Below are 72089 nucleotides of genomic sequence, written 5' to 3' on the forward strand. Positions count from 1 at the left end.
CCGGAGTCGAACACGAGGTGTTAACTGACTTTAACCCCTTACAAAATTTATTTTCCAGACACTGCCCAATCTGTGTACTAGTCGTTTTAAAAATCATATCTTGAGTTTCGTAACTCGAAAATCAGTTTCGTAATTTTTCCCAGAAACTAGACTCATGTGCCCATCTATGTATTTTTTTCTAGAATTTTTGGTCGGGCCAATTAGTACAGTTTATTAGTCAAAGTCTCCCAAGTTGCAGGGGTCGACTACACTGACCTTTGCCCATTACGACTTGGATATCTCCCTACACGGGGCTTCAATACTGATGCCATTTGTTTCTATGAAAACTAGACTCAGAGAGGAATCTGTACATATATGGTACGACCCCTAATTATCTCTGGTTAATTTGTAATAAATTTCCAAAGTCGGAGCAGGGAATCCAGAAACCGTTCTGGCCCTGTCCCACTATAATCTGATTATCTCTTAATATACTGCCCATATGATCTTTTCGTTACTTCCTCATGAAAGCAGACTCATCGAGCTTCGATTACATAATTTATTCATCAATTAATTCCACTCCTACTATTTTTAGTGATTTTTCAATCTCATGACACTGCTGCTGCCAGTATCTGTTACGAAAGTAACTAGGTCCATCTCATGCCTACCCTTGATCCAACTCAATCGAACATTCGTGCCATTTTCGCATGGCTTAAAGTTTACATGCCAAAATTCAAACACAACGTAATAGCTTATACATGCCAAAATGTTCTTCTAAGCCAACTAAGAAGAAAGTACCAAAACTTGCTATACGGTGTGATGACTTCGACGACGGCCTGACCCCGCAAAAATAGATGAGTCCAAGCAACCTATAATGGATGACAAGGAAACACCGAGTGAGTTTATAACTCAGTAAGTCATAAGCAATGCACTACCATCCATCAATAACATTATCACAAGAGGAAACAAAATGGAACGAGACAATTTACTCCATCCATACCGAACCATACCATAGTTCCTCCAACCTATCGATTCAATTTCATATCAATTCATGCATTCACAATCCATATACTCATCAATAGGACATTGAAGCATTTTCATAAATCAATTTATTTTCGTTACAATCAAACGACTAAACGGCCTTTCACCCATCCTACGATAAATTTTATGTACGTGACTTCAAGTATAGTTGTCACATAGGTTCAACTTACCGAGCTCAACACCAAGTATAAGCATAGCACCTATTAGCCATGTACTCAAGACACTTAACCGATCCGCTCTCCGCGATCGACCCAATAGTGTCGCACACATAGTGGCCATAATGATTCACGAATGTATATTGAGCCCGCACACTCAGTGCTATATAATCAACTCGCACACTTAGTGCTACGTAATCAAATCGCACACTTAGTGCTACATAGTCAAACTCGCACACTTAGTGCCGCATGGTCAATTCGCACACTTAGTGCATCATATTCATTTCGCACACTTAGTGCAACATAGTCAAATCGCACACTTAGTGCTGTACAATTTAATCCCGCGCACTTAGCGCCAATCTCATGGTCATAAATGGTTATCCCGCACGTTTAGTGCCGAGATCAACAACTCAGTACATCTTACCTCTTTTCTTTCATTCAACAATTTCATCATCACATACGTACATGCATATATATATATGTATATTTATTCATTCCATTCAGCATCAATACATAAACATTATGACCATTTGAAATAATACCAACTACATGCTTAATGACTTACCTCGTGTTGGGTAAGACGGTTCCAACCCGGCTACTCGATAACCTTTTCTTTTCCTTTGCTCGATTCACCTCCTTTAACTCCTTGAGCTAAATCAATAATTTAACTAGTTTAACCACCTTGCTAAATATTTACAATCCAATTTCACATGTATATGTATGTTAGTATATTCGGCTAATAACCTCATGCAACTACCATATCATCAAAAATCTAATCACACATGCACATGCATTAGGTAAGTTACCTTTGCTAATTTTAAACCCAACATCACACAAGCTCTCAAGAGATGGCCGAATGCTTCTTTTGTTACCCAACTAATCATTCGACAATTCCATCCCCTTTACCACCCTTTTATGCCTAATTATCTAAATCAAGATAAGATCATCAACATGCCTAACCATAGCCGAATGTGCAACATTAATCTATCACCTCTATCTCTTAAATACTATCAAGTTCATTTACTTCTAATTTCTTAAGTTCAACATCTTAATGCCCATTATAGCCACTCCCATAATCTAAATTTAAAAATCGGCAACACCCACATTTCAACTATCTTAGCCGAATACTCCTCAACACTTAGACTAAAGTATGCACATTAAACTTAATACAACTTTCATTATTCCTTTCATGTTTCGGTCAATTATTCAAATTACCTCATAACATGAACATTCTTTTCAACTAATCTAGCATGACTCATTCGGCCTTAACAAAGAACCACTTTTCATACAAGGACAAAAATAAATCAAATGAACCTCCCATTTAAACCCCTTTCTATCTTCTACTTACTCAATAATACATGTTTCTTAGTTCATATTCATCTATAACCATTTCAAATCACATACTACAAAACATCATCAATTTGGCACATAGGAACATAACCAAAGGTTTCTTGCAACACAACTCAAAAATCAACACATGGGTCATGTTATGAGCATCAAAACAACTCAACTTCACAAAAAAAATGCCAAAAGAACCACATGATATCATACCTTAATCTATAAACTCACTTGGCCGAATGTCCTAGCTTCCATTTTTTTCTTTTCTTTTCCTTATGGTTTCGGCAAGATGATAGAAAAGATGATGGAACTTTGTTTTCATCACCACTTACTAATATAAATTTATTATACATAATTCCCACCAAATATAAAAAAATGAAGACAAGGGAACACCATAATGCATGCGTGTGTTGGCCGGCCATTCACATTCAAAAATGGTCTATTTGACATGCAAGTCCACTCTTTTTGGTACATGCACTAATAGACCATTTTAAATTGGACTATCATATTTTCTCCATGTCTTAAATCGATCCTTATTAACAATTTTCTCATGCAATTGGTAAAATTAGGGAATGAAACTTCCACATACTCATGTTCACACATAATAAGCACAGAATATAGCAATTAATTATTTTTACGACTCGGTCTTGTGGTCCCGAAACCACTTTCCGACTAGGGTCACATTAGGGCTGTCACAGATTTGAGATGCAAGAATGATGAAATAGTCAAAATTGAATCTAGTGATTTGAATGGATTGCCTGCTGTGAAATCTTCGATGAAAGCTTTGAGTATTGTGAGAAAAGGTTGTGAAGCCTATTTTGCTTATGTGATTGATTCGAGAGTGTCAGAAAAGAAAGTTGAATCAGTGCTTGTTGTGTGTGAGTTCCCTAATGTGTTTCTTGAAGAACTTCCGGGATTACCTCTAGTTAGAAAAGTAGAATTTGGCATTAAATTGGTACCTAGTACTACTCCAATTTCGATAGCCCTGTATAGAATGGCTCCGACATAATTAAAAGAATTAAAGTCTCAGTTGCAAGAGTTGACTGAGAGAGGATTTGCTAGACCGAGTTTTTCACCTTGGGGAGCTCCGGTTCTATTTGTAAAAAAGAAAGACGGTACGATGAGAATGTGTATCGATTATCGTCAGTTGAATAAAGTAACTATCAAGAATAAGTATCCTCTGCCTTGAATTGAGGATTTTTTTAATCAGTTGAAAGGAGTTGTTGTGTTTTCGAAAATAGATTTGAGATCAGGCTATTATTAGTTGCGAGTAAAAGACTCAGACATTCCGAAAACTGCTTTCTAAACGAGGTACGACTACTATGAATTTTTAGTTATGCCTTTCGAATTGACTAACGCACCTGCTATTTTTATGGATTTGATGAATAGAATTTTCAGACCGTATCTAGATCAATTGGTTGTTGTATTCATTGATGACATATTGATTTATTCACGAGATAAATTCGAACATGCCGAGCATTTGAGATTAGTGCTACAGATTCTGCGAGATAAGTAATTGTATGCGAAGTTTAGCAAATGTGAATTCTGGTTACGACAAGTTGGTTTTCTGGTTCATATTATATCAGCATCTGGTATTTGGGTTGATCCGAACAAAATAACGACTATTTTGGATTGAAAACCTCTGAGGAACATCTCTGAAGTCTGCAGTTTTCTGGGACTTGCTGGTTATTATAGAAGATTTGTAAAAGGCTTTTCAATGATTGCGACTCCGTTAACAAAATTACTTCAGAAAGATGTGAAATTTCTATAGTCTGAAAAGTGTCAGAACAGTTTTGATTAGTTGAAAACTTTGTTGACTAGAGCTCTAGTATTGGTACAACCCGAATCAGGTAAAAAATTTGTCATATATAGTAATGCTTCGTTGATTGGTTTGGGATGTGTTTTACTGTAAGAAGCAAAGTTATTGCTTATGTTTCGAGACAACTGAAGCCGCACGAAGAAAACTATTTGACGCATGATCTTGAATTAGCCGCGATTGTGTTTGCTCTAAAGATATGGTGCCATTATCTGTTTGGTGAGAAATTTCATGTGTATTCTGATCATAAGAGTTTGAAATATCTAATGACTCAGAAAGATTTGAATCTGGGACAAAGAAGATGGTTAGAACTGCTTAAAGATTACAAACTTGTAATTGATTATCATCCGGGAAAAGCAAATGTTGTTGCTGATGCATTAAGTAGAAAATCATTGTTTGCTTTACGTGCGATGAATGCTCATTTGGTTTTGTCTGATGATGGGTTCAGTTTTAGCTGAATCAAAAGCAAGACCTTTGTTCTTACAACGGATTATCAAAGCTCAGAAGATTGATAATGAGATTTTGCCAAAAGAGCTCAGTGTGATTCAGAGTCTAATTCAGAATTTAGAGTTGATAAAGATAATTGTCTGAGATTCCGAGATCGAATTTGTGTTTCGAGAAATCTAAAGTTAATTCAAATGATTTTGAGTGAAGTTCATAACAGTCGGTTATCTGTGCATCTGGGAAATACGAAAATGCATAACGATTTAAAATAGTATTATTGGTGGTCTAAAATGAAAAGAGATATTTCTAATTTTGTTTCGAAATGTTTGATTTGTCAGCAAGTTAAAGCTGAACATCAGGTGACATCTGGTTTGTTACAACCGATTATGGTTCCAGAGTGGAAATGGGATCAAGTGACAATGGATTTTGTTTCGGGTTTGCCCTTGTCTCTGAGAAAGAAAGATGCAATGTCAAATGTCAAAAGAAAGATGCAATGTCAAATGTCAAATGAATTGGAATAGAAAATTGTTATATGCATATATCTTATGTTAATGGAAACTTTTGGCATGAATTGAATGTGAATTGGATAAATGTTGAACCTAGAGTATATATTGATTTTGTTCATTTGATTAATGTTATTGTTATATTGACTTGAATCATGAAATAACCACCGAGCTTCATCATTCTCAGTGTACGGTTTGTTTATTCTGTGCGCAAGTATAAGTAGAACTTGAAGACTTGAGGAGTGATCCAGCATCCAAACCATTACACTTGACTCAATAATGTTTGTATAGTTCATTGCATTTCGATAAATGGCTACCTAGGATTAAATCAGTTTTTAGTTGTAAATGGTCAACTTGGTGTTTTGAACAATAAATGTTGTTAATGAAACGGTTTCTAATGGTTAAAATTTTTATAGCTTGAATATGTAATTAAGCATATATACATTGAGTTGAATGCCCTTTTGGGACTCAAGTCCAATTGTATTATGAGATTTAACAGGTTGTTCCAAAGATATATGACTTGAAAGATTTTGACTTCAAAGTCGTGACACCACCTTGATGTTTGTCGCAACACCAGCTTTTAACATCATGACATCCTCTATTTGAAGTCACGACGTCAACTTACTGTTTTGAAAGTCGCAAGGCTACTTCGTCAAGGTCACGATGCTGAGCTTTTATTGTTGATGTTGAGACATGGGACCTTCATGGTCATGACGCCAACACGGTCTATTTTGAAATCTTTGTAGTTAGGTACTGAAATGGTCTTGGGTTATCAAGGAGCTTTCATAAGATCGTATAAACCCCGGATAAGAATATATATCATGTTATATTTATGTATTAACCCGAATAGCTTGTATAAATTATTGAATGGATCATAAGAATATTTGTAGTTGCTCCGGAAATAAATATGGCATCCTATAGCTCGAACCTGACAATCAAGTCGGATATAAAGTGTTACAACTATAGTCTTGAAATATTCTATTCCTTCTCTGTGAAATTACCCATGTTCTTTGCTTTAAGCCCATATTCTCCACTAACACATCTTTACCCTTCATATCCAATTTACCTCTCATTTCATCATTAACAGTATTTTTCTTACCAAAGTACTCCCCCTACTCTTCCTTTTAACCCCCGGTTCACCATAAACCTTATGATCAAAATTAGATTCATCTTCTACCCAACACTCCCATTCAACATATCCCGCCCCTATCTTTTCACCCTTTAACCTATTCCCCATTCTTTCTAACTCCTTACACACAAGACAATCTTCCTCTACACCTCTTAAAACCTTTCTTCCCCTTCCTTTTCTCTCCTCAAATCCTGATACCCTTTTCCAAACCCACCTTCATACCCATTAAACTACTATCAAAACTACTCTTCCCTTTATTACCGTTATCCCATATCACTATAGCTTTCATCCACATACCATGTTTATTCCTATTTCTCGATTCAAGCTTTTCATTACAAAGTCTCTGTGTCACAGGCCGCGGACCAAAATCCGTGACGAATGCACCCAAAGCATCCCATGGTGGTCAGCTTATTAAATGAGGCTTATTTGAGTCACTTGAACTAGCCCGATTCATGGAGCATAAGGAAAAGTCTTTGTAGCCCAGTGAAATACTCCAGTAAAATTAGGGTTACCATGGTCAATGTAATACCTAATGGATAAGATTGTATAGAGTTTAAATCTCTTAGGACTCTCATCTTACAGATGGGCATTAGTCTTAACTGTTGATGAAATTTGTTTTGTACTATTGAATCTAGAAGAGCTTAACTATAAATAGAGGCCTTTGCTTTTATTTGTATTAATCACATTGATAGTTAAAAAATATATTTGAGAGCATTTACTCAAGCACCTTGTGTGCATTACTTTCTTGTGGTTTTTATGTTCATTTCAAGTTTCTTTCCATTTTGAGTTGTTTAGCCATATCTGAAACAAATAAATCGTTTAAAGCTGCACAGTTTACGAAACTTACATTCTAACCCCATGACATCTATATATGTCCAAATCTTTTCATTCCCTTCACTAGCACCCAAAAACCATCCACAAGAGGTTTGGCAATATCAATAGATACCCTCACCCTAATGAAGCTTTTACCATTTCCAATTTTCCCAGGATTTATCATCCACTCTAACCAAATCACCAATAATACTCCCAATAGTACAGGCATTCTTTATAGTAATCATCTCTAGAGGAAAATTTTGTAACTGTATCCAGAAGTTAACTCTGTCAGAGCTCACCTCCTTGATACTCTTCTCCATATCTTACACCTTGAGATTGAAGCAAAATCCCATAATATTCCACGTACCATTAGCCAAGGCTTCTTCCATATATTCCTTCGATGCAAAGGACGCCATATACAAATTATTCCCTATTTCCCTAATTGCACTGGTCTCCTTTGCTAGCCAAATGCTCTGTATTACTCCACGTACACCCCTCTTATTCACAATATTCTCTGAATGAATTTTCCTTGCCAACGAAACTTGTAAAGCTCCCCCAATCTGACTCTGATGTGCTTCAAGATTGATCTCTAGTTCCACCATAATCCCCACTGATTCAGATCGATTCGAAGGAAAAGAACAAGGGATAATTAAGCAAACCCCTTCTATAACCCGATTAATGAAGAACCAGAACCACAATTATCCTTTGAATGAAAAACAAAACGAGACCTCAAATAGAATGACAAAACAAAGTCTCTATCTAAAACCTAATTGACACCGGAAATTACTAAAAGGAATGCCCAACAACATGACTCAATCCTAAGGAAAATAAAAGGAAAGACAAAGAAAACCCAAAGAAAAACAAAGGAAAGAAAAAGAGCACTCATAGTAAAGAAAAACTTCCAAAAAATGAGAGAAATTTTTAATCCTAGTTATCTTGTAGTTGAATCGACTCCCCATTTCTACATTTAATTTCATCAAGAAAGAGATATTTCACAACAATAAAACCAGTGTTGAAATCTCTTATACACTTCAATATTTACAAAGAGGCATGAAGATAAGACAGTTGAATTTGGAGAAGCCTAAAATCATTTACGCAGGATTTAAAAGCATTATAGCAATTTAAAAGATTGAAAATAAATATAATAGCATAAGAGAGACATCTTCTCATTGTAGCGGCAATCACAGGATGGCACACCGAGCAGCTTGCTTGCGGAGCTCCTCTGTCTCTTTCTCTGCTCTTTCTAGATTCTCTCGAAGCTTCCGGATTTCATCATTTGATTTCATTTGAGCTAACTGTGCCAACTCTTCCGCCTTCAGCCGTGCTGCCTGCTCCTCTGCTAACTGCTGCTCCAACCTGACAGTTGTCTCCTTCAGCTTTGACTCAACCTATACAACATCATTCATTAACCACCAAACCATGCAAAAAGATTAGCTGGCTATATATCACTGAAATTTAACAATGGCTCGGGTTATATTGTGATTAACATGCAGACTCAATCTTGAGCCACCGAAAAATGGTTGATAGCAGGCAAAAAACCAACAAACATGAATTTTAAAAAGGAAAAGTTAAAAGGCACTCCCTCCTAGGAACACACTGCATTTGACCTAGGCGTACGAAATTAGTAAGGGTATTCTTTATTAGATGCATTTCAGAAAAATTCTTATATATGAGAAATAAGCAATGATTCTCACACATCAACAGAGGCATAAGTACATGAAGCGACAAGGATATTGGTAATTGGTATCAGAACTCTAATACAAGAAGGTAGACCCGGCAGCATTAAACAGGACATAAACTAAAATACAGCACACACAAAATATAACATGAATACATGAATATCTCAAATATAAAATACCTTAAAGTAACATGCCAAAATACACAAACATGATACGGTATATGTATGAAAGAGTAAAAACTACATTTGATGTCTAAACTATGTTGCTGAGTATATCAAGAGCAATGCCTACACTCTTCAAATTAAAGACTAAACAAGGCCGAAAGCGAACACTTCAGGAAAATAGGAATAGAAAGACTCATGGTTCCCAACTAAAACAACTACCAGGGATAGTTTGGAATGAATTTGGGAAAATAAGATGTAGGGTTCAAAAGGCTGCTTGGCTATTCTTCAATCATATCTTGGCTTTCCCAGGTTTTATTCATGGTTTAGGTTGCAACAATAGGACTATTCTTATTTGGACTGAATTATATACATTAACAAAAAAGGGCCAAGGGGAAAAAAAGAGCTATAAAATTTGAGATGAAGATAGAAAAAAAATCATCAATTATAATAAGAAAGATATGCAGGTTACCATTTCAGTAATTCGCATAAGCTGCTCTTCATATGATCTTTCAATCTGCTCCTTAAATTCGGATATTTCTCGCTTGGAGTAGCCCTTTAGAGCAGCAACCACTTCTTGTTGATCACGAAGTTTAGTTGCCCCTTTCTGAGCAATAGATACAGATACAGTAGTTCTTTAAACTAAAATTACAACAAACTGAAAAAGAATGTAAAGACTCAAACCTTCAGTTCCGCAAACAACTCATCAGTATATGGTTGCCCACCATTCTGTTCTATGACCATGTTCACAAGTGTGAGAAGATCCTGAACTTGTGTCACTCTCTTGGTTTCATCCTTAGTCTTGTTGTCAAAAAGTACAAGTCGGTTTCCACAAAGACCTAGAATGTCCTGATCAATTTGAAGTAACAAAAAAATAAGTATTTATTGCCATTGCACATCAACTATATGCTTAAGTTCAAATAAGCTCACTAACAAAGTAATAACAACTGTAGCATAAGACCAGAGCACATGTATCACTATGTGAATAGGTAAAGATTATTCAGTCACTCAATGCATGAAAAGAGATATGCTTCACCCAAAGACTAAAATTATATGTTACCCAAGCATTTGCCATTCTCCATCCAATTTAAGAACATCAAAAAAATATTGATCATAGTTACATTCATCTGTTTTTAAGCATTATCTTGATGCTCAAGGAAACAGAGTACAGCAAATAAATGTCCAAATAAACTTTAAAAGGAAGGCAGAGCGAGAAATGAACAAAATTTATAGATTCTCTATATGAAACAGAAAAAGAAGAGTAGATAAATGCTGATAGGGAGATTACACCAGAACTCAAGCTTTTCCATCAAACAATTTATCCTTTTAGTAAGCTACACAGATCAAGAAAACAAAAACAAAAACATTGTAATGAGCAAGTAATTCCTGGAACATCTCTGTCAGCTGTCCAGACAAAGATAGCCATTTGGAGGTACCTAAGCAATCAGATTTTCTTAAATCAAACACCCATGCATCTAGCAACCCATGAACAAAAATAAAAAGAACTGATCATAAAGTTTATGCCATCCAACACAAGCACCAATGACTTGATCTTTAATCCTGAGAGACCTACATGGTTAATATAAAATAATCGTCTAACCATATCTATTTCACATTCATGAAAATCCCAGAAATGTTAATTCCAACTAAAATTCACACCATAATTAACCAAACCATGAAATTTTACATTTTGCAAAGTCAATATTTTTTAAAAGATAACTTCATATTGATAGAGACAAGCTAATAAGATAATATGTCCAGGAAAAAATGCCATACACTGAAAATGTAGTAAAACTCAGCAAATCAAAATTCTGAACTTCACATCAAAGCACAGCAATATACTTTCATAATTAGTATATGTAAAGCATGAGATTAGGACACAATTTTTTTAATCCCATCACCTCATAGGACTGTAACCTTCAAAGCTGAACAGATAAGTCAACCAAACACAGCAAAGTCAGACATAAATGAAACTTCAAGCTGCATTTGGTTTAGGAAGCAACCTTTAATGGCTGTGGGCACTCGCGGCCCAAATAATCTTCCAATGTTTCCTCGTTTTCTTCCAGTTCATCCCCACCAGTAAACACTACAATCATGTAGTTAACAATTTTGCTACCAAATAAAGTCTGCAAACTACGCAATGCAGCTTCCTCTTCTTGTGAAAAGCGGGTCCTAACTGAGAAAACAACAAGAACTGCATGGATTCCATCCTTGGCAAGATCAATACATTTGACAATTTCTTTTCCAATGAATTCAGATCCAGCTGAGAAATCAAACAACCCTGCAATGACATGCTAAATTAGTCTTTAATGCATTGATAGCCTCAGAAAGAATAACCTTTTTCATGACCAAGTTAATGATACTACCATTAACTATAATAGGAAAAATGATACAAGACAACATACCAGGAGTATCAATGACATTTAAAATTTGCCCATCTTTAAGCACTGTTTTCTGCAATTCACAAGAACTAGTAACCCCAGATGAGCTAGCCCTTGATTTGAAGGATTTTTTTCCAAGAATGCTATTGCCAGTTGCACTTTTCCCATTGCCGGTACGTCCAACTAGAACCACAGTCTTAATACCATTGGAAGGTGAGGTGAACTCCCAATCATCATCTATTGCACTTCCACCCATCATATACTATTACCTGTTATATTAGAAAAACACTTTTACCCTTGAAACTATAATTTTAGCATTACAAACATGCATCTCATCAATCAAGAAACTGTTACCTTTTTCTAATTTTGAAGTTCACAATAATCTAAGAACCAAAGTTATCACTCAACTAATTCACCAGAAATGGAAAGCAAGTCAACTCCAACCATTTAAAAATAAACAAATAGAAAATATATGTATAATTCATGAAAAGCTAGTAACCATAGAACTAACTTGATTATCCCACTCAAGCTATAACACCCTTTAACATCGATTGTTACAGTCAATGACATTAAACAATTTTCTCAAATCTTATCATTTGACTTAAATTTTAGTAGAATCGCTAATTATTTTCTAAATACTAACAAAAAAAATTTTAAATTCCACCAAAAGAAAATGGATACGAGCAGTAAAAATCTGGGCTCAAAAATCAAGGACTTAACTTCACTACAGCTATGAAAATGCAATTTTACTAGAAAGTATCAACATTTTTCTTTTGATCATCAGTAAATGATCAAGCTCTAACAATTTTAAACTAACCAGCTAAATGCTAAGTGGCCTTAATCTTTTAAGGCAGTGAGTGAATCAGAATCGACTTTTCAACTCAAATAGATCGACATACTTATCTCACGCATGATGGCATGTTATTTTTGTGCTTACATGGTGCTGATTGAGATTCAACCTGGGTGTTGACAGGGATTAAAAGGGATATGGTAAAAGAAAAAGAAACGATAAACCGGAACTCAAACATGAATATACTTAATTTGTTGTAATGAGTTCTCTAAGAATAAAAAAATGGTATTTCTTACTAGGGGCTTTTCGGGATTTTTCGAATTTACCGATTTTGTGATTCTAAGGTAGAAGAAGATTAAATTTGAGATTTTGTTGGGTTTCTTTTCCCCTTTTTCATTCAGTACCAACTTGAAATGCTTATATTTTTAAATAAATTTCATATCAGCATGTAATGAATCTATATTATCTTAAATTTCGTAATCCACAGATAACATTGACGCAGATGGTACAATTGCCCAAAACTAATCCCTTGAGTGGCTTGAAAAAGGTTTGGTCTCCATTAATCCAGATTCACTCAGTGCTTCACTAACCCAAACTAATAATTTACTAATTCAGTCAAACTAAACAAAGAATTCGGAAACTTTCAAGGTGCTTCTATTCTTAAGTTCGACCCCTATCCAAAAGACTCAAACAGCAAGAAAATATAAATTATACAATAAAAAAAGGCATAATGATCCAACAAAAATCTGTACTCAAACATCGAAGACTTAACTGCAGCAATAAGAAAATATTATCAAAAAAATTAAATAACAATTTTTTTCCTGGATAAGTCAATAAATAAATAACGTTTGGTTTCCTTAGATCATAAACAAAGAATCGAGTACTAACAATGTAAAAAATAAGCAGAAAGAATCTGGAAAGTTTTGTGTTTCAATCCGAAAGTAAAGCAGGAAGAAGAGAAACTCAAGAAATATGGAATTGAAGACTAGATTAGACAACTTACCAGAGAAAGGTGCAGCTGAGAAAACAACAAATAACAATTCAATATTATTTTATATAAAAGAAAAAGAAAAAGAGAGGAAACTTGTTTTTTTGGGATAAGCGACTTCAATAAATATATCTAGAACTGGGGATGGTATACCGTAAATATATAACTCTTTTAAATATTTAAATTTACTTTAATATATTAAAATTATTTTTAAATTTGTCCCATAAAAAATTTTAAATATATTTATATTATTATCACATTTATATATAACATTTCTAATTTTATTAAATTACTTGGTTAACTAAATTTTTTTTATAAAAGATTTGTAGTATTTATAAATAAGAATTTTAGGTATATTTTATTAACTAAATTTATATAATAACATATAAAAAGTTAATATTTATATCGTATTATATTATATTTAAAGTATTACTTTTTTCATTAAAAGAAAAGGTAAAAAATGTTATTTTAGTTGTAAATATCAAATTTTAATTATTTATATGATTAATTTATATTACATATATAAAAATTTTATAAATATTACATTTATTCAATATAATATAATATATTTATATTAATTATATATTATATACAAATTATTATAATCAATTTATTTATTATTAAGAAAAGAAGAAAAAATTTTGATGAGTGAAGAGCATTAATTACAATATATCAAAAGAATTTGTACCATAAATGCTTTAATAATGATAATAATTATTTTATTATTATATTATTATAAAATTTTAATTATTAAAATAATTAAATTAATTGTTGTTTAGTTATTTTTCATAAAACTATAAACTTACTAAATTATAAAACTTAAAACACATAAAGTCACAATGTTACACAAACTAAAATAATTAAAAGCGTTAATATGGACAAAATATTTAAACTTATTAACTTATACTTACTTGATAATTAATTTTTTTTTTAATTAAAAGGTTACGTAAATTTTGCAATCTGAAAGCCAAAATGGTACATTTTTTATTACCTCGATGACGCGATTTGTATATAGGAAACCAGCCACTAAAACTACTCCATGTATCTATTTTTAATTAACATTTGGTTTTAAAATAATATGGTTGCAAAATTAATAATATCTTTCTAGTAATAATTTTTATTTGTCTAAAAAAAACGGAAAGATTAACTATAATTAAATAATATATATAATATTTTTTAACCTTAAACCCAGAACAATTTCCCATATGTTGATACAATGCTCAATAAGGGAAGGGTCCAGAAGAGAGGAAAATGGTTGTTGAGATAACTGATTCACTTAGTCAGGGTGAAAAGTCGAGGGTTATGGAGAATGAAGGTGGAGAGAGTTTGCAGGTTGAGTATAAAGAGAGTGTAGGGTAAGTATTCATGAAGAGCCCATCCTTTCTTCATCGTTCTTGGGAGTATTTATAGGCAAGGGTCCTGTGCAATATGATGCTACTGTGTTGGACTTGTCATCTAGCCATCATTGCGAGCTCATGGGAGGGATGTCTTTGATGCGATGAAGATACCTGTGACAAGACAAATCCTGTCATTCATTCTGGCTCTGATGGGATAAAGCAATTGAGCCCACGTGATGTTTGGTGATCAAACGACTCCATGTTCCTAATGAAGATCAGGTTATCCGCTACTCTGATAGTCCCCCCGGTAGGGTGAGTTCACAAGTGACCTCTTCGCTTGCTGATGGCAGGTTTACTTGTAACACCCTTATCTCGTTGACAAATTAAGGTTATGGAGCATTACTATACAATCAGAAACATTTAAACATTATATCATTGAATAATTTAATCACATCATCAACCATTCATACATATGCATAGTGTCCCTAAATCAAGCTCTCGAGGCCTTAAAAATAGCTTAGAAATAATTCGGGACCAATTTGAAACAATTTGGAAAGTTTAGGAAAAAGATGCAAAATTTGCAAAACAAGGGTCAAACAGCCAGTGGCCAGGCCATGTGACATAGCTTTAGGCCATGTAACTTTCAAACTAAGGACACACGGCTGTGTCAGCGCCCGTGCCTTCACCTGTGTAACTCATTGAGTAAGGTCACACGGCCGTGTCACATGCCCATATGCAAGGATGGGTAACTCTATGAGTTGCCCCACATGCCCGTGTGTCAGGCCGTGTAACTCATTGACTTGCACCCTAAGAAAATCATCAGATGGCACATGGTCATGTCGCCAAGCCGTGTGCCTCACACAACTGAGTCACATGCCCGTGTCCTAGGCCGTGTGAATCTAAAATTTACCTAAAATCAAACCATTTCATGCATAAACATTCAATCCATTTGTGCACACCTTAAAGGGACCTAAAATATCATCTAAGCACACATATATTTTTCCATTTCCAGGACCCTAATTCAACTAACAAATATACCATTCAAAAGCACCACAATTAGCACCCAAACATAACTTACTAAACATGTTCACATGCCTCATTTCATGCATACAAACCTAGTCCATTTAGGTTCTAAAACATACCACATTTAACCATTTCCAAAGCATTCAAAATATTCCAAAAGAGCCTTATTTAAAAGTATTTTAAAGTAACCAAGTGACATAATTTGGTAAAGTATCAAAGTGTACCAAACTAACATATCTATCTATATATACATGCCACACGGTTGTGTCTTAAGGCTGTGAAAAACTTTACAGCCCTTGTTAACACGACAAATGGAAAAAAAATATGCCTAATTTCAACACGGTTGTATGTGATGGTCCTTCTCTTCTCCCACGCCTATGTGCGAGGCCATGTGATCGACACGATCTACAACATGCCCGTTTGATAAGCCGTGTGTCTCACACGGCCATGTCTACAGCCTATGCAACTCTCTGTACCTGTGTGGTTTAAATTAAAATTGAAAAAAAATAGCTCTAGTTAGCACACGGCCTGTGACACTGTCGTGTGTCCAGGCCGTGTGCCACACATGGGTTTGTCTGCAGGCTATGTGGATCACTCCAGGCCGTGTGCATCCTTTTTTTTTTTTTCAAGTTTTTATATTTTTTTTAAAAAATAACATGAAATTAAAATGATAAATAAGTAAAATAAAAAAACTCGGGTTGCCTTCTGAGAAGCTCTTTTTTAGAGTATAAGCTCGACTTCCCTTTTTAGCTAACGGTTAAGGCGTATCTTGGAACCAAAGCTCTTCTCACTCATTGTTAGTATTACCACCAAAATAAAGTTTGAGACAAAGACTGTTTACCTTGAATGTGCCATAATCAGTGTGTTACCTCAATGGTTCCGTATGGAAATACGTTTTGTACCACTAATGGGTTCGACCCTCTTGACGTAAACTCTGAATGAAAAATTCGTGGATCTAATTTGTCTAACAGCACTTTATCCCCAACTTTGAATTGGTTTGTTCTCTTTACATGCGCCTCATGGCGTTGCTTTGTTACTTTCCTTGTGCTTTCTCAATTGCTCATATGCCTTTCTTCGCCATTCATCTAGTTCATCGAGTTTCACCATTTGTTCTCCACTCATCCCTCAATTTCTATCACCTTGAAATGGATACTGTTCGGACATGTATTCATTAGTGATTTCCACAAAGAATATTGAGTCGCATGATTTCTAAGATTAACAAAATAACGAATATCATCTCGTTCACTAGTAACTCTAACAAAATCACATGCTTGAAGAGTAACATTTTCATCACCTACACTCAGCACAAGCTCACCACTACCCACATCAATAACAGTTTTAGCAATAGCTAAAAAGGGCCGACCTAAAAGCATGGGTACCTCAGCATCCTCATCCATATCCAATACAATAAAATCTACAGGAAATATAAATTTATCCACTTTCACAAGTATATCCTTAATAATACCCCTAGGATACCTAATTGATCTGTCAGCTAATTGAATACTCATCCTAGTGGGTTTTGGCTCCCTAAGACCAAGTTGTTTGAACACTTTATAAGGCATAATATTTATTCTAACCCCCAAATCATCCAAAACTTTTTCAACATTTAAACCACCAATAAGGCAAGAAATAGTAAAACTCCCTAGATCTTTAAGCTTGCCGGGTAGTTTGTTTTAGAAAATGGTCGAACAATCCTCATTAAGCTCCACAGTTGACAAGTCGTCTAACTTCTTTTATTCATTATCAGCTCCTTTAATAAATTTTCATACTTTGGTGTCTACGAAAGAACTCCAACAAAAGTTAAGTTAATATGCAATTTTTTCAAGAGTTCAAGAATTTTACCATATTGTTCTTTTATGCGGTCTCTCTTCAATGCTGCTGGATATGGAATTCGAGGTTTGAATTCTCTAACTACCAGTTTATTCTCTTTCTTGTTTTCCTCAACCTTATCATTTTTCACAATAGCTCCTAGCTTTGACTTCTGTTCAGGCTCAACTAACCCTTCCACGCTTTGAACAGTGATTGCGTGGATTTGATCCTTTGGATTAGTTTCAGTGTTACTAGGTAAGCTACCTTGTGGTCTTGTCGAAACTAGTTTAGCAAGCTGTCCAATCTGATTTTCAAGCCCTTGAATTGATGCTTGCTGGTTTTTCAGAGCTATCACATTATTTTGAAATCGAGTTCTTGAAACTGAAATAAATTTGGCTAACATCTCCTCAAGGTTCAGTTTTTTTTCTTGCTGATAAGGTTGCTGAAAACCCAGAGGGGGTTGTAATCTTTGATTTCCTTAACCACCCCAGGAAAATTTTGGATGATTCCTACACATTGCATTATAATTATTGCTATATGGGTTATTTTGATGTCTAGAATTATTCCCTAAAAAGTCAACTTGCTCATGCTCCATGATAGACTTAAAGGGTGAATATTCTGAATTAATCATCCCCGCTCCATTCGCATCATATTTCATTACTGTAACACCTTTAACTCATCTCTGTCGTCGGATTAGGGTTACAGAGTATTACTAAATAATCAGAACCATTTAAACATATTGTCATTCAATATTATAATCACATTTTAAAATATTTATACACATGCATATTGTCACTAAATCGAGCCCTCTAAGCCCTAAAAATAACTTAGAAACAATTTAGGACCAATTTGAAATAATTTGGGAAGTTTAGGAAAACAATGCAAAATTTGCAAAATAGGGGTCACATGGCTATGTGGCCAAGCCTTGTGCTTCACATGATTGAGACACACGTCTGTGTCTCAGGCCGTGTAACAATTGAACTAGGGACACATGGCTGTGTCGCAACCCATGTCGTCACTCGTGCAACTCTTTCAATAGGGTCACAGAGTCATGTAACTCTCTTAGTTGCCCTACACGCCTGTGTGCCAGGCCATGTGTCAGGACGTGTAACTTATTGACTTGCACCCTAAGAACTCATCAGATGACACACGATTTAGTCACACGCCCATGTCTCAGGCCATGTGGACCCAAAATGAACCTTAAACAAGTTTACCAATTCAAGCTTACTTGGACTCTAAGTAATCCATTTACTAGCCAAAAGACCTATTCAAAGTGACATTAAACAAGCTAAAAACATGCTAAATCAACCATCCAAAGTGTCTAACCAATGTATCCTCATTGATACCACAAGTATATACAATTATACATCAAAATGAATCATCAACCACAACTTATCAATTCACAAAAATAACACCTAACCAATGTGCCTATAATACCTTAACACATATCATTCATTTTTGCATTAAAATATCTTACCTTATTCTCATATATCATGTAAGTCAATTATTTGCACTTAAGTTCATACTGAACATTTTACATATCCAAAACAATAGTAATGACATACAAACCTATTACATGCCACATAATCCAAAATGAATGTTCCAAAAACTACCGAAAATGAGAGGATAGTGTGACTTGAGTACTGATCCAACCGTCTGACCTTCAAAGTATCTACAAGAACAAAAAATACACAAGTAAGCTCATTGAAGCTTAGTAAGTTTGACGTACTAAAATGATAAATCTCACCGAAGTAAGTACAAGTTAAATAATAATACAACCATATGTATTCCCTGTCATCCATAATCTCAACCGGTGAATTGTAAAACTTAATTCAAAACTCAAATTCATGACAAAACCATCAAAATTACTAAAAAAGTTACCTTATCAAGATTTACAATCTGATGAACAAATTACGGATAGGAGTACATCGATATTCCAACCAAAATGCACCAGATGCTCATAAGAGCTAATCCATCCGAAACATACCAGACGCTCATAAGAGCTAATCCATTCGAAACATACCAAAATATAGAGTATAACACGAGTTAGCAACAAATGCTAAACTTTGGTCTACTCGGGAAACATATATATCACTCCACAATAGTCTCCACTCCAATCTCCCATAACACACCATATCTCAACTATACTCTATCCTGCATTCAATCCCATCAAAGTATAAAATTTCAACATTTTTTCCTAAAATAACATTACATCATTTGTAATAAAATATATCTATATTACATAATATCATCAAACATTCCATATAGATGTTAAATTAAAACTGTACGAACTTACCTGGATTGAATTATATTAGTTGTAGAAGTTCAGGGACTATACCGTAATTTTTTCTTTTCCATGAGTATCAACTGGATCTTGATCTAAAATATAAAATTTCTCAATTATTAGCTTACATTTCACATTCCAACTCATTTTACATTTTATACCCTTTTATTTCTCAAATTTACACAATTACCCCTAACATTTATAACTTTTGCAATTTAGTCCTTTAACCCGAAAATCATCAAATTAGCCATTTTTCTCAAGCCTACATTTCAGCCAAATATACTAGGCCCTTAAAAAGTCCCTAATAAACATCAAATTCACTATCAAACCCTAAAATTTTGACATATTCACGAATTAATCCTAAAATAAAAAATCTAACAAAAATCATTTCACAAAATAACAAAATAACACAATCAAAGCTTTAAATACATTTTTATCATAAAAAAATTCAAGATTCATCAATGAGTACTTCTAAACTTTTTAATAGATTTAAGAACGAAGGTATGGGCTAGTTGGACCTAGTTGCAACGATCTCAAAAACATAAAAATTACAAGAAACAGACTCAAAATGGACTTACATGCAAGAGAAAATAATGCCCGAACCTCCAAGCTAGGTTTCCATGGTGTTTTTGGCAAGATGAAGTGAAAATGAAGAAGAAAATGCCATTCACTTCATTAATTTTGTATTAATTTTACAATATTTACCATTTTGCCATTAAACTTAATTTTTATTCAATTTTTTATTTAAATTAAACCTCATTACCATCCACTATCTAAAATAAGGACTAATTTCCCTATTGGTCCTTCCACTTTTATTATTTAGGCCATTCAATCATCCTAGTGCATAATTTAATAAGTTTTGCACATTTTACAATCTAGTCCTTTTACTTTAATTAGCTATCTAAACGTTAATATTTCGAATAATATATTAATACAACTCTAATGACTCCATAAATATTCTATAAGTAATATTTACAAGTCAACATGACAAAAATTTGTGGCTTCAAAACCACTATTCCGCCACCATTGAAAATCGGTTGTTACAATTATTGGGTTGACCTGCTTAGAAAAATTCAAACCATCAATTTTCTTATTTAGTGCTTCCACTTAAACTATCAACATAAAAACTGCATCTAGATTAAAAACACCAGTTTCTTTCATTGGTTTTGTTCTCATGAATTGCCACTAATAGGTATTTAGTGATATTTCCTCAATAAACTCTTGAGCTGCCTCGAGTGTTTTATTATTTAGTGTTCCACCAGCTGCTGTATCAATTAATTACCTAGTCGAGGGATTCAAATCGTTGCAGAAGGTTTGAACTTGTAACCACAAAGTAACCCATAATGATGGCATATTCTCAAAAGATCTTTAAATCTCTCTCATGCATCATATAATGTCTCCAATTCAATTTGAGCAAAAGAAGAGATGTTGTTCCTCCATTTAGCTATTTTAGCCAGTGGGAAGTATTTCAATAGAAAATTTTCAATCATCCGATCCCAAGTCGTGATAGAACCCCGTAGAAGTGAATTCAACCATTGTTTTTCCTTGCTCCTCAAAGAGAATAGGAACAACCATTAGCGCATGGCATAATCAGTAACGCCGTTAATCTTAAATGTGTCACAGATTTCTAGAAAGTGAGCCAAATGAGCATTCAGATCTTCATCTTGAAACCCATCATGTAGCACCGCAAACCCGGCCCAAACGTTAAGGCCGAATCCGATGTGCCACTTTGAAATCAAAAACCCGTGTTCCCTTTTCAGTGTTTTAAAAGCCGACTTTTGTTAAACTAACCAAGTGAATGGAAGCTGGCCACCAGGTAGGTATCCATAACAGAGGAGGTGAGCCATGAAGGCTGCTTAAGTACCAAGCTCTCTGATTGGATCCAATCCTAGACATGTCCACATCCATTGCCACACTTGGTTATAACAAGTTGAAATTTCTTTGAGTGGTTATCTTTGGTAAATCGAGTATTCGTGACGTCGTGTTATTTTAAAAAAAAACAAGTATCATTTTGAAATCACGCCCTAAGTCTAGCCCATTTGAATTATTATTCATCAATTTAAAGTTATTTAAAATAATATAATCCCAGAAAATCAAAGAAGAAAATAAAGTTAAAATGGCCTTATTACAACCCAAAAATTAAATAGTAATTAAAAATAACTTAAGAAAACCAGTTTCTTTTTCAAACCCAAAAGTATTCACCATGGCCACTTTGAATCCCCTTCGGCTCCAAGTCACCCACATCAAGGCTCACCTGCAAGGTTAAAGAAGGGTGAGTTTGGGGAAACTCAAGTGTGTAAGGAAAACCCATTCAAAGCCCAAGTCAGCTCAAGCCCATTGGGCCTAATCCCATTCAGGTAACAGTGATACTAGGCCAGAGCCCTTTTCAGATTACAATAAACTAGGCCTTAGCCCCTTATTCAAATAACAGTATGGCCCATAGGCCCATTTCAAAATACATGCAACATCAATAATATATACAAGCCCATTTGGGGAGACTATTCAACCCACCAACCACTACACTCCACCTGTACCAGCCATACACTCTATGTGGGGAATAGCTCAACCCACCCAGCCCAACACTCCACAGTTGCAGCCTTGCTGCTCAGTTAATAGTAAATTGAGGCAAAGCCTCCAGTACGTAGACAAGCCACTTTCAGTACTTCCTCCGTCAATATCCCAGTCCCATGCATCAGATAATAACAACATGGCATGCAGTAAATAACAACAATCAAACATGCATTTAGGTCAATTTAACCCTAGGGGTATTTCGGTAATTAATCTTCTAGGGGTAAAACTATAAATTTTTCCACTTTTAAAATTATTTCAGTAATTTATCTATTTTAGAGTTTTTCATGCATATTCCTACCTTTCACGTACTAGCAGAATTACGTACCGAGGGTTCTTACCGAATTGGGCCCGTTGGCCCATCATTCCAATTTTGGCCCATTAAGCCTAAAAATATCGAGGGCACAGAAATCATGCACTTTGCAGTCCAACCATTGCAGCTTACCAAAAACATTAATCGATTTACCTCACGAGCATTCGCACACTCACAAATCTACAAAATACCGGTTTTCAGCATTTCAGCTTTTCGACTTTTGCCGATCTAGACTAAGAAAGAGGGTGTTAGTTACGCACCTGTTTGCGACGATATGCTGACGAGATCCACACACGAACTGCCTACAATTGGATTACTAACACGTTAATCTAACTATTCAAATACGAACTACGTATTAACCCCTTACAATATTCGGCCAACCACACCTACAGTGTAACGCCCCCACGCCCGAGACCATCGCTGGAGTCGAGCTTGAGGGGTTACCGAACATAATTTATCAAATTAAGAACTTTTATTTCTTAGTTGTTTTACTTCTCGAGCTAAAATCTTAATCGGTTCTTCTTCATAAGTCATATCCAGTCGTAGTTCAATTTCTATCGGTGAAATTATATGTGAAGGATCCGAACGATACAGACGTAACATAGATACGTGAAACACATCATGAATCTTCTCTAATTTAGGTGGTAACGCTAGCCGATATGCTACCGGTCTAACTTTTTCAATTATTTCATACGATCCAATAAAACGCGGACTTAACTTGCCCTTTCATCCAAATCTAAGGACTTTCTTCCATGGAGACACTTTTAAAAATACCTTATCACCAACTGAAACTTCATTTCCTTTCGTTTCAAATCCACATAAGATTTCTGTCTATCTGAAGCAGCTTTCAAACAATCTCGAATCACTTTCACCTTTTCTTCGGTTTCTTTTATTAAATCAACTCCATAAATCTGATTTTCCTTGAGTTCAGTCAAATACAATGGCGTCCGACATTTACGACCATATAATGCTTCATAAGGTATCATATTCAAACTTATCTAATAACTATTATTATAAGCAAATTCTACCAACGGTAAATACTTTTCCCAACTACCTTGAAATTCCAATACACAACATCTGAGCATGTCTTCAAGAATCTGAATTACTCTCTCTGATTGTCCATCAGTTTGTGGATGAAAGGCAGTGCTGAAATTTAACTTTGTACCTAATGCTTCTTGCAACTTTTGCCAAAATCGTGAGGTAAACCTCGGATCTCTATCCGAAATGATTGACAAAGGTATCCCATGAAGTCTAACAATCTCTCGGATATACAATTCATCCAACTTATTAAGAGAATAATCTGTACGTACCGGAATAAAATGAGCCGATTTAGTCAGTCTGTCAACTATTGCCCAGATGGCATTTTTCTTCTCTGGAGTTAACGGCAACCCTGATATAAAATCCATAGTAATCCGATCTCATTTCCATTCAGGAACCATAATAGGCTGGAGTAATCCCGAAGGTACTTGGTGTTCAGCTTTCACTTGTTGACAAACTAAGCACTTTGATACAAACTCGGAAATATCTCTTTTCATTCCACTCCACCAGTACATTTTCTTCAAGTCATTATACATCTTCGTACTACCCGGATGAACCGCTAAACAACCATTATGTGCTTCATGCAAAATCTTTTGAATCAACTCATCATTTTTCGGTACACAAATCCGATTTTTAAACATCAAACAACCATCAGAACCGATTCTAAAATCTAATCCCGTATCAGCTTCACACTGTTTTCTTTTGGCCAGCAAATATTGATCATTTTTCTGAGCTTCAGAAATCTCTTGTAAAAACATCGGTCTTGCTCTTAACTCTGCTAGAATCGAACCGTCATCTGAAATTTTCAACTGAGTGTTCATAACTCTCAAAGCAAACAATAACTTTCTGCTTAAAGCATCAACAACCACATTCGCTTTTCCCGGATGATAATCAATAACAAGCTCATAATCTTTCAATAACTCCAACCATCTACGCTGTCTCAAATTCAAGTCTTTTTGTGACATTAAGTATTTAAGACTTTTGTGATCGGTATATACTCGGCACTTTTCACCATACAAATAATGTCGCCAAATCTTCAAAGTAAATTCCACCGCAGCCATTTCCAAATCGTGAGTAGGATAATTCCTCTCATGAGGTTTTAACTGCCTCGAAGCATAAGCCACCACTTTTCCTTCTTGCATGAGTACACACCCCAAACCATTTAGAGAAACATCACTATACACCACAAATTCTTTACCTGATTCGGGTTGTACTAACACTGGTGCTTCAGTTAATAACTTTTTCAATTCTTTGAAACTCTGTTGACATTCTTCCGTCCATTCAAATTTAACATCCTTTCGGAGTAGTCTAGTCATAGGAGCAGCAATTATAGAAAATCCATTTACAAACCACCGATAATACCCAGCTAGCCCCAAGAAACTTCTAACTTCAGTTACGTTTTTCGGTGGTTTCCAATCAACAATGGCTGAAATCTTACTAGGATCAACCCGTATACCATCACCTGAAACAATATGACCCAAAAATCCAACTTCCCGAAGCAAAAATTCATTTTTACTAAACTTAGCATACAGCTGCTTATCTCTCAAAGTTTGCAAAACTATCCTTAAATGCTCAGCATGCTCTGTCTCATCTTTTGAATAAATTAAAACATCATCTATAAACACCACAACAAATCTGTCCAAGTATGGCTGAAATATGCGATTCATTAAATCCATAAACACAGCAGGAGCATTTGTCAACCCGAATGGCATAACTAAAAATTCATAATGACCGTACCTTGTTCTAAAAGCAGTTTTAGGCACATCTGACTCTTTTACTCGCAGCTGATAATACCCAGATCTCAAGTCAATCTTTGAAAACCATGTCGCTCCTTTTAGCTGATCAAACAAATCATCAATTCTCAGCAATGGATACTTGTTTTTGATTGTCACCTTGTTTAACTGCCGATAATCAACACATAATCTCATAGAACCATCCTTCTTTTTCACAAATAACACGGGAGCACCCCAAGGTGAAAAACTCGGTCTCACAAAGACTTTATAAGTCAACTCTTGCAACTGCGACTTTAATTCTTTCAACTCTGTTGGTGCCATTCTATATGGAGCAATCGAGATCGGAGCTGTTCCCAATATCAAATCAATACCAAATTCTACTTCCTTGACTGGAGGCAAACCCGACAATTTTTCTGGAAATACATCCGCAAATTCACACACAACCAGCACTGATTCAACTTTCTTTTCAACTTCTTTTGTATTAATTACATACGCCAAATAAGCTTCATAATCCTTTCTCAAATATCTTTGAGCCGACATCGAAGAAACCACACTAGACAATGCCTCTGATTTATCTGATTCAACCTGCAGAGTTTCATTATTTTCACACTTTAATTCTATAACCTTTTCTTCGCAATTTACTATAGCATCGTGCAATGTCAACCAATCGATACCCAAAATAACATCAAATTCATCAAATGGCAACAACATCAAGTTAGCCGGAAAGTAATGACCCCGAATCATTAAAGGGCATTTCTTGCTTACTTTATCAACTATCACGCATTTGCCTAACGGGTTCGACACTCTAATCATAAATTCTGTGTTCTCAACAGGTATATTCATACTAGACACCAGTTTCATGCATACATATGAATGAGTAGAACTAGGATCAATCAAAGCAATAACATTAATATCATAAAGGGAAAATGTACCGGTAATCACATCGGGTAAGGAAGCATCTTCACGCGCTTTAATAGCATAAGTTCTAGCCGGAGCTCTTCCTTCAGATCTAACTACTGCATCTCTGGCTACATTCTTACTGCTTGTTTCACTTCCAGCTTTTCTCAGATACCTTCCCCTCGAGTCTGCACCACTAGCTTTTACACTCTGAAATTTTTCTTTCTCATCTCTCTCTGGGCAGTCTCTAATAAAATGATCCGGAGAACCACATCGAAAACATTCATTTGCTCTGCACGGACCAAAATGATTTCTACCACACCGCTGGCACTCAGGTTTAACAAATCTCGAGTTCCCTACACTAGCTGTAGAAGTATTCTGAGATTTAGGACCCACATTCTGCTTCTTAAAATTTCCATATGATTGCCCAGCTGAAACTTGGGAACGAGGATTCATATTTCTTGACTTTCCGGGTGGCTGTGAAGGTGCCTTACTCATTGGCCTTTTCTTCCAATTTCGTGTCTCAGCCTCTACCTTTCTCTTCTCTTTAAGTAGTTCTTCAGCCTTGCAAGCTCGATCAACCAGTACTACCATTTCTTTCATTTCAAGGATCCCGACAAATACCTTAATGTTTTCGTTGAGCCCGTCTTCAAATCGTCGGCACATCTTGGCTTCTGTAGGAACATATTCCCTGGCATACTTACTCAATCGAACAAACTCTCTTTCATATTCTGAGACTGTCATATTACCTTGCTTCAGCTCAAGAAACTCTTTACATTTCTGATCAATAAATCTTTCACTAATATATTTCTTCCGAAACTCTTCTTGAAAGAATTCCCAGGTTACCCTCTCTTTCGGTACCACCGAAATCAAAGTCTTCCACCAATTATAGGCTGAATCTCTCAACAAAGATGTAGCACATTTTAAACATTCTTCAGGTGTACAAGATAATTTATCAAATACCCGGATAGAATTTTCAAGCCAGAACTCTACTTTCTCTGCATCATCATCAATATTTGCTCTAAATTCTTCAGCCCCTTGTTTACGAATTCTATCAACGGGGGTTCGGTGAAATTCTATCAACTGAGTGTTCAGGTCGTACATTTGGGTTCGTACGAATGAACTCAGTGTACCATGCACTCATCATTTGGAGAAAGGCTTCCCGATCCCTTTCTCCTCCTCCCTGACCAACAGTAGGAGGTGGGTTTTCAGTCGGCGCTGCCCCTTCAGTCGGAGCTGGTGCATTACTCTCTACTTCATCTGCCATAGCTGGATCGGGATCCATTTACTATATAAAAATCATTTAAAAAGGTCAGATATCATCACACTATCACAATTCATACATATGGCATGTATAGCAAAAATCCGTACATACAACACGTAGTCCGAGAACCGACTAAACCTGATCTGATACCACTAAATGTAATGCCCCCACGCCCGAGACCATCACCAAAGTCGAGCTTGAGGGGTTACCGAACATAATTTATCAAATTAAGAACTTTAAATCATTTGTTTCTACATTCACAGCTTTCTAGCTACTCGCGTCACAGTTACAAGAAAAATCATATCTCGAGTTACGAAACTCAAAATCAAGATACGTAAATTTTCCCTGAATCTAGACTCATATATCTATTTAATAAGTTTTTTCTAGAATTTTTGGTTGGGCCAATTAGTAAATTTTATTAATTAAAGTCTCCCCTATTTCAGGGTTCGACTGCTCTGACCTCTGTGTATTAAGAATCAAATATCTCTCTATATAGAATTTAAATGACATGAAGTTTGTTTCTATAAAAACTAGACTCAATAAGGAATCTTTAAATATAAAGAAAAAATTATAATTATTTTTTTAAAATTTATTATGAATTTTTAAAGTCAGAACAGGGGATCCAGAAATCACTCTGGCCCTGTTTCACAAAAGTTTAAATATCTCATAAAATATAATTTATATGCCTGTTTTGTTCAATCCACATGAAAATAGACTCATTAAGCTTAAATTTCATAACTTAATCATCATTTATTTCCACTTATACTATTTTTAGTGATTTTTCAAATTCATGTCATTGCTGCAGCAATATACTGTTTTAAGGCAAGTTTCATCTTTCCATGAATATTTATGAACTAGATAACCTATTAAACTTCCATGATATCAAACATGATCTAAATTAGCCATCACCATAACTTATCAATATCAAACATTTTCTCAACCAAACATGGCCATATCATAAAATTATTTACACAAAATAGGTATATTGCTATACATGCCATACTTAAGTAGTTATACAAGCCATTTACCAAGATAAAAGTCCTTTGGATAGTGTGATCGAACTTTCGACCTATCCCGATTCCTGAGCCGGTTTGTTCAAAACTACAGTGAATGAAAAGGAAGGAGTAAGCATAAATGCTTAGTAAGTTCATATGCAAATAACAAGTAACATAACAATACAATCATACCAAACAACCTTAAAATGGTATCACCAAAACATTTATCACATTTCTAAATATCATTCATCATCTTATGATCTTATCGTTGTTTATCTTTTTCCAACCCGAGGGTTAAGAACATACCTGTCCAAAGTGTCCATTTCACAACACTTACCCAAAACGTCACTTATATCTTAAGTGCTCTTCCATTAAACTAGAAATTTCACCCGTTGAACACATCAGAGTATAACTCGGATACATGGATAATTTGCACATAAATGCCACATATGTAATCAAGAAATCATGTAACCCGCCCCTAAGTGAACTCGGACTCAACTCAATGAGCTCGGGCGTTCGCATCCATAAATGAACTCGGACTCAACTCAACGAGTTCGGACATGTGCATCCATAAGTGAACTCGGACTCAACTCAACGAGTTCAGATGCTCAACCATTCTAGTGACATGTCACTTGTATCCTAATCTATTCCTAAGGTTCAAACGGGCTTTTTCCCTCGATCCCACATTTGCCGTCTTCCATGGAATATCAGAACCGATACTCGGTAGCAATTCATATTTATCAAGTGGTAAACATAATTTGCATATTACTCAACATTAACCATAAAGCATAATATTTCACGATTAAAAATCAGCATATCATATAATTAACATCAATAACTTAAAAATAACAATTATGCTACATTATTTACACATGAACTTACCTTGGTACCAAAATATAAAAATTTTGCAATTTAGTCCACAATCTTTTCTTTTCCTCAATCGCGACTTGAATCTCGTTTCTATTGATCTATAATACCAAATTAATCTTATTTAATACATACATTCATCAAAACAGCATTTAATACGAACTTTGGAAAATTACACTTTTGCCCCTAAACTTTTTCATAATTACACTTTTGCCCCTAGGCTCGAAAATTAAAATTTATTCCTTATTCTTATGTTTTATAACATGCTGATCACTTTTCCCTTCTATGGCAACATCAAATTCTCACTCTAACATATACTTGTGACTATTAGGTATTTTTGCCGATTAAGCCCTTTTACTCGTTTTCACTCAAAACCGAGTAGCACAAGTTGTCTAACATAATTTAAAACCTCATATTCTATCATAAGACATCAAAATACACAAATTTCACCTATGGGTATTTTTCCAAATATAAACCCTAGGTTGAATTATTGCTAGCATAAGCTTAATCGAGCTTCCGGGATTCCAAAAACGTAAAGAACATTAAAAACGGGGCTTGGAATCACTTACTATGGAGCTTGAAAGTTGAAGAAACCCTAGCTATGGAGAGAGGGAGAATTCGGCAGCAACTAAGGAGGATGATGACCAATTTTGTGTTATTTTTCCCATTTTATTTCATTTAATATCCAAATGACCAAAATGCCCCTCCTTACTAAACTTTCAAAAATTCCTTCCTTGTCCTAACTTTGTCCATGAACTTAAAATTGGTCAAATTACTATTTAAGACCTTCTAATTAATATTTCAATGCAATTTCATACTAAAAACTTCTAGAATGCAAATTTTGCAACTTATTCGATTTAGTCCCTACTTTCAATTTAAGCACTTTAAGCATAGAATTTCATCACGAAATTTTCACACAATCATGCAATCATATCATAATCATCAAAATAATTATAAAACAATTATTTCTATCTCGGATTTGTGGTCACGAAACCACTATTCTAATTAAGCCCTAATTCAGGATATTACATACAGATCATAGTAAGCTTATAAGAAATCAATAAGCAACTCATTAACAAATTTTTGTCAATGTTTACCACATAATCATAATTTCACTTCCAGCTGTCTTCCTGGGCAACAGTCACTAAATCATTTATAATTGGAGCTACGAAACTCCAAATCAAGTGCCGTTAATTTTCCCTGAAAATAGACTCATATATCTTCTATCCATAAAAGTTTCAGAATTTTTGGTTTGGCCAATCAATACCATATATTTCTCAAATTTTCCCATGTTTCACTGTTTGACTAATCTAACCACTCTTCATTACGAATCAAATTTTTCATTGTACAGAATTCAAAATATGTTCTTGTTTATTTCATTTGAAACTAGACTCATTAAGCTTTAATTACATAATTTATAATTTATTCAGCTTCTACTTCATCTCCCACAATTTATGGTGATTTTCCAAAGTCACGTTACTGCTGCTGTCCCAAGCAGATTTATTACCTAATCACTCTTTCACACACCAATCTTGCATGCATGTTATTTAAACATGTATCACACCAATCAATCATCACATATCTATGAATTTACTTAAGTATAATCTCCATTTCATCATTTTAAAGCACAACATGTTAGCCGATTTTTCCCTTTAGCATCTAAGGCACATGCATGCTCATTTGTTTGGCTCAACTTCACCTATCTTCCATTTTTCATCAAAAGAACATGAAACAACAACCATTTCCTTCATTTTAATTCATGACTAAATGCTCACAACACAACTAAAAACCAAAATATGTTTCAAGAGTTAAGGTAGAATTAAGAAGAATTCATGAACATCAAGATAGAAGCAAACTACCATGAACTTACCTTCAATTTTCTTCCCCAAGTGACCGAACATTCAAGAGCTTTCTCCTCTCCTTTCTCTTCTCTAACTTTTGGCTATGATGAACAAAGATGGACAAAACTTTTTTCTTTTCACCTCTTTTTCTTTTAATAAAATTTCATAGTTCATCCATTTAATTCTTTAATACAAAAGACATGAAATGCCCATCATGGAACATTTACCTAATCCATTATCATGGAATATTTACCTAACCCATTATCAATTTTTATCAATTTGTACCATAATTTATGGATATCAAGTGCACATATTGTCTTCAACAACATGATGGCCGACCACTTCATGCAAAATGGGAGGTTTGTCATGCAAATCCTCCTATTTTGCACTCCTATTTGTTTGGCCACTTCAATTTAGCATATAGCATTTTTAAACATTTTCACATAAGCCCTATTTTATAATTTCATCGCTTTTTCTTATGGAACAAAAATTAACTAAAATTGTCGGGTTCTATCTTAAGCTTGGGCCTTCTAGAGGCCCACTAACATAATTAAACCTATGCCAACATTCACAGAATTCCCGAAAATTGGGGCGTTACACATCAAATTGAACATGCTATTGTACCATCTGAATTGTGTTCGGCTTTAGCTTAAAATTGTTTGAGCAATAGTTGGTCTGATGATACTGAATTCAACCCTAATCAGAGTAGGCTTAGCATAATCATACATAATACGAGAAGTAGGAGGTGCACGAGGCTGCTGATTATTTTGATTTTCATCCATCTCCACAGTAATATCCTTTTCCTCTTGATCGTCTACTAAAATCTGTTGATCTTGCCTTGCTTATCTAACCTCTTTACGATTTCTACGAGTAGTCTTTCCAATTTCACTATAAAAAATTAACGGTTTCGACGAGTTTCCTCTAGTCATAAACTAAAAGAACTTGTCAGAATTAGAATGTAAAAATTAAATTAAAAACTAAAATATTAAAATAAAAATAAAAATGACTAAAGTAATTGAAATAAAGTTTTCCTAATATTCTTTTGATATTACTTTTCCTAATATTTTAGTCCCTAACAACGATGCAAAAATGATGCAATCGTAAACCAACTAAAAATCTGACTAAGGCAAGTGTACCTATAAATTAATAGTATAACTATGGTGAGTAAAGATATCATTTCCACTAGGACTAAAAGGACTAATAATTATCGTCTTTCTATTATTTAACAAACAATTTGGAGTGATTGATTAAAACTAAAATTAATTAAATTAGTTAACTAAAGAACATGACAAAGAACAAATTAGGAAAATAAACGATTAACAACCAAGAAGCGAGACAATACCCAAGAGAGAATCCACCTAAACTTCGTCTATCATTATCAATCTATATTACACAATTTATTGACTTAGTATCTTGATAAGTAGAAATCCCTAAATTATGCTAATATCTCTCTTCAAGACTAAGAGCAACTAACTCTAGGTTGATTAATTGAAATTTCTTTCTAATTAAAACCCTTATGGTCACATTAACTGGATCTATGGATTCCCTTATTAAATTTGACTCTAATTCGATAGATTTATGTCATCCTATTTCTAGGATTGCCTGCAACACTCAATTATGCTAGATCTACTCTTAAACAGGGTCTATTCCTCATCTGATTTAAGCACATCAAACATGGATTAATAGTCTAGAAGTATTAAACCAAGAATTAAGCACACATAATTGAGAATAAGATCCAAGTATTTATTGCGTAAAAATAAAAATCAAATAACAGAATCCATCCTAGGGTTCATCTCCCTAAGTATTTGGAAAATTAGTTCATGATAGCAAATAAAAACATCCCAAAGTTAGTATAATGAGAAGATATAAAGAAACTCATAATAAATTTCAAAGAAATCAAAAAGAGATCTTCAATCTCGATGGAAATCTACTTCGGAATCCGCTTTAATGTTGTTTTCCGAGTTTTTTTCTTGATTATTCTATGACGATCTCTCCTATCTTATTTTTTTTCATATATATGTATTAGAATGCCCCAAAAACCTAAAAAATGCACTTTACTGTAGGTTTAGAGTGCGATTCACGATTTCCACACGGTCTGACACATGGCCGTGTGGCAACTAGTGTGGCTCACACAGTTGTGTGTGCAGCTTGTGTGAGAGAGTCCAACACTTGTGGATCTTGTACCTTGCTCCAATTTTCCAGTTTTCACTTGTGTTTCACTCATTTTGCTCCCAAATGTTCTCTTTAGTATAAAAACATTAATGTAAAGGATGGGGAGCATAAAATTCACAATTTAACATCGAATAATCACTCAAAAACACATTAAGAGCGGGATTAAAAGATGTTAATTTTGAAAATTATCACTAATTATGGTTACATTACCATTTAAAACCCTTTAAATATGTTCCTATGCTCATTTAACCAATTCTAATCAGTAGTGATTAAGTTTTATGACTTTTACAATTTAGTCATTTTTCTTTAATTAATTATCAAATCACTAAAATTTTCGGGCCAAACTTCAATATACCTATATAATCACTTCATAAATATTTAATAAAAATATTTATGGGCTTAGTTTACAAAAATGAGGTCCCGATATCTCATTTTCCAAAACCAGTAGACTACGGGGATAAATCACTTGTACTTAACTATTCATTTAATTGACAAAACTTATCATATCAAAATTCAATATAATACTATATTTGACTCATAAATATTAAATAATAATATTTACAGATTCACTTGTTAGATTTGTTGTCCTGAAATTACTATTTTCGACACCACTGAAAAAATGATTTGTTACACAAAGTATAACTCGTATACAATCTAATCCCATGGCATGTCAACTATACCTAACTCTTCCTGAATAGTTATTAAGGTACCAGTATTCCAATTTCATTATATAAATCAATCCATATATCAACATTCTCAATTTATCTCATTATCCATTCATATGTATATCTAATACCAAATAGCATAGTTCATATAATTTTCATCATCATTTTATATCACAAATTATCTATCAATTATATATTACTCTTTTTTACTATGTTCCATTCAGTTCATTTCTCGACAATCAATATCATTCAATATAAATAAATTCATATGACGGTATAAACTTACCTTGATAGTTAATTATGCAGTCAACATGCATATGTGCGTGTGTGTATATATATAGATAATGTAACAACCCAGTACCCGACCCAATCGCTGGGTCATGGTATTGGGATGTTGCATTCATTGCCGAAGCAACTATAGAAATTTCAAATTGATTTATCTTATTATTGATTATTGAAGACCATTTTGCTTATTTTAGTAATAATTGAATTTACGACAGAACTATTTATGAGTTAAATGAGCTCATTAAAACATTATATTCAATCAAAGATAACAAAGTTTATATATTAGCACAATTTTTGAAGTTTTACAAATAAGTCCACTAGAGGACTTGAACTTTCTAGAGTAGTTTACCCACTTTATGTATATTTCTTATTTATTTCTAGTTTTTTCCAATTAATTTAATTACTAATTTAATTCTTCATAAAATTTTAGCCAAGATTCTAAAATCATATCAATTAACAATTATTAACTTATTATTTTTTCAATTCGTTTAAATATTCTCACATGTATTAATCATTCCATCACTTATAACCATTTTGTGGCATTTCAAATTCATCTACTATTTTTTTTCCTCCTCCTTCTCTCAGTTTCACATCCTTTATGTGTGTGTATATATATATATATATATTAGAATCTTTAGCTTTTATTATCACATGCTTATATATAACATTAATCATAATTTCACTAATTACTTATGTGTTCATATCAAAGTTGTCTACTTGTGTCATAGTCACTAAATTATTTATTTCTTAAGCTAAAGAATTTGAAATTAAGATATACTTTATGTTTTTTAAAATTAGACTCAATATCTTTTTACCATAAAAATTTCACAATTTCTACTTTAGTTGATTAATACAGTAAACTATTCAAATTTGCCTCTGTTTTGCTGCTTGACAACTTCAACCATTCTTTACTAACAATTAATTACCTCTTAGTACGAGGTTCAAATGATGTTTCCATTTGTTTCTCTTGAAAATAGACTCATTAAGAATTTAAAAGTATAAATTTAAGCTCCTAATAATATTTATAAAATTTTTGATGATTTTCCAAAGTCAGAACAGGGAACCTGAATCCACTCCAATCTTGTTTCACAAAAACTAATGTATCTAAAAATATAAAATTCTGTTTCTTTCACCATTTATTTCGTAAGAAACTAGTTAGAGTCAATAAGCTTCAATAACATATTTAATTAAACCTCTAACTAAATTTCTATGATATTTGGTGAATTTTCAAAGTTAAGTCACTACTGCTGTCCAAACTATTTTAATGAAAATATTTTCTTTTCCATGGTTCTTTGCACTATATTTCATTCAATGACATATAATTTTCAATGACATATAATTACCATACTTTTGATTACTATACAGTTTACTCACTTAAGTTTATGTGTAGATTACATATTCATTTCTTAATCTTAGTACTTTTCACAATACAAATCACATTCTCTTTTACCAATTTAGTGTTTAAGTCTTTATTCTTCATCAAATACTTTCTATGTAACATCTCGAAAATTGGGGGTTAGTAGAATCAGGTTTGGGAATCGAGAGAGAGTGGTCATGCGTTAATTTTTAAGACTATCTATGAATTTTTAGGAAATAAATGAGGTATTAGTTTGTTGGTTAAGTGTTATTGAAACATTCCTTGAAATCCAAGTTCAAATCCCTTCTCTTTCACAATTTTTATTATTTTGCAAATTTTGCCTTAAACCCTAATATGTGACATGCCTTGTTTTTAAAATAAATATTGCAAAATTATTTCAAGAAAGAGGGAAAAGGCTAATGGTTAAAAGAAATATGAGAAAGCATGGAAATAAATAAGGTTCCAAGTTCGAATCCCTTCCCTTGTGAAATAATTAAATTTTACAAAATCCTTTTTTTTTAATGTGTGTGCCATCTATATCCTTAAGCCCCAAGTATAAATATAACTTTTTATTGTATTTTTCAGCTTTTAACTCAACTTTTACCTACCCTAGCCGTTCACCCTCTTCCTCTCCTCTTTTCTCTTCAAATTTCTTTATTTCTCCCATTATTGTCATCGCCTACACCTAGTTTTACCATCTCTTTCTTTTCTTTTTCTTTTTATTTTTTCCACAAGATTGTTGAACATATCCTCCACCATATTGCTGTCATTTTCCCTCACTAAAATTAGCCCCAAATTTGAAATCTTGAATTCCAAGATCGATCCCGAACATTGCCAAGAAAGTGCCATTGCCGTTTCTCTCGACTAGCTCGGGTAAGCTTTTAAACCCATTTCAATTAGGGAAAAACGTTCTTGATCAATTGACCATTCAGATCCCAAAAATAATGAAGCTTGTTGACCTAAACGCCTCAAATCATCTGTAAAGATGAAGAACAATTGTACGTACGATTTGCATCGATACAATGTTCGTTTAAGGAATTATTAAGGAAAATTGGAAGATTTGCTAGTGTGCTGCGAGGAAGTGAAAAATAAGGTGTGGGTCCTAAACTCATAAAATTGTTCGAAAATGTTAAATATTATGTTTTATTTGATAAATTAGCTTGCTGAATGGATTGGATTAATAGCAAAATTATTTATTTTCTGAGTGGCCAAACTAGGTATGTTTCGAGCCTTAAAAGATTGACATGTTGGCAAGATTGCTAGTTTGACAGTATGAATGTTTGATTGAGTTTGTAATTGCATATTTGAGTTATGAGATATGAGAATGTTTGACTGAATGATATAATGTGTTGAGATATTAAGCTTTTGTATGATTTAAACGTATGAGATATTTGTTATATTGTGTATTGAAAAGGGTGCTATTTATGCACAATGAAAATCTGTACAGTATGTGAAATTGAACGATATTGATTGATACCAACTCAATGGTAATTTGAAAGATTAGAACATCGTTTCCATTTACTGAAAGTATGTGATTATGTATGAGATTGTGTGACATATTGCACATGTATTGGGTTGGGATTCTGTGGTTGACGGAAGAGTTCCGTGGAGTACCGGCAGCATATTAAGTCCGAATTATTTGTAATCAGTGCACTACACCTAGAGTACCGAGAGGATTGGCGATTTTATCGCATATTATATGTTATTGGTGATTGTATCGCACTATTTGATATTCGACAGATTTTCTGCGTTATTGATTATTTGGTGGTTTTACCACATCAAGCTATGCTCATAATGTTTTGGAGTTTGGCAGACGGGTTTTGGGGAACTCGTGGTGTGTAGCAGATGGTATGGGTAGGAACTTTTTTGCATTGCATCATGTGCATGAAATATTTGAATGTTATTGATTTATTATACGTATTGTATTTTGTTGTACTTAATGGTATCGAAATTAATGATTGTTACTCGAATAAATGATGACCTATGCTCATACACCGTTTAACATCAATTTGATAATGGCTATGTAGCGATATGAAATTCCTATTATGGATTTGTTTTCTTCTATTAAAGCTAATCTGTTTCACTGTATTCGATATTTATGTTTGTTTAGATAATTGTTTGACTCACATTGAGCTTTTCACAAGCTCACCTCCAAATAGCGTTTAACTTTTCAGGTAAACCTCAAAATTAAAACTGGGCTTGGCATTCAGAGAATCACGTTGGACCTCAAACTATTCTTAATAAGTATTATTAAGTCTTTATTGGTTTTGGCTTGTAATTTTTTATTATCTCTGATCTGTGGCTTGATAACTTTTCTTTTGGGAATTTTTGTGTAACACCCCTATCCCGTAACCGTCGCCGGAATAGGTAAGGGGCATTACCGGACTTGTAACTCATGTCAGAACAGTAAAATTTTGAACTTTTTCTTGAAATAAAGATCATTCATTTAAATAAGTACTAAGCACAGCCAGGGATAAAATTTAAACTTCTCTAAGTAAACATTCAAAAGATGCCATTTTCGCATGGCTTATATACATTAACCAAAAATATTCTTTCGCCGCTAGTCTATTCTATACATGCCATAAAATAATTCTAAACGTAACAGTGATAAGTAGTGGATAATGATAGTGTGACTAGTTGCTGACGATCCCCGAGCCTGTAGCTTCGAAATGAGATCTATAAAACAGAAAAAACAAAGTAAACGGAGTAAGCATTACAATGCTTAGTAAGTTTTAAGCAGTGTCAACAGATAACAATCAAATTATAACATAGTTGTTCGTATCTTTATTTCACTCTTCCTTCGGGCATACCATCCCCTTTACCGAATATGCACATCTCATCATATACAATAGGCAGATAAACTTTCACATAAAAGTGAGCTCATGTGACATAGATATATTGTATAATTTCACATAACCTCTCACACTGATCCGATGTCACATAATCATAGGAATAGTCTCGTAGATTGCTCTCATATGCATCACATAACTACCTTATGATTTAGTTCAAATCAAGCTCACATATAAACTTGGAGTACATACCTGTTTAACCTTTCGCATTGAATATATTTATAAGCAATTCTTATTACGAAGTCTTATAGCTTTAACCTCGACTCGGATTATCGGCGAGACCTTTAGCTCAGACAAAATCTCCACACGAAGTTATCGGGTCTTACCCGGACAAAATCTCCACACGTAGTCATCGGGTCTTACCCGGACATAATCTCCACACGTAGTCATCGGGTCTTACCCAGACATAATCTCCACACGTAGTCATCGGGTCTTACCCGGAATATATTTCCAAGTTTCATGTACATTTAATCACATGTAACAACATTCACATCGACTGTCATATTTGTAATTCATTTGCCTCATCAAATATCTAATAATACACACCTTTCACATTTGGTCGTTCGGCCACAATATACGCACATCGCCTATATATTTCACACTAGCCATTCGGCTTTACCACATATACATACATATCTCATACATATTTCACATTAGCCATTCGGCTTTACCACATACATGCATGTTCATATTCATCACATTGGCCATTCGGCCTTATCACACATATGCATGCTCACATTCATCGCATTGGCCATTCGGCCTTATCACATATATGCATGTTCACATTCATCACATTGGCCATTCGGCCTTATCTCATATATACACATTCACATTCATCACATAAAATCCTAAATCAAAATATAAATTTTCATGTATTCACATCACAATTATCCAAATATACTTCACATACCACATATACTACCATGTATACACTTTGTCTTGGCCGAATCTACATCAATCATTTTCCAATGAATAATTCAATTTCACGCCATACTATCATTTCATATTCGAATACTCATGAACTTACAATTTCACAAATTTTAATATCCAAGGTCCATCTAACACTCATATATCGTTTTACAATATCACGATTTAGAATTCACGTATGGGTTTAATCGATAGCTTATGAGCAACTAAAACAAGTTTTATCCATGTTTACAACAAAATCACATATTCACTATGAGCGGTTTTCCTGTGCAATAGTCACTAAATTATTTATAACTGGAGCTACAAAACTCCAAATCACTTGTCGTTAATTTTCCCTGAATAAAGACTCATATATCTTCCATCCATATAATTTCCAGAATTTTAGGTTTGGCCAATCAATACCAGATTTTTCTTAAAGTTTCCCCTGTTTCACTGTTTGACTAATCTGACCACTCTTCACTACGAGTCAGATTTTTCATTGTACAGAATTCAAATTGTGTTCTATTTGATTTCATTTGAAACTAGACTCATTAAGGAGTCAAAGCATATAAATGTTATCTTATAACCATTTTTGTACAAATTATAATGATTTTCTAAAGACAGAACAGGGGATTTCGGAGTCATTCTGACACTGTCCCACACAACTTTAAATATCTCTTTATAGGAAATTTCTTTGCTTACACAGTCTCTTTTATAAGAAACTAGACTAACTAAGCTTTGATTACATATTTTGTTCAGCCTATAATTCCACACCAACAATTTATAGTGATTTTCTAAAATCACGTTACTGCTGCTGTCCAAAACAAATTATTACAATTTGCTCTTAAATTTCCAAGTCCAAACACTTATGAACTTACCATTTGAGTTTAAGACATATCATGGCCACATCATATCTTATTAAATCAACTCATTATGTCCTATTATGATTGAATTTACTCAACGTTTAATCACTTAAAACTTACCTCGGAAGTTGTCGAACGATTTCAACGGCTATTCGATTACCTTTTCCTTTCCCCTATCCAACTTTGATCCTCTAAGCTCTTGAGCTAAATCAAACAAATTTACTTCCCAATCAAACATAGTCATACGGCATCCATATACATTTTAAAACCAATTCATTTGAATCAATTGACCACTTAAGTCTATTATCGTTCGTTTTCAAATTTGTGTACTTGATAAGTCACATTAAACAATTGTATATGTAACTTTAACACATATTTATATTCGAATGTCTCACTGACACAAGGCGTATACATAAGCTATCAACATACATATAAATATATTTTAGTCGATTACTCAAGTTATGCACAACATGTATGTATATACACTCTCATATTCATTATTATAAATGTTGCCGAATACTCATTTAATAATCAACTCATGTATTCATACATGGACGATTTGAAGTTTCCTTTAACCAATTATATAATCGGCAATGGCTACAATAACTTATCAAGCCTTAGAAACTTCTTTAACCCTTTTAACTTCATCTTATTACTCCTAAAGTCTGAATGCACACATAACAAAATATAATGCCAAAACGCCATTAACTAAAAAAATCACACATACACAATTTATATACAAATTTCATCCTCACAATGTATATAATTTATTCGGCCATTCATCACTCACCTAACAACACTTCATATCAAATTCCTATGACCGATCACACCTATACTTACATTCCAATATTCGTAATATTCAAAATCACATTCTAAATAAAATAGTCATGAACAATGCCGAATCCTTAAGTGTTCAAACATAAATTTTTTTACTTAATTCAAAACATATAAACAACATTTGTTCAAGACATCAAACCTCTTTAATTTCGGCCATTACTAATATAAACATTCACAAATCATATTCTTAGGAAGACCGATTTCTTTCCATAACACATTCATCATCAATACTTAGATGAAACAACCAAAATCCCTTCCTTTATACCCTAGCCGAATGCTCCAATCATCCATCAAAATTACAAATTTTAGCATGGGCTAAGTAAGAACCATGATTATTTACCTAACACAAGTTAAAATTTCACAATTTGACATAATATACTAACCTTTTTAATGACTCAAGTGACCCAAAAATTCTTCCCCTCCTTTGTTTCTTCTATTCGGCCAAGTTGAACAACAAAGAAAGAACTTTGTTTTTTCCTCCCCTTTCTCTAGTCACGGCAATGGGGAGTAAGGGGGAGACAACTTTGGTTTCTCCTCCCAGTCCCCTCATATTTTATTATTCTTCCCACACATATTAGCATAAAATGTCTATAATATGTTTTACCCCATAGCATGGCCGGCCACCATCTAGATTTTTGGCTTATTTGACATGCAAACCCTTTTTTTATACAACATGCATTAATAGGTCCTTATAGATTAACCTATCGCATTTCAAAAGTGTCACACATAAGTCCTATTACTAAATTCACATGCAATCGACTAAATCGAAGCTTAAAACTTTCAGACATTCATATTCACATATAATAAACATAAAATATGACAGCTAATTATTTTTATGACTCGATTTTGTGGTCCCGAAACCATTTTTCGACTAGGGTCAAATTAGGGGTGTCACAACTCTCCCCCGTTTAGGGATTTTCGTCCCCGAAAATTTCTACCGATGCATAGTTTAGGATAACGTCCTCTTATTGAATTATATTCATATAAACATTAGCTCATCGATAGCAATTGTAATTCATTATTGATTTCGCATCGATCTATAAAATCATTTTCTTATCTTAAAACAAATACATAAACATTTCTACAAGTATGCACATATATCTCATTTTCTTGATTTCATAAGCAATAATCACTTAATTTAATTCACAAATGCATTTCAAACACATATTAAGCACATATTAATATGTATAATTCACATCATCAACCCACATATTTGTAACCCACATTTTCATTCATGTATAAGCTGTAACCTGACCAAAAGTACACATATACTCAAACATCCCAATAAATATCCTTTATAACTCCATCATATCTCACTATTCAACTTAACCTATTTCCAACAGAAAATCAACTTCCACATACGTAAACATTGAATTCATTTAGCACATTCAATCACCGTTAACGATACCCGTATACAATCGATTTGGCATAAAGCCTCATATAGTATACTGGCATGGGATTTATTTTAGCACATAACCCATATATCCAAAATTATCAGCATTCATCAAAAATTCTTACAGACTTTCAAATGTCGAACTTAATCGAAATAATTTCTTGAATATGATTAACAAAAAAAAATAGGGGTCATTTAGCAATAGCACATATGACTTCATATACCAAGCATTCCATAGACTAAATCCGTAACACATATATAACATGAATTCATTTCTTAACAACATATCCACCATCTTTTTACGTATTCACTTATTTAGTATACATAACATAATATAATATGAACTCACAAATTTTTACTTTCATTTGATTTTCACATACCTCCGTACATACCCGTATCACTTATTCTGATCTTACTTTATTTATCATCTTAAATATACCCGTTGAATCATTCGAAATCATTACGGATACTCATTAAGCACATATAGCTCTTACAATGCCATATCCTAGATATGGTCTTACATATTCTCACATATCGAGCCAATGCCATGTCCCAGACATGGTCGTACACACTATCTCAAATCAATGCCTTTGTCCCAGACGAGGTATTACATGAATTCCACTTCACACACTTAGTGCCCACTAACCGATCTCGCACTCATAGTGCTCGGTTAAAGGAATTCGTACACACACAGTGCCTCTAATCATTCACACACATAGTGCTCTTATTCATTCGTTATTACACATTGAAATGACTTAACCAAGTCTATAAGCATCATGTATGCACACTTTTAAACATATCATCTCATTTAAATTTGAATTCGTATAGTAATGAACACTTAAACTTCGCTCAAATTACCGGCACGAAGCCTACTAGGCACGAAGGCCGAATACACGTCACCAGCATGATTGTTCTTCGGGACCTAGCCCGGATATAACACCAGCACGAATGCTCTTCGGGGTTTAGCACGGATATATCACTAGCACGAATGCTCTTCGGAACTTAGTCCGGATACATCACTAGCATGAATGCTCTTCGGGACTTAGCCCGGATATATCACTAGCACGAATGCTCTTCGGAACTTAGTCCGGATACATCACTAGCATGAATGCTCTTCGGGACTTAGTCCAGATACATCACTAGCACGAATACCCTTCGGGACTTAGTCTGGATACATCACTAGCACGAATGCTCTTCGGAACTTAGTCCGGATACAACACTAGCACGAATGCTCTTCGGGACTTAGCCCGGATATAACACTCTCAATTCTCATGTACATATACACATATAGCAATACACATTAGTATATCATTTACATTACTTGAATACAAACACAACATGCTTATCGACCATTCAACTTCCAATTCCATAGCCACATACAAAAATCACATTTATAGTCATAACACTCTTTCAAAATTACATCACTTATACCCTTATAATTCAATCCAAATCGAAATTCAAATACGAGTACATGATATGTACCTGATCAACTTAATAATTTAGGCATATCTAAGTGAAGTTATATCGCAATTTCTCATAGTCAGAAGCTTGCTACAGCTCGATCGGGATCAAGATTCATTACAATACAGCAAACACATTTTAATAATAAAAAATCATCACACTATCATTTTATCACTTTATGGCATGTATAAATAGACTCACGCGTGCTACGTTAGTCCTAGAATCGACTAAACCGTAGCTCTGATACCAATAAAATGTAACACCCCTATCCCGTAACCGTCGCTGGAATAGGTAAGGGGCATTACCGGACTTGTAACTCATGTCAGAACAGTAAAATTTTGAACTATTTCTTGAAATAAAGATCATTCATTTAAATAAGTACTAAGCACAGCCAGGGATAAAATTTAAACTTCTCTAAGTAAACATTCAAAAGATGCCATTTTCGCATGGCTTATATACATTAACCAAAAATATTCTTCCGCCACTAGTCTATTCTATACATGCCATAAAATAGTTCTAAACATAACAGTGATAAGCAGTGGATAATGATAGTGTGACTAGTTGCTGACGATCCCCGAGCCTGTAGCTTCGAAATGAGATCTATAAAACAGAGAAAACAAAGTAAACGGAGTAAGCATTACAATGCTTAGTAAGTTTTAAGCAGTGTCAACAGATAACAATCAAATTATAACATAGTTGTTCGTATCTTTATTTCACTCTTCCTTCGGGCATACCATCCCCTTTACCGAATATGCACATCTCATCATATACAATAGGCAAATAAACTTTCACATAAAAGTGAGCTCATGTGACATAGATATATTGTATAATTTCACATAACCTCTCACACTGATCCGATGTCACATAATCATAGGAATAGTCTCGTAGATTGCTCTCGTATGCATCACATAACTACCTTATGATTTAGTTCAAATCAAGCTCTCATATAAACTTGGAGTACATACCTATTTAACCTTTCGCATTGAATATATTTATAAGCAATTCTTATTACGAAGTCTTATAGCTTTAACCTCTACTCGGATTATCGACGAGACCTTTAGCTCAGACGAAATCCCCACACGAAGTTATCGGTTCTTACCCGGACAAAATCTCCACACGTAGTCATCGGGTCTTACCCGGACATAATCTCCACACGTAGTCATCGGGTTTTACTCGGACATAATCTCCACACGTAGTCATCGGGTCTTACCCGGAATATATTTCCAAGTTTCATGTACATTTAATCACATGTTACAACATTCATATCGACTGTCATATTTGTAATTCATTTGCCTCATCAAATATATAATAATACACACCTTTCACATTTGATCGTTCGGCCACAATATATGCACATCGCCTACATATTTCACACTAGCCATTCGGCTTTACCACATATACATACATATCTCATACATATTTCACATTAGCCATTCGGCTTTACCACATATATGCATGTTCATATTCACCACATTGGCCATTCGGCCTTATCACATATATGCATGCTCACATTCATCGCATTGGCCATTCGGCCTTATCACATATATGCATGTTCACATTCATCACATTGGCCATTCGACCTTATCTCATATATACACATTCACATTCATCACATAAAATCCTAAATCAAAATATAAATTTTCATGTATTCACATCACAATTATCGAAATATACTTCACATACCACATATACTACCATGTATACACTTTGTCTTGGCCGAATCTACATCAATCATTTTCCAATGAATAATTCAATTTCACGCCATACTATCATTTCATATTCGAATACTCATGAACTTACAATTTCACAAATTTTAATATCCAGGATCCATCTAACACTCATATATCGTTTTACAATATCATGATTTAGAATTCACGTATGGGTTTAATCGATAGCTTATGAGCAACTAAAACAAGTTTTATCCATGTTTACAACAAAATCACATATTCACTACGAGCTGTTTTCCTGTGCAATAGTCACTAAATTATTTATAACTGGAGCTACAAAACTCCAAATCACTTGCCGTTAATTTTCTCTGAATAAAGACTCATATATATTCCATCCATAAAATTTCCAGAATTTTAGGTTTGGCCAATCAATACCAGATTTTTCTTAAAGTTTCCCCTGTTTCACTGTTTGACTAATCTGACCACTCTTCACTACGAGTCAGATTTTTAATTGTACAGAATTCAAAATGTGTTCTATTTGATTTAATTTGAAACTAGACTCATTAAGGAGTCCAAGCATATAAATTTTATCTTATAACCATTTTTGTACAAATTATAATGATTTTCTAAAAATAGAACAGGGGATTTCGGAGTCATTCTGACACTGTCCCACACAACTTTAAATATCTCTTTATAGGAAATTTCTTTGCTTACACGGTCTCTTTTATAAGAAACTAGACTAACTAAGCTTTGATTACATATTTTGTTCAGCCTATAATTCCACACCAACAATTTATAGTGATTTTCTAAAATCACGTTACTGCTGCTGTCCAAAACAAATTATTACAATGTGCTCTTAAATTTCCAAGTCCAAACACTTATGAACTTACCATTTGAGTTTAAGACATATCATGGCCACACCATATCTTATTAAATCAACTCATTATGTCCTATTATGATTGAATTTACTCAACGTTTAATCACTTAAAACTTACCTCGGAAGTTGTCGAACGATTTCAACGGCTATTCGATTACCTTTTCCTTTCCCCTATCCAACTTTGATCCTCTAAGCTCTTGAGCTAAATCAAACAAATTTACTTCCCAATCAAACATAGTCATACGGCATCCATATACATTTTAAAACCAATTCATTTGAATCAATTGACCACTTAAGTCTATTATCGTTCGTTTTCAAATTTGTGTACTTGATAAGTCACATTAAACAATTGTATATGTAACTTTAACACATATTTATATTCGAATGTCTCACTGACACAAGGCGTATACATAAGCTATCAACATACATATAAATATATTTTAGTCGATTACTCAAGTTATGCACAACATGTATGTATATACACTCTCATATTCATTATTATAAATGTTGCTGAATACTCATTTAATAATCAACTCATGTATTCATACATGGACGATTTGAAGTTTCCTTTAACCAATTATATAATCGGCAATGGCTACAATAACTTATCAAGCCTTAGAAACTTCTTTAACCCTTTTAACTTCATCTTATTACTCCTAAAGTCCGAATGCACACATAACAAAATATAATGCCAAAACGCCATTAACTAGTAAAATCACACATACACAATTTATATACAAATTTCATCCTCACAATGTATATAATTCATTCGGCCATTCATCACTCACCTAACAAAACTTCATATCAAATTCCTATGACCGATCACACCTATACTTACATTCCAATATTCGTAATATTCAAAATCACATTCTAAATAAAATAGTCATGAACAATGCCGAATCCTTAAGTGTTCAAACATAATTTTTTTTACTTAACTCAAAATATATAAACAACATTTGTTCAAGACATCAAACCTCTTTAATTTCGGCTATTACTAATATAAACATTCACAAATCATATTCTTAGGAAGACTGATTTCTTTCCATAACACATTCATCATCAATACTTAGATGAAACAACCAAAATCCCTTCCTTTATACCCTAGCCGAATGCTCCAATCATCCATCAAAATTACAAATTTTAGCATGGGCTAAGTAAGAACCATGATTATTTACCTAACACAAGTTAAAATTTCACAATTTGACATAATATACTAACCTTTTTAATGACTCAAGTGACCCAAAAATTCTTCCCCTCCTTTGTTTCTTCTATTCGGCCAAGTTGAACAACAAAGAAAGAACTTTGTTTTTTCCTCCCCTTTCTCTAGTCACGGCAATGGGGAGTAAGGGGGAGACAACTTTGGTTTCTCCTCCCACTCCCCTCATATTTTATTATTCTTCCCACACATATTAGCATAAAATGTCTATAATATGTTTTACCCTATAGCATGGCCGGCCACCATCTAGATTTTTGGCTAATTTGACATGCAAACCCTTCTTTTATACAACATGCATTAATAGGTCCTTATAGATTAACCTATCGCATTTCAAAAGTGTCACACATAAGTCCTATTACTAAATTCACATGCAATCGACTAAATCGAAGCTTAAAACTTTCACACATTCATATTCACATATAATAAACATAAAATATGACGGCTAATTATTTTTATGACTCGATTTTGTGGTCCCGAAACCATTTTTCGACTAGGGTCAAATTAGGGGTGTCACATTTTGCATGCATGATTACTCAAGCATAATAATCGGATAGTGATATAGGGCTTAAGTAAAATTTGATATTGTTCTCTAGTTTCCACTACATTGCAAATGAACTATTGTTGAAAAACAAATCGATAAGGCAACTAATATTCCAAAATGACTTGAAATATGGTTTTTATGCTGCATTACTTTAACTAAGAAGTTTTTTTTTAAAAGAAGAGCGATAAGCAAACAGTTTTTCTAAAACAACACTAGCAATAATAAAATGAATCCTAAGCATATACAACCTAATGAATGAATGCTTTTAAGCTAACTCAAAGTACAACTATGGTTTTCTATAAAATGTGTTTATTTAAAGTCTTAAAATGTAACGTAAGTTAGCTTAACCATTTCGATGGCTAATGTAGCATTCTCAGTCTAGCCATAACATCTAGGCTGGGTTTGGGAGGTTACATTCTATTTCTAATATTTAGATTAAATATGTAACAACCTATTTTTTTACTCAAATTGGAACAGTGGTTTCAAGACCACAAATCTGAAGTCAAAATAATTATTTTTGTTATTTTAGTATTTACAGCATGATAGTATGATTATGTGAAAATTTCGTTAAGAAATTTTATTGTTTGAATGGCTAATTTGACAAAAAGGACTAAATCGCGTAAAGTGTAAAACTTGTGTTCTATTAGTTAAAGCTGTCAAATAGCTATAGAACCTTAAAGTAAAGGTCCTTATGTGGTAAATATACCATTGTTAATATGAGTGAACATTTATGGACATGCATTAAGTAATTTTAATGTTTTAACTAAAGGTTAATTTTGTAATTTTGTAATTAATGTTAAAATAACTTAAGAAAAATGTGTCCATCTTCTTCATCTTGTCACCCATAGTCGAAATTATCAAGAAATCAATAGATAGGGTTCGGCCAAGCTATTTTCTTTGCATTGTAAGTGGTTTTTGTCCCGTTTTTAATGATTTCTATGTTTCTGAGATCGTTGCAGCTTAATCTAGCTAGACCAGGGACTATTTTGAAAAATATTTAAAGGTTTAGGGTGTTTCCATTGATGAATATTGGTGTGTTTTAATGTTTAATGGTAGAAAATGCATGCTTGTTGTTAGATAAACAATATTTGTTAAGTGATTTTTTTGTAAAATGTCTAATTAGGGATTAAATTGTGAAATGTGTAAATTTTGTGATTAAATTGTGAATTAAATAAAAATATGGGTTGCTAGGGACCTAATTGGAATTCGGCTAGTATGGGTTTGGTTGAATTGTATGAATTTGTAATTTTATGAAATAAGGACTAAATTGTAAAAATGTTAAAATGTTAGGGGTAAAAAATAAAATTGTCTTAATGTGTGTTTTGGATTAAATTGAATAAAGAGATTATTAAATAAGTTAATTTTGATTGCATTTAGATTAAGAAGAGCGAAATGCAAATTTAGATCGGGGAAAGAGCGAAGTATTAGACTAATGAACTTATTTCGCTGTTTTTGTATTCGAGGTAAGTTCATATGTAATAAACATTATTGTGTTTGTATTTTAAATGTTTTGATATTGCATAAACTGTGAATAAGACACTACAGACATATTCGTTGATAATTTGACAATTGAGAAATCCTGGTTGAACCTTAGGAATAGATTAGGATATGAATGACTTGTCATTAGGGGTGATGTGATTTGGGTGCTGGTCCGTATATTCTATCAGTGGCTGAGTTATTCGGCATGTGTTGTGGATATTCGTCAACTTGTGTGAGCAGCACCGTGTAGCTTCATCATGACCATGAGGTTGTGTGAGCAGACCCATTGATAGCTCGAGAATGAGCATTATATGTGATACGAGATAGAGATAGCTTCGACTATATATGTGGCACTTAGAGTGCGAGTTTCCTGAGTATCCGATAGTATTTTGAATGGTTCAACGGGTATATCAAAGATGTGGATGAGTATAAGTTTGTTATAAGATGGTACAGGTATTTTCATGAACCGAACAAGTATTGAAATGAGGGAATTTACGAAAGTTATCTAACTTTGTGGACGAAAAATGTAGTAGGTTGGTGATTCAATATGAAATATGTTATGTTATGTTTTATTTGCTTAAATTGTGCATATATGGTAAGTTGATTTAACTGCTATACGAACTTACTAAGATTTATACCTTAATTTGTTTAATTTTCCATGTTTTATAGTGAAATCAAAGCTAGCTCTAATTTGGGAATTGTCGGAGACCTCATTACACTATCCAACTATCACTTTGGTACTTTTGAATCTAAGTTTATGGATATATGGCATGCATAGGATTATGGTCATTTTGGTTATGAATTGTTAAAGAATTTAGCCATTTGAATTGACTTGTAAATGTCTAAAGTCTGGTTTTGTATATAGCCATAGGAGTTAGCTTATTTTTGTATAGTTAATCATGTATATATATGCATATGGCTTGTGTCATGTGTCATGTGTCATGTTTTGGATGATGGTTATGTGATGCTTGTTGATAATAGGTATTATGGATAGCAAATGGTTGAGTTATAAATATTGGTATGCTAATGAATTTAGGCAAATAATATATATTTGAAATTGGTTATTTTTTATGTATTGTAATAGTGAGTTTGGTATGAAATTGAATGGTGTGTTGTGGTAACTATGTGACTTGGAGTGGTTAGTATTGAAATGGTATGATCGAGCTTGATTGGAGTTGATTTTAATACCTAGTTATGCCATGTCTTGTGCCAATTGGGTTGGTTTAGGTTTGTGAAAATTTGGGTGGCAGGATGGCTTGGTAAATAGCCTATTTTGTCCACACGAGTAGAGACACGGGTGTGTGTCTCAGCCTTGTATGACACACGGTCAGGTTACACGGCCGTGTGTCCCTTGGTGTTGAACTAAAATCAAGTTAGTATGCTCTACAGAACTTAGCACATGGGCGTATGACTTAGCTATGTGGCATAAGTCAGTATACCCCACAGGATTGGCACGGCCTTGCACACGGCCTGGCACACGGGCGTGTGTGGCCATTTCTTAGGGCACAAGGGGTAGCCACACTGGCGTGTGTGTTGGCCATGTAATCCAAGTCTGAGAGTTACATGGGCTGGGATACGGTCATATATTCCCATTTCGAATGTCCACACGGCCTGTGACACAAGCGTGTCTTTGGCCGTGTGAGACACACAGTCGAGCCATACGCGCATGTGTCCCCTGCAGTTTGAAAAATTTTCTAAATGTTTCAAAAAATTTCATGAGTTATCGATTTAGTCCTGAACCACTCTTAAAGCATGTTTTTGGCCTCGTAGGCTCGTATTAGGGACAATGTGGTTGATGTTGAATGATAATTACATGAAATTGAAATATGTATGTGAAATGTATGCTTGTTTATGTTATAAGTCTGATAATGCTCTGTAACCCTATCCTGGAGTTGAGTATGGGTGAGGGGTGTTACATTTATTGGTATCAGAGCTACGATTTAGTCGATTCTCGGTCTAATGTAACGTATGCTAAAGTCTAGCTATACATGCCATATATAACCTATGATAATGTGATATCTCTTGACAGTTTAAATCAAATTTTCTTATAGTAAATAGATCCTAATCTAGCTGTAGCTGATTATGTTGAAAGTAATGTGCCAGCCTCCATTCATGGAGTAACGCAATCTAAGTCAAGACCCGTAACGGGTAGCCAGGGAGGGGAGGCTAAAGAAGCCTTCTTCTAAATGATGAATGAGTGGTCTACGGAGTTTGTTTGAACAAATCTGGCTGCTCAACAACTTCCACCCCCACTTAATCCCCAATCGGTTCCCGTAGCTCCTCAAGGTGTGGAACTTTTGTGATTGAATAAGCCACCAGTTGATAAGATTCAAAAATACAGGGTCGAAGAGTTCAGAGCTACTATTGACGACGATCTGGAGAGAGCCGAGTTTTGGCTTGAAAATATAATTCGGGTATTTGATGAGCTTTCTTGCACACTGGCTGAGTGTTTAAAATGTGCCATATCACTTCTGAGGGACACAGCGTATCAGTGGTGGAATACTCTAGTATCAGTGGTGCCGAGAGAAAGGGTCACCTGAGAATTCTTTCAAGTTGAGTTTAGAAGGAAATACATCAGTCATGTAACACCCCATAACCCGACCCAGACGTTATGGCCAGATCCAGCGTGTCACATTGAAGAGTTTTATCGAAAACCTTGTTTTCATTGAAAACCTTTCTTTAAAATAAAAACCTTGAGTAAAATCCCAGCTTGTTTTTGTTGCTTTCAAAGTGAGGTGTATTTTAAAACAACTATTCCTTCTTGTATGATAATAATTACTTTGTAAAATCTCTTCTCAGTTGCGCAAGCTTTATATAAAATAGATGATCTGAGAAAACTAGTCATTTAAAAATTGAGTTGCCGAAATGTAGTATTTAAAAAAACAGTTATGGTTTAGGGAAAACCATGTTCTACTTCTAGCAAATATAAATCATAATAATAAATATAATCCTAATTTGAATAATAACAAGAGGAAAGGCCTTATTACATTTCAGACTGAAATAACTTTAAATACTAGAAATTATAGGCTTAAGAAAGCAAGTCCAAGTTGTCTTGCTAGTTGGCCACCTCGGAGTCCCTCCAACCGTCGAACCACCTACTGAGGATCACCTGAGAAAAATAAAAGAAGGGGTGAGTTTACAAAAACTCAGTGTGTATAACCCTCATCAATCGTAAAGCATACATCACATCAATTTGGGTTTGAACCCATTACAATAACTGTGGCACTTGGGCCTTAGCCCATGGTAGCCTCAGTTGGGCCTGAGCCCATGTCACAATCAGAATCAGTTTATGCAATGCACAAATACCAATCCAACCCTGCACTCCGTACCCATCCAACCCTACACTCCTGTGGGGATTTAATCGACCCACCCATCCCTACACTCCTGATGTAGCACCAGTTGCGGCACTAACCAATATTGCAGCAGAGTTGCCAATCATATAATTTGCCTAAAGCCATCGGTGGATCCACAGTCATCAAGCAACCATGCGATCCTCATTTCTTCCTCCGTTCCATAATTCCCAACCCATATGCAACACAAGACAATATGAATGTAGCACATAAACATGCAATATACCTGAATCCTACATTTAACACAGGGATATTTTAGTCATTTTTACCATTAAGGGCATTTCGGTCATTTCTCATTATCACGGGTCTAATTACCTACCTTGGCCTGTTAATAAGTCCTCGTTGGCTAAAGTGAACAGATACTATGCACCAGGTAGGATTCCAGAGAAGAGGAGGTGGGTCAATAAGACCGCTTAAGTACCAAGCTCTCCCTAGATCCAATCCTAGACATGCATATACCCATTGTCACACCTTAACCTTATGACTTGTCCACGGTCACAATTAATTAATTATTTAAGTTTTATGCCTGATTGAGTAGGTACCAAAAACTGGGTCCACAACCCCTATACTAAACACTAACAGATCCATACTTATTCATTTAGCCCCTTTAGGCCCAATCTCATTCATATGGCCCATCAGGCCCAATCACATTCACATAGCCCACTAGGCTCAATTAGTTTCATAGTTATGCAATCATATGATTTTTCATCACATAGTATCAAATTGCCAATTTTGCCTATTATGGGCCCTACAGCCCATCGGACCCATTTAGGCCATTCTGGCCCGGTTGGCCAATACAAGGCCCAAGTCCATGGAATCGCTTATAGGGCCTCTGATAACCTATCAGTTTCCCCCTTATGAGTGTTCGTACACTAGCAAGACTATTGTAGCCAAACTTTTGGCTTTTTGGCATCTCAACTTTTCAACATTTTGACATTTCGGCTTTCTCGATCTACTGTGTGTGTGCAGTGTATGTACACACCTGGTACTAAGACGTGCCGCGATCTCCTTAGCCACGAGCCTACAAACAATGTCACTCAATGATTAATCACACACTTATCAAATACGGTCACTAAAAATCAAAAATCTCACCTTTGCCTTACCTTGAACGACAAGCCTTAACAACCCTTCCTTGATCACTGATCACGGGTATTTCTTAAATCTGCGTCTATCTTAATCATTAAGAGCCAAACAACAAGTGACTCACAATCATCTTAAGTCACTCTTAAATCATCCATGAACATTCGTCCAACCTTAACCAATAAAAGAGGAAAACTTACCCAAAACCCTAAAATGCCTAAAGAACAATTCGGCATAGATCTGAAATTCAAGATTCGATACTAATCCCCTACCAAAACCGATTTAGAAATAGTGAGGGAGAGAAAAAATCGGTACCAGTAAAACCGACTGAAAGAGCAAAGCACTTACATAAAAATCGGGCGAAGTAGAGGGAGTAGTGGCAGTACAGAGGGTCTTCAGCCAAAGAGGTATTCGACTTTTGAGATTTGTATGGTGAATGGGGTTATTCGGCAAAAATAAGAAGAAGAGAAGAAGGAATCAGCTAAAATCAAAGGTGAATCAAAAGAGAATTTGAGAAGACAAAGAATGGAAAATTGGCAAGCAAGGAACAAAGAATTTGGCTTCTGAGCACTTAGAGAGAAAAATGTTTCGACAACACAAAAAAATGAGGAATTCAGCTAAAGGAAGAGAAGAAATTTTGGCATTACCCTAGAATCCTCAAAATCGACACTTATATATACTATAGCCGAATTTACCTATCCCCAAATTCCCTCCTCGGGTTCACTTCTCTGTACCCCTCATCTCCTAACTTTTCTCCCTGATAACTCCTTAATCCCTTCCTTAAATTTCTCCTCTGATCACTCCCTTCAGAGTTCACATCCAATGCCACTACTGGCCATTTATTGAGCAAAAGTAAATCATTCTTTTGAGCAAGGAGGGATTCGAACCCAAAACCTCCTTACCGTGCATGTGACGCCACCTGTAAGCCCCACATGTGACGCTACTTGCCACTCCAACACAAGGCTCCTTGTGTCCAGTTCCTCCTTCATTTATTTAAAACCCAAACTACTTGCTATTAAGGTTCTTTTAATTATTAAACTATAATTTCCTTCACCCCAAAGTTTGAACTCTAAACTTAACCAAGGCCTATTATCACATAAATAAGACTTGACTTGGAATATTAAGCACACCTTTTATCAAAACCATCATAAAAAGAAAGTTTGGGATTTTTGGGGCGTTACAAGTTAACGGTTTATCGATAAAAAATACAAAGAGTTTTTGGAGATAAAACAGGGTCGTATGCCTGTAACTGAGTACGAGTGAGAGTTTGTGAGACTTAGTAAGTATGCTCGAGAATGTGTTTCAACTGAGGTGATAATGTGTAAAAGATTCGAAGACGGATTGAATGAAGATATTAGATTGTTAGTCAGAATTCTAGAGTTGAAAGAATTTGTTGTGTTAGTTGACAGAGCTTGCAAAGCCGAGGAATTAGGAAAAGAAAAGAGAAAAGTTGAATTTGAAGCTAGAGATTTGAGAAAAAGATCGATGAATAAACCTTATCAATCTGTGTCGAAGAAATCAATAGATTCGTACACTCGTTCGAATGCTTCAATCAAGTATTCAAACAAAGATCATGGACAGCAATACTCAAGTCCTAAAACACAAGCTACATCAGTGTCGAGTGTTGGCAGTGTGAGAAATAATAAACTCGAGTGTTAATAGTGTGGTCGACGACATTTTGATGAGTGCTGGATGAATAATAGAGTTTGTTTTAAGTGTGGCTCACAAGATCATTTTATTCGAGGTTGCCCTGAATTAGCCGAGAAAGATAAATTTTAGAATGCAAGATCGAGAAACACAACTTCTAGAGGGAGACCTCCCGAAAATGAAGGAAATATGACTCATAGTAAAAGAACAACCAAGGACTCCGTTATGAGATCTGAGGCTAGAGCACCTGCCAGAGCTTACGCTATTCGCACTCACGAAGATGCCTCATCCCCAAATGTGATCACCGGTACATTTTCTCTCTATAACACTATTATAGTTGCATTGATTAATCCTGAATCGACTCATTCATATGTTTGTGAGAATTTAGTGTCTAGTAAGGGTTTGCTTGTTGAGTCTACCGAATTTGTGGTTAAAGTGTCGAACCCCTTAGGGAAGTATGTTCTAGTTGATAAAGTTTGCAAGAATTGTCTTTTAATGACTAGGGGTTAATGTTTTCCGGAAAATTTGATGTTACTAACATTTCATGAATTCAATGTGATACTGGGTATGGATTGGTTGACACTGCATGATATGGTTGTTAATTGTAGACAAAAAGACTATTGAATTGAAATGTTAGAATAATAAAATCCTTCGCATTGAATCAGATGAGTCAAATGGATTGCCTATTGTGATTTCGTCGAGGTTAGCTCAGAGATATGTAAGAAAAGGTTATGATGATTATCTTACATATGTACTAGATACAAAAGTATCTGAATCGAAGATTGAATCAGTACTAGTGGTATGTGAATATCCAAATGTATTTCCAAAAGAGTTGCTTGGGTTGCCACCAATCAGAGAGGTTGAGTTTGCTATTGAATTAGGGTCGAGAACATCACCGATATCAATAGCTCCATACAGAATCACTCTGACAGAATTGAAAGAATTGAAATCTCAGTTGCAGGAGTTAATAGATAGAGGTTTTGCACGACCTAGTTTTTTGCCCTAGGGTGCACCAGTGTTGTTTGTAAAGAAGGAAGATGGATCAATGATATTGTGTATTGACTATCATCAACTCAACAAGGTTACAATAAAAAATAAGTATCCTTTACCTAGAATTGATGATTTATTTGATCAGTTGAAAGGGGTAACAGTGTTTTTGAAGATTGATTTGAGATCTGGCTATTATCAATTGCTAGTAGAAGATTCAAATGTGCCAAAAACTACGTTTGGAACAAGGTACGGACATTATGAATTTCTTGTTATGCCTTTCGAAAAAACTAATGCTCTTGCAGTTTTTATGGATTTGATGAATCGAATCTTTAGACCGTATTTAGACAGATTTGTTGTTGTGTTCATTGACGACATTTTGATTTATTCACGATATGAGTCTGAGCATGCCGAGCATTTGAGGATTGTGCTACAAACCTTGAGAGACAAACAATTGTTTGCTAAATTCAGCAAATGTGAGTTTTGGTTTAAAGAGGTTGGAATTTTGGGATATATTGTTTCAGCAGAAGGTATCCGTGTTGATCTAAACAAGATTTCCGCAATTGTTGACTGGAAACCACCAAGAAACGTGTCAGAAGTCTGAAGCTTTCTGGGATTAGCTGGTTACTATTGGCATTTTGTTAAAGGATTCTCGATGATTGCTACACTGATGACTAGATTGCTATAGAAAGATGTGAAATTTGAGTGGTCCGAGAAATGTTAATAGAGTTTTGAACAGTTGAAAGCATTGTTAATTGAGGCACCAGTTTTGGTTCAACTTGAATCGGGTAAATAGTTTGTGATTTTCAGCGATGCGTCATTGAACAGTTTGGGTTGTGTTTTGATGCAAGAGGATAAAGTGATAGCTTATGCCTCTAGATAGTTGAAACCACACGAAAAGAATTTTTCGATTCATGATTTAGAGTTAGCCGCTATTGTGTTTGCATTTAAAATTTGGCGACATTATTTATACGGGGAAAAGTGCCACATCTTTACCGATCACAAGAGCTTGAAGTATATAATGACTTAGAAAGATTTGAATTTGCGTCAATAAAGATGGCTCGAACTGTTGAAAGATTATGAGTTGGTAATTGATTATCATCCCGGGAACGCAAATGTAGTCGCAGATGCTTTCAGTAGAAAATATTTGTTTACGTTGCGAGTAATAAATACACAATTAACTTTGTTTGATGATGGTTTAGTTTTAGCTGAGTTAAAAGCTAAACCGCTATTTCTTCAATAAATTTGTGAAGCTCAGAAGTGTGATAATGATTTGCAAGATAAAAGAGTGCAATACGAGTTGAATAGTGATTCAAACTATTAGATCGGATCCGATGATTGATTAATGTTTCGAAGTAGAATTTGAGTACCAAAGAATTCTAAGCTTATTCAGAAAATTCTTCACGAAGCACACAGTGGTTGTTTATCCATTCATTCGGGGAGGACAAAAATGTATAATGATTTGAAATAATTATACTGGTGGTCGGGCATGAAACGAGACATTTCTAAGTTTGTGTTGAGATGTTTGGTTTGTCAGCAAGTTAAAGCTGAACATTAGGTGCCATCAGGATTGTTACAACCAGTAATGATACCAGAGTGGAAATGGGATAGAGTCATGATGGATTTTGTATCGGGTTTGTCTCTGTCTTCAAAAAGAAAGATGCTATTTGGGTTGTCGTTGATCGACTAACAAAGTCTGCATATTTCATTCTGGTACGTATAGACTATACGCTTGATAGATTAGCAGAGTTGTATATTTCTAAGATCATTAGATTGCACGGGTGCCAGTTTCGATTATTTCGGATAGAGATCCGAAGTTTACATCATAATTTTAGAAGGAATTGCAAGAAGCTTTGGGTACGCGGTTGAAATTTAGTACCGCATTTCATCCGCAAACCAACATTCAGTCTGAAAGAGTAATTTAGATTCTTGAAGATATGCTTCGTTACTATGTTTTAGAATTTAAAGGAAACTAGAAGAAATATTTGCCATTAGTTGAATTCGCGTATAACAACAATTTTCAATCAAGCATAAAGATGGCAACATATGAAGCTTTGTATGGTCGAAAATGTCAAACTCTGTTATACTGGACTGAGCTTAGTGAGAAAAAGATTCATAGGCTTGATTTGATTAGAGAGAGTGAGAATAAGGTGAAAGTAATTCACGACAATTTGAAAGTAGCTTCAGATCGACAGAAATCGTATGTGGATTTGAAATGCAAAGACATTAAATTTCAAATCGGTGACAAAGTATTTTTGAAAGCTAAACATTAAATTTCAAATCGGTTGTAACAGTGGTTGTTTATCTGTTCATTCGGGGAGGACAAAAATGTATAATGATTTGAAGTAATTATACTGGTGGTCGGGCATGAAACAAGACATTTCTAAGTTTGTGTCGAGATGTTTGGTTTGTCAGCAAGTTAAAGCTGAACATTAGGTGCCATCAGGATTGTTACAACTAGTAATGGTACCAGAGTGGAAATGGGATAGAGTCACGATGGATTTTGTATCAGGTTTGCCTCTGTCTTCGAAAAGAAACATGCTATTTGGGTTGTTGTTGATCGACTGAAAAAGTCTACACATTTCATTCTGGTACGTATAGACTATGCGTTTGATAGATTAGCAGAGTTGTATATTACTGAGATCATTAGATTGCACGGGTGCTAGTTTCGATTATTTCGGATAGAGATCCGAGGTTTACGTCACGATTTTGGAAGAAACTGCAAGAAGCTTTGGGTACGCGGTTGAAATTTAGTATCGCATTTCATCCGCAAACCGATGTTTAATCTGGAAGAGTAATTTAGATTCTTGAAGATATGCTTCGTTATTGTGTTTTAGAATTTAAAAGAAACTAGAAGAAATATTTGCTATTAGTTGAATTCGCGTATAACAACAGTTTTCAATCGAGCATAAAGATGGCACCATATGAAGCTTTGTATGGTCGAAAATGTCAAACTCTGTTATACTGGACTGAGCTTAGTGAGAAAAAGATTCACGGGCTTGATTTGATTAGAGAGAGTGAGGATAAGGTGAAAGTAATTCACGACAATTTGAAAGTAGCTTCAGATCGACAGAAATCGCATGCTGATTTGAAACGCAAAGACGTTAAATTTCAAATCAGTGACAAAGTATTTTTGAAAGTATCTTCATGGAAGAAAATCCTTCGTTTTTGTCGCACAGGCAAATTGAGTCTGCAATTTATCGGGCCATATGAAATCATTTAAAGAATTGGGGCCAGTGGCATATCAGCTAGCCTTACCATCAGAATTAGAAAAGATTCACAGTGTATTTCATGTGTCGATGTTACGAAGGTATCGTTCAGATCCATCGCATGTAATTTCTACAGCAAAGATTAAAATTCAACCTGATATGACGAAAAACGAAGAACCGATCAGAATTTTAGCCCGAGAGGTTAAAGAATTGAGAAATAAGAGCATAGCTTTGGTAAAAGTATTGTGGCAATGTCATAGAGTTGAAGAATCCACATGGGAACCTGAGGAAGCTATGAGAAAATAGTACCCTGACCTCTTTTCTGGTAAGATTTTTGGGGACAAAAATTCCTAAGGGGGGAGAGTTGTAACAGCCCGTTTTGTTAGTCAAATCGGAATAGTGGTTTCGGGACCTAAAATTTGAAGTCAAAATAATTATTATATTATATTTTTAATATTTACAGCATGATAGTATGATTATGTGAAAGTTTCATTAAGAAATTTTATTGTTTGAATAGTCAATTTGATAAAAAGGACTAAATGTAAAACTTGTATTCTATTAGTTAAAGGTGTCAAATAGCTATAGAACCTTAAAGTAAAAGTCCTTATACCGTAAATATACCATTTTTAATATGAGTGCACATTTATGGACATGCATTAAGTAATTTTAATGTTTTAACTTAAGGTTAATTTTGTAATTTAGTAATTAATGTTAAAATAACTTAAGAAAATGTGTCCATCTTCTTTATTTTGTCATCCATAGCCGAAATTATCAAGAAAGCCATAGCTAAGGCTCGACCAATCTATTTTCTTTGCATTGTAAGTGGTTTTTGTCTCGTTTTTAATGATTTCTAAGCTTTTGAGATCGTTGCAGCTTAATCTAGCTAGACTAAGGACTATTTTGCAAAACTGTTAAAGGTTTAGGGTTTTTCCATTGATGAATATTGGTGTGTTTTGATGTTTAATGGTAGAAAATGCATGCTTGATGTTAGATAAACAATATTTGTTAAGTGATTTTTAGTAAAATATCCAATTAGGGATTAAATTATGAAATTGTAGATTTTGTTGTTAAATTGTGAAATAAATGAAAAATATGGACTGTTAGGGACCTAATTGGAATTCCGCTAGCATGGGTTTTGGTTGAATTGCATGAATTTGTAATTTTATGAAAAAAGGACTAAATTGTAAAATTGTTGAAATGTTGGGGCAAAAATGTAAAATTGCCTTCATTTTTGTTTTGGATTAAATTGAATAGAGAGATTATTAAATAAGTTAATTTTGATTACATTTAGATCAAGAAAAGTGAAATACAAATTTAGATTTGGGAAAGAACAAAGTATCAGACTAATCGACTTATTTTGCTGTTTTTGTATTCGAGGTAAGTTCGTATGTAATATGCATTATTGTATTTGTATTTTAAATGTTTTGATATTGTATAAACTATGAATAAGACACTACAGACATATTTGACGATAATTCAGCAAGTGAGAAATCCCGGTTGAACCTTAGGAATAGATTAGGATACGAATGACATGTCATTAGGGGTTATGTGATTTGGGTGCTAGTCCGTACGTTCTATCCGTGGCTAAGTTATCTGACATGTGTCGCAGATACTCGTTAGCTTGTGTGAGCAGCACCGTGTAGCTTTTTCATGACCATGAGCTTGTGTGAGTAGACCCATTGATAGCTCGAGAGTGAGCATTATATGTGATACGAGATAGAGATAGCTTCAACTATATATGTGGCACTTAGAGTGCGAGTTTCCTGAGTATCCGATAGTATTCCGAATGGTTTAATAGGTTTTATGGATAGCAAATGGTTGAGTTATAAATATTGGTATGCTAGTGAATTTAGGCAAATAATACATATTTGAAATTGGTTATTTTTTATTTATTATAATAGTGAGTTTTGTATGAAATTGAATGGTGTGTTGTGATAATTGTGTGACTTGGAGTGGTTAGTATTGAAATGGTATGATTTAAGCTTGATTGGAGTTGATTTAAATGCCTAGTTATGCCATGTTTTGTTCCAATTGGGTTGGTTTAGGTTTGTGCAAATTTGGGTGGCAAGATGGCTTGGTAAATAGCCTATTTTTGTCCACACGGGCAGAGACACGAGCATGTGTCTCAGCCGAGTGTGACACACAGTCAGGTTACACGACTGTGTGTCGCCTAGTTTTAAATTAAAATCAAGTTAGTATGATCCACATGGCTTAGCACATGAGCATGTGACTTGGCCATGTGGCATAAGTCAGTATACCTTATAAGATTGGCATGGCTAGCACACAGCCTGACACACGGGCATGTGTGGCCATTTCTTAGGGCAGATGGGCTAGCTACACAGGCGTGTGTGTTGGCCGTATGATCCAAGTCAGAGAGTTACATGGGGTCAAATAGGGGCTAGGACATGACTATGTGATCCCTTTTCGAATGCCCATACGACATGTGACATGGGCGTGTCTTTGGCCGTGTGAGACACACAGTCGTGCCACATGCGCGTGTGTCCCCTGTAGTTTGAAAAATTTTGTAAGTATTTCAAAAAATTTCATGAGTTATCAGTTTAGTCCCAAACCACTTTCAAAGCATGTTTTGGGCCTCGTAGGCTCGTATTAGGGACAATGTGGTTGATATTGAATGATAATTACATGAAACTGAAATATGATTGTGAAATGTAAGATTGTTTGTGTTATAAGTACGGTAATGATCTGTAACCCTATTCTGATGTTGAATATGGGTGAGGAGTGTTACAGAATACATGTTTCATATATCTCGTTTACAACATATTTAACTCAATCTATTTCAATATAAGTAGTGTTAGTATGAAACTTACCTCATTTGTCACAATTATTTTCCTTCTTCATTTCCTTTCCTTTCTCATCTTCACCACTTTGCTTCTCAGTCTTATCTTTTATCATCTTTATATCATTTTCTCATTTTACCGGTAAGTCTATTATATTATATTTTATCTATCCGTGCTTTTATTATATATCAAATTAGGAGTGTTACAGATAATGTTCTTGAAACGTAAAAGTACAAACTAAAATTGTTGTTACTTGTCAATGGCTCTCGCTTTTTCCCTCTCTCTCGACATCTTGGTGTCGTCTTAGCTACGTTCGATAATTCAATAATAAAAATAATATTAGTTTATACTCAATTCACATCAATACATAGTCACTAATATTTCACATTTTATTCAATTTAATCTCTATTCTCGGGATATGCATATCTTTCGATATCTAGCATCATATTAAAATTCAATTTCGCATTCTTTCATTAGGGACCCTAAACTTCCTATTCATAGCATAATCTCATGTCACTTTTCAATTTATTCAATTTAGTCCCTAATGTTACAAAGTTATCTAATAAGCTTAATTAGATTTACAATTTAGATGATCTAAGCTTATTAAACCCAAATTCAAGCCTAATTCATCAATTTCTATATAATGAAAACTTACTAAAAACTTAACAATTGATCAAATCAATACACGGGCTAGCTAAATCATGCTCCAATGATTGAAATTCTATAAAAAAAAATAAAAGGATAATAGCTTAGGGAGTTACTTGAAATAGTGGCAAAATGTTTAATTAAGTTGAAGGTTTTCTTTCTTTTTTTTCTAATGGTGGACAGTGGTGGCTTGGAGAAGATGATGATTTTCTTTCATTTTCCACTATTAACTTATATTTATAGTTAGATTAAGAAAGGGTTAAGATAATTAATAATGTTTATGTTTTAATTAACCTTTTTTATTTTATATAATTATAATTATAATTATATAAAATTAATGACAATAATTATCACCATCCACTAACTACTATTTAAAATTGGTTTATTAACCATTTTGGTCATTTGGATAATTTTTATTTAAGTCTCCAAAAAATTTGTAAATTAAAACTCAATAAGGATTGGACCTTTACAATTTATTCTTCGAGCTTTAGTTAACTACTTTCTAGATTAAATTATTTAACCAAAATTTAGTATATTTTCTTAATAACTTCATTAATAACTATATTTCATCCTTACGGACTCGATTTCTGGAAATGGGATTTCAAAACCATATTTTTTGACACTACAGGATTGGATTGTTACAATAATAGGGAGACTACTTCATGTTTAAGAGAGAAAATGGTGAATGGTGAGGAGAATAATATTTTGAAGGGTTTTACAAGGACAAATAAGATTTAAAAGCCTAAAGGAAATATGGACAAACCTTATATAGTTGGAATGCTGGATGGGGGGGGAGGGGATGGGGTTAGAGATTGTTTCGGGGGAAAAGGTTTTATGTGAAAAAGTTATAGTTGGGTTGATAAAGGGAGTAGGAAGATTGAATGTAAAAAGAGATAAGGAGAATGAGCTGAATGATATTGAGGGTAAGAAATGGATGAGAAAGAAAGTAGGGATAAGGAGAATGTTAATTTAGGTGGGATTAAAATAATAGAGTTTAAAAAGAAGGGTATAGGAAGGAGAATGAAATGTATGAATAAAAAGAAAAGTAAGGGTATTAGGGGGATGAGAGAGGATGAATAATAGGTAAGGAGGTTATTTATATTGGTGATATGTGAGAAGTCTTTATTAGTGAAGTTTTGGTGACTAATGCTTGAGGTTGTAGTGGCTATCCTACAATAGTCATTAAGGAGCAATGAGACTATTGGCTTGGAACCATCAAGGGATGAGGTCACTCTTGATAGTTTCTATGTTAAAGGAGATGAGTAGGAGACGTCACCCAATTTTTATCTTTTTGAGTGAAATAAAATATAAGGAAATGATAGAGAAAATTATAAAGAGTCGTAAATATGGTGGTGCTGTTTATGTTAGTTCAGAGGGCATTAGTGGTGGTTTGACAGTTTGGTGGGAGGAGGAAGTTGAGTCTGTGATTTTTAGTGCTAGTAAAAACATTATTGACATGAGGGTAAGACAAGGGGAAATAGATGATTGGGTTAGAGTTTGCTAGGTGTATGGATAGATAGATTTTATGGATCAACATATTTTAATGATAGATCATTAGTATGGGAAGAAATTGTTGAAAAATATAAGGGAATAAGAGAACCATAAGTATGTTTAGGGGATTTTAATGACTATTTGTTTCATTTCGAAAAGGAAGAGGGGAGATTTAGGAGTGAAAGGAAAATGGAGTGATTTAGAAGGATGATAGAGGATGGTCTTATCAAAGTGAGGATTGATAGAGCATTGGTGAATATTAACTAGGTTGAATAGCTCTTAAGAAGCTAGTTGTTCAATTTACCAATAGGATTATATGATCATGCTCTAATACTATTAATGAAAAACAAAAGACATAAAAAAGGGCCAAAACAATTTAAATTTGAAGTCATGTAGGCTGAAAAAGAAGAGTGTGGGACAATAATTAAAGAGGGGTAGGTTGCCCAAGTTTGAGGTTCTTATGCTTGTCAATTTGTTTAAAGGCTGAAAAGATGTAAAAGTAAGTTGATTGAGTGGAGTAATATTTCTCAATAATAAGGAGGTGATTGCAGAATTATTAATGAAAATTGAGCAGTTGCAAAATTCAAATGTAGAAGGAAAAGTCATTCAGGAGATAAAGTTTTTAGTTAGGGAGTTGAAAAAGGTTTGGAGGTATGAAGAAATATTAGAGTTAAAGGTTCAGGGTCAAATGGCTATAATGTCGGGATAAAAATACAAGTTATTTTCATCAATCAACATTACAAAGGAGAAGGAAAAATAAGTTATTTTATTTGAAGAATGATAATGCATAATGGATGCTGAATGAAAAATGAAGAATGAAGGTTTTTGTTAATTACTACAAAGATCCTTTTTTTACGATTAAGAGAAGGGACATGAGTGAGATTTTAGAGGCTATTCCTCGAGTGGTTACTTCAGAAATAAATGAGATTTTGGCAAGGGAGGTGGAAGAAAACGAAATAAAGGAAGTTGTTTTTTAGTTTGGGGGCTTTAAAAGCACTAAGCGTTGATGGCTATAATGGTTTCTTTTAACAAACATACCAAGATATTATGAAGAAATACATTATTGATATGGTGAAGAGTTTTTTCCCTATTGGGTTTATGTTAAGGGAGATGAACAATAGTATCGATGCTTATTCCTAAAGTAAAGAGACTAGAAGAAGTAACTCAATTTAGACCAATTGTGGATAAGATTTTGGTTAGGTGAATTAAATTGTTTATAGAGGAGATGATTACACCAAATCAGAGTGCTTTTGTAGGGAAAATGCAAATTCAAAACAATATTATTATTCCTGGAAATGTGTTTCATTATCTGAAATTAAATAAGAAAGAAAAAAAATATTAGATGGCTGTGAAAGTTGACCTGAACAAGGCCTAAAATAAAAGTGGAATCGGATTTCTTTGAAGTAGTGACAAGGAAGAAGGGTTTTGAGGAAAAATGGATAAGAAGGATTATGGAGTGTACTTCTTCTATTTCCTACAATACAGTGGTTAATGGTAAGATTTCTGACACAACTATTCTAACTATAGGTATTAGGCAAGGAGATCATCTATCTCCTTATCTTTTCTTATTTGTGGTAGATGTCTTGTCTAAGATGATTAATAGATATGTTGAATCTAGGAAACTAAGGGGTATTAAAGTAGGAAAGGAATGGCCAATATTGTCCCACATATTGTTCGTTGATGATTCTATGTTTCTTTTACATGCAAATGAAGCTAATAGCTCTATGCTGCATTCAATCTTAGAAGATTATTGCAGGGGATCAAGACAGATGGTCAACTTGAGCAAGTCCAGTATTATTTTTTTAGTTCTATTGCCCTTAAACAAAAAAAGAGTAAAATCATAGTAGTCATGAGAATAAAGAGTGCAGCCAATCTAGGAACATACTTAGGGATTGTAATGACCCGATAGTCAAGGATGTCGAAAAATAAAGCTCGGGACTTCGTTCCTGTAAAACGAGCTATTAAAGTATAATGACTAAATTGCATAAAGGTTGAAAGTTGAATTATAGATTGAAATAAACTAAAAGGACTAAAGTAGAAAATATACATTATTACATGTTAGTGGACAGTCACCAATGAAAGTTTAAATTATGTATATATGTTATATGTTATAATAATTAAATGAATTTAATTTATGTATAATAAAAAAATAATAATGGATATTATAATAAAACAAAAAGGAAAAGATGTTAACATGCAAAATCAGAAAGAAAAAGAAAGAAAGAAAGAAAAGAGAAAGGAGAACGACGACACCTTAGGGATTTCAAGTTTTCCAACTTCAATTGGTTAGTCAATTTAGTCCATTTTCTTCTAATTTTTATGTTTTTGGAATCCTAGCACTTAGAGCTACTCGACCCGTGTTGCAATTTTTGATATTATTCAAGTTTGAGAATGTTATTATTATTAGTTAGTTATAGCTTTAAGGATTAAATTGATAGATTTTTAAGTTAGAAGTGGGAAATGTCTAAATTATGGAGTAAATTGTTGGTTTTGAGCAATGGAGACTAAATTGAGAAAAATTCAAAATTAAGGGGTAGAATTGAAAATAGGGAGCTAAAAATTAGCTTAGAGTGAAATTTGTATAAATTTGAGGTTAAATATGGATATTAAATTTAGTCTTAGTTTAGGGACTACATTGAGGATTAAGCAAAATATAGTACAAAAATTGCAAATCTCTTGAAAACTGAGTGATATGATATTAATGTATTTTAATTGTTTTATTCCGTAGTTAACATCGTATCGGAATCCTCGACCAAAAAAGAAAAGGATAAAATCGACGTCGAAAAGCTTAGAATTCACGGTTTGAGTTTCTATAATCTGAACTCTTGTAAATTGTTGCATTTTGAACTAATATGCATGGTAAGACATGAAGTGAGTAGTTGTTAAAATTGGGATGAAATTAAATGAATTGAATTGATAAATATTTATAAGGATTTAATTGTGTGTATTGAGAAATGTACGTACTTGTATATATGAAGAATTGAATATATGTTTTGAGAATTGTGATTGCTAATGAATTGAATCAAATGCCTATATGTTACAAATATATGTATATAGAAAATGTGACATTTGTTATATTGAAATGTGAGATTAATCCCTATTAACTGTTCGGCCTAAGTAAGATATAGATGGCATGCTATAGGATAAGAAGAGTTTAGGGATTTCTTCGACTTTGTGTCGATGAGGCACTAGGTGCCAATTTGCTTCGGTTTAACTGATGAGACACTGAGTGTCAATTTATATAGCGTTGAGTGGAGTTTTTACTTCAGATTTATCCAATTAGGAACTAGATGCCAAACTAGTGTGTTGGTTGGATCCGTATATCTATTCGAGTCTGAGTCTTGTTACTAGGGAAGTTAAATGATTAAAATTGATGTGCTTGATATTGAAATGTCAATGGATTATGAATTGAAATGTGAATTTTGAATTGAAATTAAGTATTGATCATAAAGGTGAATGATGTCATTGCATGAGTTTAATTACCAAATGTTGTATATATGGAATACCATTGATATGTGTTAGAACATGTGAAATCTTGTTGATGAGATTAGAGATTAGAGATTAGAGATTAGAGATTAGAGATTGAGTATTTTTACATTTCAATTACTTGTACTAAGTTAAATTGTTCGGATTATAGGAATACCACTAAGTTTTGCTTTGCCTGCAGTTTTGTTTTCTGTGCGCAGGTTAAGTACTTCTCTTTTGATCATCGACTCAGCATCCAACAACGAATCCTACACTCAAGTCTGGTGAAGTTCAATTGTAATAGCATGTGTACTAGCCCAGTTTCGTTGAGGTCGGAACAGTGGTTTTGGGACCACAAATTCGAGTTAAAAATAGAAATTATTTTATTTTATTTTATGGTTGGCATCATGATAAGAATGTCACATGAAAATTTTGATATGAAAATTTTATCAATTGTGTGGTTAATTAGATGAATGACTAAATTGCATAAAAGGAAAAAGTTGGATTCTAGTAGCTATAGGTATCAAATAGCTATAGAATTCAAAACTTATGGTCCTTATATGGTAATTAAACCATTGAAGGGTAGTTAGTAGATATTTTAATGACTCATCCACGGAAAAATTAGAAAAGGCAAGGGACTAAATTGGAAATCACTAAAATTAAAAGATGATATTTAAATAAAAAGAAATATTCATCTAATTTCATATCATCTTCCCCAAAATTTCCATGGAAACCTTAGGAGAGAGGAAGACAACTTACCAAGCTTGAAAAGGTATGAAATCAAGTCTCGTTTTTAATGATTTTTACATTTTTGAGATTAGGATAGTCTAATCTCTATATTTAGGGGATTAACTTGAAATGTTATCAAGGTATGAAATTTGGCTCATGGATGAATATGCTAAAAATTAGAAATTTATGGTAGAAAATGAAAGTTTGTTCATAGATGAACAACTTTTACAAAGCAAATTTTGATGAAAACTTGATTTAGGGACTAAAATGAAAAATGGTAAAAACCCATGGAAAATTCTGAAATTTGTGAAAAATGTGTGTTGTAAATGCTGTTTATAAATTTTGGCTAGGCTTGGAAAGAGGGTTAAATTTCATGAATTTCATTTTCCGAGCCTAAGGATAAAATTAAAAGTTTTGAAAAGGACAGGGACAAAACGGTAATTTTTCCTAGAATGCTATAGAATGCAAATGTATATGAAATGTGATAGATTAATGGTTAAATTTACCCATATAGATCCAGAAAGACCAACTATGGAACTAGATCGAGGAAAGAAAAAGGTTTCGGATTAGTTGAAATTCAAAAACAAACTATTTTCAAGGTAAGTTTGTGTAACTTAACTATGTATGTTAAATGCTTGAATTTAATTGTATGATTGTGTTGATGTGAATGAGATAACATACATTATGAAATAATCATAAGTTGTGAAATATGGACGAATTTCCATGTTTCGGTTGAACATTGAAATTCGATGGATTAAAGTGATATGCTTGAACGAGACTACTATTCCATATGTTGTAAAAAGGATTTAGCCCGAATGGGTAATCCTGATATAAGCCGCTCGAGCCTGTGCCAAGATTGGATTTAGCCCGGACGGGCAATCCAAATTAAGCTCTTTAGAGCATATGCCCTAAAAAGGATTTAGCCTAGACTGGTAATCCTATAACATAACATGTGGCTCGAGAGTGTGCTTGTTAAGTTTGTGCCCAAAGGGGGTACATTTGAGTATACTAACAAGAAGTACATTGCCATTTCAATAGTTCAATGGAAAAAGGAATCTTGAATCAAAGAAAGGTGAAAATTTTATGGAACTTGTGATGTGATGAGCTCATCTATATTTACTTGATATTCATATGAGATTATGTGACTAATTTGTTTGAATAAGTGTATGTGTTTAGGTAACTTACCCAAAATTGATGGAATATATATTTATGTGTGCTTGTGTTAATAAATAAGATCGTTAAGTTTATTTTCTGTTATATGAACTTACTAAGCATAAAATGCTTACTCCGTTTTTTTTCCCTGTCTTATAGTGCTCAAAGTTCGCGAAGGTTGGAAGTTGGTCGGAGTAGTCATCACACTATCCACTATCCCATTTTGGTATAAATAGAAAACTTTTTTTGGTATAATGACATATATAAGCTTAATTGGCCAATTATAGATTGATGATGATGTTTGTAATCTAGCCATTGGAATGGCTAGTAATGGTTGTTTGATATACTTGTAATGTCATGCTATTCTAGCTTTATGTATATATATATTAAATGGTTGTTTTTAGTAAGTCTAACATTTGGATTAAACGAAGGTAAAATTTTGAACATGTATGCATGTAGTGGTATGCCTTGTAAATGATGAAATTTGCTTGAGATGGATGCTTGGAATGGTTGGATTGTAATTAGTTTGTTTAGTGCAGGAACATGGTAAATTTAGGTGACAAATGAGGCTAGGAAATGGCTTGTTTTTGTCTACATGGGTAGGCACATGGGCGTGTATCTTGGCCGTGTGTAACACACGGCCTGCCCCATGGGCATGTGGTCTAGCCGTGCGTCCCCTGCATCTTAAAAATGAGAAACAAAATGCTCAGAATTGGGCACACAGGCAGAGACACGAGCATGTGTCTCAGCAGTGTGGTTGACATGACCACACCCGTGTGAAAACTGCACCTAAATTTCAAAAATAAAAATTTTCCATACGGCCTAGCACACGAGCGTGTGACTTGGCCGTGTGACTTCAATTTCTTCATGCATTAAAAGTCAGAGAGTTACACGGGTTAGGGACACGGGCATGTGTAGTACACGGCCTGACCACATGTGCGTGTCTCTAGGCGTGTGACTTGGCCGTGTGACTTCAATTTCTTCATGCTTTAAAAGTCAGAGAGTTACACGGGATAAGGATACGGGCATGTGCAGTACATGGCCTGACCACATATGTGTGTCCCTAGACCACACGGGCGTGTGAGCCCTATACCTAGGAAAATTTTTGGAATTTCGTGAAAAATTCCCTGAGTTCCCAATTTAGTCCCGATTTGACTTCAACACTTGTTTTGGGCCTGGAGGGTCCATATATGGGACAATATGTATGATCTTAGATAATGAATAGTAATTCACGTAAATTAATTGAAGAATGTTTTGAATGTTCCGGTAATACTCTGAAACCCTGTTTTGACGACGGATACAGGTTAGGGGTGTTACAACATGTACCTAGGAAGTTCTTGGTTTGATGTGGTTGATATTTGATAATATTTTGGTTTTAAGTGAAATGATAGTAATTTGTATATATGGTGGTGATTGAAGTTGTGTTTTGGTATGTTGCATAGTTTAATGTAATGGTATGTCTTTGGTTCAAAGCTTGATAGCTTAAATAGCTAAAAGTTAGTTCGATACTGGTAAATTTGATATGAATGGATGTAACGCGCAGGTTTGTGCAAGTGTACACAATCGTTATCAAATAATATGTAAGTATCGAGTTATCGTCTCCATAGTGATTGTATTTGTGTTAAATCACTTAATTCTAAAATTATATTAACAACTTGGTAAATAAAAACACAATATGGTTGAGAAGTGATGATTAAAATTAAATATATTAAACTAGATGCAATGATCCCTAATGCAAATTATCATAAGTATGCAAACTATATGAATGGAATAGATTTTAGCGAA

General features: G+C 34.1%; 1 protein-coding gene and 1 non-coding gene across 3 annotated transcripts; one reads left to right on the top strand and one right to left on the bottom strand.

Moving 5' to 3' along the window:
• Window positions 1-8205: 8205 nt before the first annotated feature.
• On the bottom strand, window positions 8206-13378 carry LOC107962959 (immune-associated nucleotide-binding protein 9). 2 transcript variants are annotated; one of them, XM_016899544.2, is made up of 6 exons: window positions 13230-13378; window positions 11461-11705; window positions 11059-11336; window positions 9740-9904; window positions 9528-9662; window positions 8206-8603 (listed from the first exon to the last, which is right to left on the bottom strand). In XM_016899544.2, the coding sequence occupies exons 2-6, from the start codon at window positions 11693-11695 to the stop codon at window positions 8397-8399; spliced, it is 1020 nt and encodes a 339-aa protein (XP_016755033.1). In that variant the 5' UTR covers window positions 11696-11705; window positions 13230-13378; the 3' UTR covers window positions 8206-8396. The 2 variants fall into 2 exon arrangements, with proteins under 2 accessions (XP_016755033.1, XP_016755034.1); XM_016899545.2 differs by having other exon boundaries at window positions 13115-13231.
• A 7624-nt stretch (window positions 13379-21002) lies between these two features.
• On the top strand, window positions 21003-21109 carry LOC121212856 (small nucleolar RNA R71). The gene has a single exon (XR_005908228.1). It is a non-coding gene; the product is annotated as a small nucleolar RNA R71 (small nucleolar RNA).
• The last annotated feature ends 50980 nt before the right edge of the window (window positions 21110-72089 follow it).

The sequence above is a fragment of the Gossypium hirsutum genome, chromosome A13 (assembly GCF_007990345.1).
Source record: "Gossypium hirsutum isolate 1008001.06 chromosome A13, Gossypium_hirsutum_v2.1, whole genome shotgun sequence".
In the NCBI taxonomy this organism is placed as follows: Eukaryota; Viridiplantae; Streptophyta; class Magnoliopsida; order Malvales; family Malvaceae; genus Gossypium; species Gossypium hirsutum.

What these genes read in the sequence shown, in the direction of transcription:
- LOC107962959 (XM_016899544.2), bottom strand. Translation starts at nt 11,695, where the DNA reads ATGATGGGTGGAAGTGCAATAGATGATGATTGGGAGTTCACCTCACCT. An exon ending in AAATGTCATTGATACTCCTG is followed by an intron (nt 11,337 to 11,460) that starts GTATGTTGTCTT and finishes ATGTCATTGCAG; the next exon opens with GGTTGTTTGATTTCTCAGCT. An exon ending in TTATGCGAATTACTGAAATG is followed by an intron (nt 8,604 to 9,527) that starts GTAACCTGCATA and finishes GATGTTGTATAG; the next exon opens with GTTGAGTCAAAGCTGAAGGA.